Here is a 72,089-nt window from a genome sequence, read left to right on the forward strand (position 1 = left end):
ATTATAATCTTTTGCAAAAAAAATTGAGTTTTTTGCTAATTATGTGTAGTTATTATCAATTTTAGAGCCTTTCAAGATACAAATTTAAATTACGAAACGTCGGGAAATAAATATTGGTATATAACGGTTATGCCACTCCAAATTATATAATATATATACTATATATATATAGATATATATATGTGTGTGTGTGTGTGTTACGTGAGTGAGTGTGTGTGATTACGCATGTGTGTGCACATACGCAGTGTAGTGCAGAAGCAAGAATTAGCATGAGGTAAAAGAAAACATTACTTAAATGTAAAAATCGTAAAATGCGCCCGTTCTGCTGTACTCCTGTTTACAGCAGCATAAACAAGGCTCTCTCGTCGAAAACAGAACTGCATGAATAACTGTCATTAGACAAAAGCGACTCTGCATCGCAATTGCCTGACGCAACTCGTCTTTAACGGTCGGGTTTCTGCACGCGGTTTAGCAACTCCAATGCAAATAAGAGCCACGGATATCGTTATGGAAAGTCTTTTAAAGCACTAAGTTCCATCGTGAGAGGTCATTTGTTTGCACGGGTAAATAACATTAAAAAAAAAAAAAAAAAAAAAAAAACTTTACTCCATTCAGTTTCTACCGACTGTTTCCTTATGAATGGCTACCACAAAGCAGACCATTAAAAATTAAACCGTTATCTGTCATTATTCGCATGATCTAAGTTTACTCATCGAAGCAGATTCTTGCAAGCAAAGCAATAACATTGAAAGAAGTTGCAACTTATATAGTTACTTATAAATTATGGTAAGCACCAATAACATAGCATGACAATTCAATCCTTTACCCTTACCAAGTTAGTAATGAGTACGGTTTTCCAAAAGGAAGCATTACATAAAGTCACTTTTCATTACTTATATTTAACAAACTTAAGAAAGAAAGGTTAGCTATAAGAAAACTTTTCACATGGATCATTTTATATTATGTCTCATTTTGTATTATGTCCATAAGAAGAATGAACAAAATTAAAACATCAACTTTCAATCAGTGCAAAAATACCACAACTGAAGACGAGATGAAATTAAATTGAAAATTGAATAAAATTACGGAGTCTGATCTATTTGCCTTCCTCATCAGCATTCCCACGTCTCCAAACCAGATAGATTTTACTTTCACTCATCAAGATGCCTTTCCGATCCTTTGTTACTTTCGCATTTTCTTTATTCCATCAACTTCAAACACATCCCTTGCAATAACATGCCCATTCCTAATTCACTTCTTTACCCCTCACCCCACAGACAATAGCAACGCCCTTCACAAATACAGGTTCTTTTCCAATTCAATATTTTGGAGATCCTTCTCTCTAATTCTTTCTCTCAACCTCACAAACCAGAGTCATTAACCCCATCGCAAATAGATTTCCGTTCCTAATTCACAATTCTAAGTGGAACCTTCATTCTCTTTCTCTCCTCCTCAACGCCGCAAACCCACAGTGGAGAAATCCCATCACAGAACGAGACGGCCATATCTTCCCATCCCGCCTAAATTCGTTCCAAGGATGATGGATGGTAGGAGGCAGCCTTATTGCGCCGTGTTCCAAGATCCTTGGATGATCCTTTCTTACCTATATACTCGCGGCAGTGGCGGCCTCCACGCCTCAGAAAGTTCTTTCTGGAGCTTTTCGTTGACCTACTGCTCCGGCTAAATGGGGTGCCCTCATTTTTTTCCTCTTCCCCCCCCCCCCCCTCTCTCTCCTCTCTCTCTCTCTCTCTCTCTCTCTCTCTCTCTCTTTACTGTTTATCAGATGCACGACGCCTTCCCTCAACTCTGTATTTTGGTTCTGTGACATGTAACGCAAAATCTAACTTAATGGAGGTATCTAAGTATTAATTTTTTTTACACAAACGTAAGGGACGAATTAAAGAATCATCTACAAAATACATATTATAACCGTTTCATACTATCATTTTATGGCGAAATAAAACGAAAACGGTACCTAATTGGAGGAGCATGAGAAATTTTCGAGGCAAACTGTGGGAACAGAAAACAGTTAAAAAGAAGTTGTGAAATCGCAATATCTGTTGTTTTAAAAGGGAATAAAATAGCAGTACGAACTCTCTACCAGCAAAAATTCCCTAATTAGAAAGAAGCAATAAACGCACGCACGCAAACCTCATTACTGCAGGAAAGAACAGGGGACGTCAATTAGGAAATCTTTGAACTCGCATCAATCAAGCTAGAAAATTAGATGAAGCCAAAAGCTCCTTTCCAAATCATCTTGGAAGTTTTTTTTTTTTTTTTTTCGTCGACTCGGATTACAAAACTCGCCTACTGCACTATTACTGGCCTCATTGTACGTAATACTGCAGTTTCAAAAAGCTTGCCCCCTTACACCTACCACCAATCAAGAATTTCCAAAGGCTGAGCGCTAAATTTACCCTTAACATTTTCAAAATGGAACAACAGGGTTTGAAAAAGATTATTGGAATATGAGATTTAAAATTCACTATTTATCGACTCTTTTGTTACAAATACAGTCCAAAGAATAATCTAAATCTCTAAGTCCTTTCGGTTCTACTTTTTATATTATCAACTCTACGAAATACATTATAAAAATCACAGGTCTACATTCATTCGCTGTAAACACGAGAGCCCGTTCCCACCTGAAATAAACGTTCACACTGTTGAAGACACTCCTATCGCAAATGATTTTTACAAACTTTGTCATATTTTACTAAACTAGTTCTAATACTATATCCCAGAACAGTTCATGTGCGATCATAATCTACACATGCAGAGAACTTGTGCAAGTCAAACAGATATGGCTGCGAATGTGTTTAAGTACAATCCCAATTCGTGATGGATTTTGGCACAGGAGTTTTCATTCAGCAATTAACGAGCAAATTTGGACGTGACTTTCGCCTTTTCATTACTTACACCACCACCATTTGTGGTGTTTTTTTTCTGGAGAAAATTCTAAACTAATACATAAATCATAAATGTTAACATACTCTGACCAGCCATCGAGAAAGCTGTTAAAACATTAAACCAGATTCAACCAAAAAAACGTTTCCGATCTCCTTAAATGCTGATAAACGCCACACGCCATCATGATTATTGTTGAGCTTTTTAATGTTTTGTTCATATATCAACTTGTTTCCCGTGTTCTTTATTTTTATCGGTTCACATTACATTGTCCCTCATTTTTATCTTAATTTTTTTTTTAAATAAAACGCAAATTCATGACTAAAAGTATATTTTCCAGAGAGAGAGAGAGAGAGAGAGAGAGAGAGAGAGAGAGAGAGAGAGAGAGAGCTTAGCAAAGGAGCGTAGGACGACCCGAAAAGGCTATTTTTGCTTCACTACACTGACGTGACCGGGTCTTTTCTTAACACTCTTTATCGCTTACTTTTCTTATTCTGCTTTTTTTCTTTTCGAACAAACTTCGCGTTACTTTGTGGCAGGCCATTGTACCCTACGTCTAACCAAGTAGGGTGGGAAGGAGGGTTACGGTGGCAGAGGGGGAGAGACGGCTCCTTTTAATGGATTTTACACCAATTTTTCCTTCATCCTCTCTCTCTCTCTCTCTCTCTCTCTCTCTCTCTCTCTCTCTCTCTCCGTCCATGTCAGAAAATATGTTCGGTTAGTGATGCCTCTTTACGCTGATAAGAAAAAGGCGAGTGACTTTTCCCGAAGAAAGGCGGAAACACTCTCTTTGACGGAAACCAGGAACGCCGGTTAGAATTACATTTCCTTGCGAGGAGTGTATATTTAAAAAAAAAAAAACACAAGATCTGGGGACGAATAGCTGCTAAAGCTGGGATTTCCGGAAAAATACGCAGGCTGCCAACGGCAATTTTGTATGCTATATATATATATATTATAAGTATATAATATATAATTACTAATAACACTACATTATTAGATGAGAGAGAGAGAGAGAGAGAGAGAGAGAGAGAGAGAGAGTTGAATTTTCGCTCATAATACAACAAGGCACAACGTTCAGTGTGATATCTCAAACAACTAATTCTCAATTTCTAATCTTGGACAAAGAGATACCACTTTTGAGACAATTAGCCTCTTTCACTCTCAGAAATAAAACCAAATCATAAAACCCCAGCGGTCTTTAAAATATTATTCCTATTGACTTGGATTCCATATCGATGCATCAACAAACTCATATTTAGGAGAAAATATGGTTAAACTGGTTTTCAAAATCGGTTAAATCTGATTCCATGTGTAAACATACAAATAGTTAAGGGAACTAAGGTCTCCGTGATTCATATTTATCAATTTAGCCTTATAATTCTATTATTCTTAATCTTGCTTACTTTTCTTCCTCAGCAATTAGCAAAACTGCCTAAACTTCTGCTAAAATTAAACTCATCCAATCCCCTTAGAAACAAAAGATTAACGAGCGAAAAGGGCGTTCATCACATTTCCATTTATTCCTTGTAACTCGCGAATACTCACGCAAAAGGTTATTCCTCCAACCACTTATTTCAAAATTCTATGCACATTCACAAAAACATCAACCTTGGAAGAAAGTCTGCCGGATACGAGCAAATAACACAAAATAATGAGTTCTTGAAAGAGTCAAGTGGTGAAACTAAAGTGACACTTTTATGTATTTAAGTAGGAAGGTCTTCACGTGAGAAGCTAATGCCAATGGTTGCAAATGTTTTGAAAACTTGAGGAAACCGAACCAGAACTGGTCAGGAAATATCCTCGATATTTTTCGTTAATTTTCAATCTAATACAAACAATTTCTATACGATTTTAATATTCAGGAAACGTCCTCGATATTTTTCGTTATTTTTCAATCTGATATGGACCATTTCTATACGATTTTAATATTATGATGAAACAGGGAAGACTCCCAAGAAAAATTCTGCAAGAATCCATTGGAAAAGGGTAGGTGGCTTGACCAGACTCCACACAAGTGCATATGGACTTGGCTCCATAACGGTATAGATTGCGTATTACGGAAATAAAGAAGTATGATTCCCTCAACTAAGCTCTGCAATGAGGCGAAGTATATTTTCACCCACAATGGAAGATTTTCCTCTGATCCCAGAACGTAATCTAAATGGGAAAATGTCTCGAGCCTCCCACAGTCGATACTCTTGAAATCAAACACGAATCCATAAGACACGACTGTTTTATTACACGAAGGTAAACATCATATCGTGGAAAGGATAAGACACAAGAATGCTACGACGCTGATTATTATTGCTCACACAATCGGAAATCGATCTGCGATGGCCCGTGTAAGAGAATAGAGGATGTGACCAACCACCGATATAAGAGTACCAATGGATCGTGTACTCCTTATGAGGTGCTATTGGATCGTCTACTTCTCTGCGACGTGGTACTGGATCGTCAACTCCTTTACAACATGGTATTGGATCGTCAACTCCTTTACAACATGGTATTGGATCGTCAACTCCTTTACTACATGGTATTGGATCGTCAACTCCTTTACAACATGGTATTGGATCGTCAACTCCTTTACAACATGGTATTGGATCGTCAACTCCTTTACAACATGGTATTGGATCGTATACTCCTTAACGACTTGGTAATTGATCGTTTACTCCTTTATGACGTGTTCTTGGATAGTCTACTCCTTTATGACTTGCATTGGATCGTCTACTCCTTGAGAATGTGATATTGTATGGTCTACTCTCCATTAGAATGCGATAGTGTATCGTCTACTCTTTTACGATGTGGCATTGGATTGTATACTCCTTTACAACGTGGGAATGGATCGTCAGCTACTCTTTGAGAGTGTGATATTGGATGGTTTACTTCACTAGAACGTGGTATTGTATCGTCTACTCCTTTCAAGTAAATACCTTGCGTTCACTATGTTCGGGGAGCATACGGATGACCAATGCCATTTATCGGTCGACTGTTCGTTAAAGATTTACTGGTATCACAAACTGGAGCCAAGACAAAATATAAAGGGCAAGAGAGTTCAAATATAAAAAAAATTAGCAAATAAAAAATAAATAAAAACAAATCCGAATACATAGCGGTAATGAAATTGTTTCAGTAGCATGAAAATGCATTTGCCCAAAGGCTTAAGAGAGCGACATTAAAAAAAAAATAAATCGTTCTAGTTTTGCGAGAATCTCCGCGAACAGGATTCCAACGCAACTATCCACAATGGAGCTATACAGGATGTGAACTGCAGTTTATCGCAGCACAGAGCGCTTCAAGAAAAAATAAGATATAAACAGAGAATAAGATATACGTATCGAAAGCCCAACTTAAGAAAATGAATAATCCGTGTTTCTATTGAGTTACAGCACACATCAAAATTTATGCAAAATTCAAAAAGGCAACACACGACTTCACCACATACATCCTTTAACAGAATTTGAATACAATCCTTTAATGCAATATAAACAATGCCAACACCAATAACAATGAAATACACGTATTCTATGTACACAAAATTAAGAAATCCAAACCCTAAACCAGATGTTAAGTAGAAGAATGCATCCAATTCGAACGTAACGAGACCATTCAGTTAAGTACAATTAAAGATGCATAAAAAAACTCATTTACATAAAAATTACCCATAATTATTCCAGGCAACGCATTCTGCTTTTTTGTCTGTCAACGAGGATGTCCCATTCTATTCCTGAGAAGGAGCGGGACTCCAATCCCACTACAATGGCGGTTGTCGCAGCCGGAATGTGTGAAGCGTAAGCGGTAACTAATAATACCTAAAATGCCTTTTCAATCCAGTCAGCTGCTCATTGCCAGATACCGCTTTCGGTGGAATCGATCGCATCGACAGTCTTGTTCCATTGGCCTGCCATTCTCTTACTCGTCAAGGGGAGACAGGAGAAGGCAGCTCTATCACTCGATGAGGTTAGCAGACAGACAGACCGACAGACAGTCAGACAGACAGAGATTGTCATTATCAATATCAAAACGAGCGCTAGGATAAGACTAGCAGTAGTAGTATTAGTAGTAATATTTTATTGAAAACGCCATATTACATACATGTAAGCGTGCGCGTCTGCGAGCGCCCGAGAGAGAGAGAGAGAAGAGAGAGTGTTTCATTACCAGTATTATAATAATAATATTTATTATTATCACTGGTGATAACAGTAGTAGTAATAGTATAGCCACTAGAGCAGCATTAAAGTATTACCTTCAAAACAACAAAGACCTTCAAACAAATTCATCGTGATGACAGAAAAGGATGATCCTCTCCTCGCCACTGGGCCTCTAGGAAATAATTTAATCATATTATCGAAGGATCTCAAATCAGGATTCATGGCCTCTGGATCTGAACGAGAAAAAAATGAGAAAAAATGTATAATAGGCCAAAGGTCGATTTCTGACTATGATAAATGCAGGGATCTCATTGGGGGCTAAAGGAAGAGACCGGTATTATTACTGTGTGTGTGCGAAAGCTTCATGCTGATATAAGTGTATTTGTTGATACATATATATATATATATATATATATATATATATATATATATATTATACACACACACACACACACACACACACACACATATATATATATATATATATATATATATATATATATATATATATATATATGAATGTATGTATATGTATATGTATATATATATAGATAACATTCTTGTATATATATCTATCAGTATGATAGATATATAGATATTAGACAGATGTATAATTAACAATAATATTATATATATATATATATATATATAGATAATATATATAGAATATATATATATTTATGATGGAAAGAGAGAGAGAGAGAGAGAGAGAGAGAGAGAGAGAGAGAGAGAGAGAGAGAGGAGAGAGAAAAAAACCTACGGGAATATCGTGAACTCAATATACCTGAAGGGTCCTCGGGAGTCGTTAATGGCCTCATGTCCAAATATCAAAAGCTCGTCGGCCATCCGTCGTGGAATCTGAGAAATGCACAAAGAATTCCACGGAAAAAGAGAAGGAGATAAAAATGGTAGAAGGGCGGAGATATTAATGGGGAAAACACCCTACAACAGAAGTCCCGAAGTCCATCAAACACACGTGGAGTACCATATTCGTTTTAAATAGAAAAATGATTGAATGACAAGATAGAAGAAGAAGAAGTAGAAGCATTTAATGAACACTGGTAAGAAAGTGAACTTGTAGTTATATAGGGAGAGGGATCACAACTGTGAATATTTTTTACGAAACAGGCAAAAGTATATGAAAACAAATTAGAAAACATAAAAAACATGTAGAAAAACTAATCAAATGAATAAATCATCTTTTACAATGCACTGTTATGCTGCAAAATGTGAAGAGAAAAAGCCAATTTTTTTTTTTACGAAAACACGCATAAATATAAAACAATTAACAATAATAAAAAAACTCTATATACATAAAACATGCAAAAAATATTCAAACGAACATATCACCTTATATATTACACCTGGAGTACTGAAAAGGGTGACAAAAAAAAAATTAAAAAACCCTATGAATATTTTTACAAAGCTAGCCCAAATATGAAAACCTTATACCTATAAGAAATAAAAACTTTACTCATACACAAGAAAGCAGGAATAAATACTCAAATGCGTAAAACAACTTATACAATACACTTTAAGTACCGAAAAAGAAAAATGTAAAAAAATAAAATTTTTGTCCCAGAAAAAAAAAAAATCTTAAATTTCCTATTCCAACTTCTCTGGAAACTCGTGAATCCTTTGAAACCTCGAACTTTCCTTGTTTCAAACCGTCTGTCTGTCGATTGAAGTTTAGGCGCATTTTTATAATCACCGTAAATCCATTTGAGAGAGAGAGAGAGAGAGAGAGAGAGGGCGAGAGAGAGAGGATGAGAGAGAGAGAGAGAGATAGAGAGAGAGAGAAGAGAGAAGAGGAGCTTGGAAGAGAGACGCTCATGGAGGAGAGAGAGAGAGAGAGAGAGAGAGAGTGTGTCCTGAACGAGGAATGAATGCAGCTTTATTTTCTTACAGTTTCGAAATTCTAGAGATACACTAGTAAATGCAATAAAAGCGCTTGAACATATATAATTATATGTGTATAATATTTATAATTATATATAATAATATATATAGAGATATATATATAGATATATATGCCACGAAGGAAAATAAACGACGCTCGTTTATTTTCCTTCGTGGCACGTATCTTTATTTATGGATTTATCACGTTCTTAACTTTCGTGATTCAGTTATACATACATACACACACACACACACACACACACACACACACACACACACATATATATATATATATATATATATATATATATATATATATATATAATATAATTATAAGAGAGAGAGAGAGAGTGGGTGGGGAGGTAATGAACCAAACTTTTTTTTTAGATACATGTAATTTAATAACATTTCTATTATAAGAAAAACAAATATAATGACTAGGGTTCTATATAAATAAATCTATCATCACTAGGTAGAATAGACCAGCCAATTTACGCTAATCCATGAATGCTCCAAAACAACCAATACATTATTCAATAAATATATAGATAAAAGATTTTTTCTGTTTTTCTGTACGAAGTACACTGCATCTAGATTTATCTACGGATACACGTTGTGTATATATATACATATAACTTACATATCAAACACCATTATATATATGTATATATATCTATATATATAATCTCAACGCCACGCCCACACACACACACACACACACACACACACACACACACTTACACACTGACTATAATTAGCCAACATTATGAAAGACCCCCTAAAACTAAGGAGTGAGGGTAGGTACTGCACGTCTCCAAAACTGAACTGAAATACTAAAATAAAACTTACGAAGTCACCAAAATCGTCCCTGTTTTGAGAAAGAAGGCGAATTTGTGACCACATAAATTTGGCTCGCCAGGTGTATACTTACGCATGAGAGAGAGAGGGAGAGAGAGAGAGAATGGTTTGTTACACTTTGCATAAATTCAATTTGTCATTTGAAAACACAACTGGGAACGCGTTCACAGGCACGCGCACACACACACACACATACAGAGAGAGAGAGAGAGAAGAGAGAGAGAGAGAGAGAGAGAGAGAGAGACTTTTCACTATTCAAATTACATGCGAGTACACAAAATCCCATGTAAATTGGTTCGTCGCCATATATAACCTTAATCTCTACACGAGGACAAACGCGCGCTTGCATACCAAAACACGCAAACACACAAGAGACAGGAAGAGCCAAGCAGGCTAACACAATATCTCTCTCTCTCTCTCTCTCTCTCTCTCTCTCTCTCTCTCTCACACACACACAAAATTACGAGACATGAATAAATGATAGCACAGCGGAAAGGGCCCATTCCCCAGACACAGGGTATTGCCCCGAGCAAACACAATATGTCAAATTACCATTCACTAATCCCCCTTTTTTTCGGCAGTAAATGGCAGGATTACGTGTATTCATGAACACGCGGCTCCCGTGCAGAGCCACTGGTCACATGTTCCTAAATCCCAAATTTAACAGCGAATCTAATTTCGTCTTCCCAGTGAGTGTGTGATCAAGTGCCGTATATTCGGTGGAGATTATAGTTATGATTTTCGTTCGGCTGTTGCCACACGCTATTCCTTGACTCTCTCTCGGTAAATGGTAGCAATCACTGAAGTTCTTTCTATCGGCTAGTAGGATAACGATCCTTTTCATAATGATTAATATTCAGAATGTGGAATTTCTCCACAGTTTAACAATAGATGTTTATATTCACCTTAAAAATAACCAGTATTAAGGCAAAACATTATATTCAGGATTATGCTCGTTTGCGAAAATAAATAAAATACATACAAACTAGAGTTACTACAAATTAAACCCATAATCTCATCTGTACGTATGAACAGACATAATCAACATAACTTTAAATATATGTATATATATATATATATATATATATATATAGATATATATATATATATATATATATCATACACGCGACTGCAAATGTGTATATGCGTATCACTCATAGCAACACACAAAAGTAAAATTGCATACGGGAAGTCCATAAATAACACGGCAACTTTCTTACACATTTGCAAAGCATATTTACTTTTAGCGAAAAGCACCCTTCATTACCTGCTGTCAGGGAAATACGATACGAGTCAAAAATTAAAATACTTCTCTCGAGGACGCATCGGTAGTGCCGCTGTGACAGGAGGGTTTTCAGAGTACAAAGAATCAGACAAATGTTCAGAAACCAAAAATTTAGATAAAGTGTCCTTTTATCGACTTGTCAGGCCATCTACAAACGTCAACTATAAAACAATACGTATAAAAGGGATGGGTAACCTTTTGGCAACCATAGGTGCCTCATTTAAATTTTTCAAAGTGACCTCAGGCCGTAAGATGCCCACGTATGGCATACTTATGCATTATTCGTCGCAATAAAACATACTGTTAGATGGAAACTCACTGAAATTTCTCTAAATTCGCATTCATTTTTATACATATCTTTTTATTTATTACTCTCTTTATTAATTTTTGCGTTTATTTTGAACGTCCGCCATCTTCCTTCTTCGTAAGTAGTTTACGGGGGGCAAATAACAGTTAGTTCTATGGGGACGATCAATCTGAAATACTGAATCAACATCCCAGGACCAAGAATGGTCTTCGATTTGATGATAGGGTGGGGGCCCTATCATTATTCCACTTTTAGGCACCTTTAATTTCTATTAAGCTGATTCTCAATTTTTCGCTTTTACATTATCTGATTAAAGCAAGCTTCGATATGGCGAGAGTATGTGGTAAAACGAAAAATGAATACAAAATAACTAGAAATGTGCTTTGGCGATGAATTGTATGAAAGGGACGAAAACATTCGGAGCTACGTGTTTACTCCTAAATACAGTCTGTTGTCGTTAAGTAATTCATCCAATTAAATTCCCCAAAAGAACAAGGACCCACGCTGACATGGCGGCGCCAAGAAAACCTAGCAAAAACGACATCATTTTTGATGTTACAGATCGTCCAATCAGATATCACCAGGCTTGCCTAATCCATGCTTCATGACTTCTGACAGTAATAATCTTCAATTCTCTCGGCGATCTATTTATGGTAACGGAATAGCACCCCACACCCGTTATTACGGCGCGAGTTATGGTGGTTCCAACATCGCCCATTTCCATGAAAGTAAATGAAATAGCCCGAAAATTGTAATGAAAAATGGAGGACAGCTTTTTGTGAATTGGCTATGGTAGACAGAAGAGGCGATGGGCAGACAACAGGCCTCCTTCCTCGAGGATGATTTCACCATGGATGAGGTTGAGGGAAGGAAGGCCGTGTTGATGGGATGTCAAATAACACCTATACCATTAATCTCACTTGCTCCTTCTTTCTTTAGACATATAAAATGACTAGAACTCCTTAACGGGAGAAAAATTTGGATATGAATTGCGAACGACAGAAAAGAGATTGTGGGATTGTGGCGTAAGAATGGAAAGGATAATAAATATGGAGGGACGCAGAAGTGATCAAACGTTCAACGTTGGTCACAGGATACATCAGTGTGATTCTGAAAGTGATTCTTCTGCTCCATTTACGACCGTTTACTCAAATTGTGCATTACAGTAACTGTAATGTGAATTACGATATGAAAATCACGCCATAACAAAAACAAATAACTACAGTCAACTAAAACAACTTACTACATCCTTTCCTTGACAATTTCATCCTAACGGCCCAATTGTTTACTTCTATAATCGAAAACAATGCATGGAATCTTCGCGACCTAATTAGGGCAATTTAAATGCGTTCTAATTCAATAACATTTCCAAGGACGACAAACATATTATATTATGCACTCTGTAAACTACCCTTGGGTATGCTCTTCCCCTACCCCCCGCATCCCGGGCCCCTCTTCCCTTTTTTAATTATCAAGAACGACCAAACCCCACAACAGTCACATCCATCTGTAATCAAATCAACGGCACAAAAGAAGTCAACCTAAGAAAGCCGCAATTTAATGCCGGTTATTTTTAGACCAGGACACTAACTACTACTGTCCCATTAGCAATTACCACAATAGTTCCCTTACCACCAACACCCACGCGCTAACTCAACCCTCCTTTGCTCTAATAAATTACTTTTCGTTCATACAAGCGCAAAGCTATTAAATGCTCTTATGATGAAGACATATACACATATGTACACATATCCGTCTGGGAGTAAGTTATTCCCAAGATATGCCTGACTTCGATAACAAGGAATAAATGTGGCATATATTTGAGAGTAGAAAAAGAATCATGAAAAAATAAGTGATAAGTAAAATATATATAATAATATATATATATATATATTATATATTATATATATATCTATATATATATCTATTATATATATGTATATATATTCTACGCACACTAAATAAACCAACTGCTATATAAAGACAATACATCATACAATCATATTATTCCAAACATTACTCAAGATTTTAAGGATGTAATTAAAAACTGAATTCACACAGAACATGACAGCGGCATTATGGTTATTTTTCACTTGAAATGTTGCCAAGATTTCTCTGCAAAACAATACAATAACCAATCATTACAGGAACTCGTTCACTTCATTACCTTTTCGGTAAGTTCTCATCGTGGTCCTGTTCTTGTTCTCTCTGCTTGGCAAGGTTCAGCACACAACAGAACAGTAATACCGAATGTATACCTCGCAGGATGAACTGATATGCAAATGATCTTTAATGCCCTGCTGAAAAACCAATCAAGCCCAGACACCCCTGTACCCTGGTTAGGTTCAGGTGAAGCCAGTTTTCTCAAACAATGACTACCCGAGGTCGGGTGCCTTCTGCCATTGTTCACTAACTGAGCATAATTGGAGACCATTTTCTGGTCGGGGCAATCAGCATAGAGCAAAGCAACTGTAACGATCGGCGGACGGGGAAATGATAAAAGATCTAGGTCGTGACGATCCTCGGCTTAAAAGCCTGGAATGGAAATGTATTCATGGAGTCGAAAAGGAAGGACACGTCGCTCGCAGTTGTTTTTAGCTCGAACAGAGTTGGGTCCCAGTCTCTCTTTTCTTTTGATGTTACGTATTTTTTTTTAGCTCATGCTTTTTGTTAATGTTTTCTATCATTCTAATAATTATGAATTTAATATGAACACTGTTTTTACTGGTTCGGTCTTTAAATTCGTTTATTTTGTACCGTTTTGTACCGTCTCGAAAATTTGGTCAATAAATATTGAATGCTATGTTTTATTTATATATATATATATATGTATATATATATATATATATATATATATATATATATATAATATATAATATATATATATATATATATATATATATATATATATATATATATATATATTACAAATGTAAATTCATTCGACCATACCTAACGTCCATTTTACATAAAATCATCTTTCTATGGGTGGAGGTGGGAGGGGACGGGGGGGGGGGGGGGGGGCCCCCCTTACCTTAGACCTTACAGACCTTACATCTTGTTCGGGTTGCCCCAGGTCCCTCATGTGAGGCACCTCTAATGTCTACCAGAGAGTTGCTAGTACATCTTCCGGTATATTTTTGCATCTTCCAATCTTGGATGGTCTGGGATGCAGTTTTAGATATTTGTCGAGCTTATTCTTAAACACATCTACGCTCACTCCTGATATATTCCTCAGATGAGCTGGCAACGCATTGAATAGACGCTGCATTATCGATGCTGGTGCGTAGTGGATTAATGTCCTGTGTGCTTTCCTTATTTTCCTGGTATAGTTTTGGGCACTATTAATCTACCTCTGCTTGCTCTTTCTGATATTTTAGTTCCATGATATTTTCTGCTATTTCCTTCTATCTGTTTCCATGCCTGAATTATCATGTAGCGTTCTCTTCTCCTTTCCTAGACTATATAATTTTAAGAATTGTAGTCTTTCCCAGTAGTCTAGGTCCTTAAACTTCTTCTATTCTAGTGAAAGGACCTTTGTACACTCTCTATTTGTGCAATATCCTTTTGATAGTGTGGGTACCATATCATATTGCAATATTCAAGTGGACTACGAACATATGTTTTATAAAGCATAATCATGTGTTCAGCTTTTCTTGTTTTGAAGTGCCGTAACAACATTCCCATTTTTGCTTTACATTTTGCCAACAGAGTTGCTATTTGATCATTTGCATAAACATGTTCCTATTCATCATCACACCAAAAGGTCTTTAACTGCTTCCTTATTTGTGATGGTCTCATTATTAGGTCCCTTATATGCATATAGCTTTCTTTCTCTGTCTCCATAAATTTATTGATTCAAATTTATCAGAGTTAAATACCATCCTATTTACCTCTGCCCAATCATATACTTTGTTAAGGTCTCTTTGTAGAGCGTTCCTATCTTCATCACAAGTAATTTCTCTACTTATTCTTGTGTCATCTGCGAAACTACTCACTACCGAATCCTTAACATTATTGTCTATGTCTTCAATCATAATAACAAAACAGTATTGCAGCTAACACCGTACCTTGCGGCACACCAGGATATTACCTTGGTTTCATCCGATTTCTCGTCGTTTGCAATAAACTATCTGTTTTCTGTTGTGTAAAAATTCTTTTAACCATCTTCCTACTTTATCCACGATATTGTGTTTTCTAATTTTCTTCGCTAATATTATGGTCTACTTTATCAAAAGCTTTTGCAAAGTCTAAAACAAATAAACCACATCTGTTTCATTTCCGTGCTTTTTCATATTTTTGAATATGTTCACGGTGGACTAACAGTTGGGTTTGTGTACTTTTTTCCGGGTACGGGAAACCATGTTGTCCTTTATTAAACAAATTATTTTTTAATTTAAATGTTTCATAATATTTTTCTTCATTACCCTTTCATACACTTTCATAATATGTGATGTTAGACTCACAGGCCTATAATTACTTGCCTCTAGTCTTTGATCCACTTTTGAAAGTAGGGGTAGTATATGCTAATTTGTGCTCATCATAAATCTTGCCTGTATCTACACTTTGTCTTAATAATTATTGCAAGTGGCTTTGCGATAGAATGAACTACTTTCTTTAACAAAATAGCAGGAATTCCATCAGGCCCTGCAGCAGCTCCATTTTTAATTTCATTAATAGCCTGCACAATATCAGCTTCATTATATCTATGTCAGCTAAATATTCACTATTTTCATCCTTACTTCTATATCATTATCTTCATTATCTATTCTAGGGGTGAATTCTCTCTTATATCGTTCTGCAGTATGTTGCAAATTCCTTCATTCGTTAATCTCCCTTCAATTCTCAGAGGCGCCTATTTCTATTCTTCTTTTATTCATCTTCTTCGCATATGAGTATAATAGTTTGGGGTTTTGCTTGATATTTAATAGGGTTTTTTCTTCCAAGTCCCGTTTTTCATTTTCTTTTGATTGTATAATCCTTTGTTTCTGCATTTTCTATCTTACTTTTTATTTCTATAACTTTCCATGCATTTTTTTCTTTTGCAAGACCTTTTTTCCACTTTCTGATTTTCTGGAACAAGATCCTTCTGTCTCTTGGTATGCATGAATGATGTTTACTTTTCTTCTTCGGTATTATATTTTTCCACTATTGTTTTTCTCCAATATTTTATATAATATCTCCGTATTTACCCTTATTCGTCATCATTACGAAAATGTTATCCCAATCTTTGTTTAATTCTTCATTAATTTCTGACCATTTTATATTTTTACTGTAGAAGTTGTATTTTCCATATCCTTCCCACTTTTTCATTTCTTGCTTATCTCTATTTTCACTTGCTTTGGAATGAACTGTTAATTCTATGACATTATGGTCTGAAATACTCGCATTATAAACTATTATTTCTTTAAACATAATTCATAACTCGTTCACAAATACTAGGTCTAAAGTATTTTCCTTTCTTGTTGGCAGGTAGATTTATTTGTTGAATGTTGTATTCTATAGCATATCTAATAGCTTTTCAAATTGCCTATCATTTCTGCACTACTATTACTCTCTTTTTTATATGTATAAGTACAACCACAATCTCCTATTCGTTCTTTCCATTCTACGAAAGGAAAGTTGAAGTCACCAGATAGGAGAATAGTCCAGTCCTTGTGATTTCTACATATATCATCCAATTTTCAATTATTAAGTCAAACTCTTTAGTATTAGGAGGTCTATATATTACTATGTTCATCAATTTTTCAGATTCAAATCTACCGCTATTAGTTCACATTCTGAGTTACTATATTTCTCATATATTTTTCCTTGTTTTTTTGTCTTTCCCATATATTGCGGTTCCCCCTTGATTCCTATTTTTTCTATCTGATCTATAAGTTTGGAACCCTTTTATTTGATCATCATTCCCAGTCTCTTGGGATACCAGGTTTCACTTATATTCATTATATCTATTTTCTTTTCATTTTGGGTTAGTTCTTTTAAGTACTCTATTTTTCTTTTTGAGTTACTCGTAACTAAACCCTGCGCATTCATCACTATGATGGTTTGCGTGTTTTCTCCTTCATTTAATACTGGTAGTAATAAGGATTTTCCCATGTCTCTTTCCTGTTCTGGTATGTTGTTCTTTTTTTCATTTCCAGAAATTCTGACATTAAAAAATCCACTTTTCCATAATATTTGATCTTCCTTCATCTATAATTATTCATTTGTGTCTGAATCTGCAATTTTCTCCGTTTCTGCAATATCCTCTTGCATAATAAATACAGTTATTATCTCTTGAGTAGAATTTCGGAGCTGATGCTTTGAAATTTTTTGCTGACACCTCTGCATATCTCATTGGTGGTTTGCTTTTCTCTTTTACCTGATATTCTTGATTTCTCTCTTTATTTGTTTCTCTTTTTTCTTATTTGGATTTTATTACTTGGTTGGTTATTTATTTGATTATGATTCAATGGCTACAGGGTGCATATATTTGCATTTTTTTGTCGAACTTACATCCTTTTCCTTCTTTTAGGGTTTTTACATATTTTTGGATGCAGATCTCTGCAATCATCCCCATATCCATCTAAGTATGCACATTTACCATATATTTCATAGTTTTGACATATCTTAGGATGTTTGTAGTAACATCTTTCTCCAAATCTGCAATTCCCTCTTTTCAAAAGGTTGCAGATTTTGTCTTTCTTGTCTATTTTTTCCTCTTTCCCGTCATTGTATAGATCTGGGTAGAGCCTCTTCGGGATTTGCTTTTCTGTTGTCATATCGTAATTTATTTCTTCGTAGGTATGCTCCAGTAAGCTCCAAACGACCCCTTTTAAGACCCATTCCTGATGGCCGTCACAATGAGAGAGAGAGAGAGAGAGAGAGAGAGAGAGAGAGCGGCGTTTTGACTAGTGTCGAATACCGGATTCTCAATTAACTGAGAGAAAATGACGAGAAATGATAAAAAAGAAGCACGATATAAAACACCGCTCTCTCTCTCTCTCTCTCTCATTCGACGTTTCCTTTCATCTCGCCTCTGTTTTGGTCCGAGGGGCGAGTGAGCACCGAGATGGGGGAAAGCGGATGGGTAAAAAGGACGCTCACCCACCCACCCACCTTCATTGAGGCAGCCCCGTCGTGTGCAAAGTTATGTATTTCCCGGTCTGCCAAATGCTCTGGTAATTCGTTCAGTACTTTGAACTTTCTATAACCCCTCACCCTTCAATATTTCATCAAGGGGGTTTATCGAAAGCAAAATGGCACGTTGCAATGGAGGTCATAAAAACGCGCAGTGACGTCACAATGGACTTACGTGTATTTTAAGTAATGGGTACATGTGGGTGCACAAGGTACATAAATGCACGTATTGCAATTGCACGTACAATGGAGGAATAATTACCTTTTTGAAAAAAAAACCACTCAAATAATATATCCACTAAATAAACAGGGCTACAATAGACAAAAGGATAACTTGAGAAAAAGTAAGACTCGGCAACAACGATCGTCATCACTCGAGACAGACGACGCGTAGATTTTTCAAGACAATTTTGACAGAAAAGTATTAAACCTAATACTTAAATTTATAGATAGTTCCAGAAAAATAGCGAAGATCAAGTCGTATTTAATTACAAACATTAGTGTAACAATCAAGACTTTCGTATTCGTATGCATTATAAAATTGTACCTAACCAGAACAATCATATCTTCTCTTTTCACAACAGTCTCCCTTACTCAGAACTATTAACGTCTCGCTCTCTCTCTCTTTCCGCAAGTCACATGAGGAGCCAGCCAATCCTCCTCCTCCTCCTCCTCCTCAACTCCCCCCCTAACCAGGCGGTATGCTTTCTTCCCTTCCTTTTGAAGCAACCCTGAACTAGCTCTTCCTCCGACCGACTTCACCCATGGATTCGTCTCGTGTAGCTCCAACCTCACAAACCCCTCACTTTGCATTCCTCATTACCTCATTTTCTACCCCATCTTCATCACCCGTCCTTGGCCCAGTTGGCTCCTGGGTGCTTGGTCGGTCAGCCTGCCTGCCTGCCTGCCTCTCTCTCTCTCTCTCTTTCTCTCTCTCATCGATGGTAGGATACTAAGTAAGGTGGAATCAAGTAGATTTTTTAAAATTTATTTTTTGCCCGTCAATATGGCCGTCATTGATCTACAGTCAGCTCGCTGATTAAACAATCAATGAACTAACTGCTTGCTGTTCAACATTTAATCACTTTTTTTAAAAACTACCGGCTCAAGCACGTGAACCACAAGTACACACATGAATACATACATATACGCACACAAACACACACATATATGTGTGCGCGTACGTTCTCCTAAGGAAGTCATACCCCGTCGTTCATTAATTACTTCAGCTGAGGTCACCCACCACATGCCTATATAAGGCACCTTCAACACGATGTCCTTATGCTGCATGTTCAGCGCCCCTATCCTTGCGCAGACGGTTTCAGTACATGTATCATACTCCTGTTACCCAGAGTCAGTAAAGTCGCTTAAGAAGGCGGTGATTAGATTCCGTGAAGAGTTCTTTGATTATAAAGAGAGCAGTTAATAAGAAGAGCTCTTTCATTATAAAGAGAGCTGTTTATCTCGCCAGTTTAGCTACGTCGTCCACCTTTCAGTTTTATTCCAAACTGCTGTTGTTCTAAAGAAGCGTCCGTTATGTGCGAACTGACCTAATAACATCCACGAGTCTGCATAATTTTTACGACGTTAAGCCATACTGACGAATAGATTGAATAGAAATGTCAAGATTACGCAAATGTACGCACAGCTTCATGTCCACTTCTTGGTTTACAAGAGCCAATAGAATTTCTGCGTCATCAGATGATCGAACCTTTCTTATTCCCCATACTCTTGCGAAATCACTTTTCATAAACATTCTTCTTGGTGGCCAAGGCCACACTCCTTAGGTCACTTGGTTACTGAATTTGGCGGCGTTAACTTGTTCGAACCCTCAGGAGGTTACTGAATTTCGAGTCGTTACCTTGCAAGGACCTTGAAGCAAAAGACGAGCACAAGACAACCTGTAGATGCCATTAACGATAAGAAAATGGATGTTAAAACGTCTGTAGAACTGACACTCATGCTCCTTAAGACTTCACGAAACTCAACTCATCAGTCAAAAATCCATTTATTTATATTAGCGTTCAGGCCAAACAAAATTTAACCGTCGCTTATTGCCAATTGTATTTCCAAACCAGGAATAAGGACAACAGAGTGAAACCTAAATGACTACCTTTCTGTTAACTTGGGAATACGCGAAAAGAGATTTCTGTAACTGGGAATACGCGAAAAGAGATTTCTGTTAACTTGGGAATACGCGAAAAGAGATTTCTGTTAACTTGGGAATACGCGAAAAGAGATCGTCTGCAAGAGATAACATCCCCATCTGCGACTTTGAACCTCCGCAAAACTTTTGATAAACCCCAAGTTAATGCATTAAGGCCTTTTATAAACTATGATGCTTACGCCCTCTTTGGATAATAATGTAGTCGGATTACTACTTTTATTTTTTCTGCTTTTCTTTTCAGGATAAAACCACTGAAGAAGGCGTCTTTGTAAACTTCAGCAAATGAAAGAAAAACTTCTCAGTCCCCTCTCTCTCTCTCTCTCTCTCTCTCTCTCTCTCTCTCTCTCTCTCTCTCTCTCTCTCTCTCATTTTCCACTGATATTCAGCGTCTCTCGCGGACCTAGCCGTTATTCAGCAAGGGCCTAGCCATCTCATTAGCTATGCGCAATAAAATAACTTTTGGTTTTAATTATAAATCCTGTTGTGGTCGGCTCTCCAATATGGAATTCTTTGTGACGGGCTGAAATTAGACAGACGGTCCCGACCCAGCGCCATCGCCCCTCCCTCACTAAAAGGAAAGAAAAATCAGAGAGAGAGAGAGAGAGAGAGTAGAGAGCAGAGAGAGAGAGAGAGAGAGAGAGAGAGAGGGGGGGGGGGAATTACTCTTCCAAGGTAAACCAAAGGCAAACTAATAATTCCTCCTTGAAATCAAGCATTAGAGGAAAACTGGTACAATTATATCCCATCATAATGAGGGTTGCATGACTTGAGGCCACACGAAGCTTTCTTTTGCCTTACTTTTTGTTTTTCTTTCAGAAATTAATTCCTTTCCACGCAATGTCATTTCTATCGAATGGAAGGTTTGTCTCTAAGCCACTCTCTAATTAAACATTTTATAAAAGTAAGACCGCTATGGAGGTGAAGCCTACGACTCTCTTCAAGGGTTAGTATGTATCCTCTCTCTCTCTCTCTCTCTCTCTCTCTCTCTCTCTCTCTCTCTCTTCGCGCGCGCACACACACACACTCACACACTATATGGATATTAAATGTGTATGTTTATATATAAATACAAATTACATATATAATATCTATATACATAATCCTACATCAAACTTGCCTGAATTCACGTATATTGATACTGGTACAAGTAAAGTCATTGTGAACCATCTTTGAGTATCGTAATATTCGAATTCCTTTTTACGTTCCAGGGACTATGGAGTGGATCAGAGTGGAGAGAAAATAAAACTATTTTTATGCGATCGAAATTTAGTCAGTGACTGGGGAAGACACTGAATGACGTATATCTTCAGTGAGTAAAACCACTAATAATTCGAAGCAAGAACTTCAGGGTCTTTTATTTGTTGCAGGAGTGAACTCTTATGCCTTTTCTCAAATGTATATTTTACTATTTTTAAGTTTTTTCTTGTTTGGGGGGCTTATTCTCCATTTGCATTTTTTTTTTCACTTTTAAGCTTTCCTCTCTATAGCCCTGAACATCTTATTTCCAGGTTATCAATTGAGATTTTCAGTACTCCCCAATACTGTCAAGAGATATTCGAAAGGGCCCATTTGTAACTTCTTGATGAAAACCTAAAGAAACTTAATAAATCTGAGCTAAATGAACCTGGCGTCCACAGAGATACCATATCCCTTACGGTAGAATTTTGGAACTTGAACATACATGAAAACTTAGCGTTCAACATATCAGAAGTCAGAGCGATCCACTACTGAGAGCTTTCGTCATTCATTTCCTCCAGCTGCACGACAATGCTAATAATACCGACATTCCCAATCATTAAAGACGACTCTTTGATTTAGTACCGTCAACTGTAGCAATTACGTCTGCCCTACTAAAGGGAAAGACGAACAAAGACTTGCTCTCCACCACCCCGCCAAAGAGATGTTCGTCGTCTTGTAATTATGAGAGAGAAAAAAAAAAGATTGCTTTCTTGAAATTACACAACTTCTTTCCAAATTACTAAGGACCGGCTTCCCCTACTTTCCCTCATCTTCCCCGAGAAAAAAGAAAAAAAAAAAAAAAAAAGCTCTATGTATTGACGTCCTGGAACCGTAACAAAATTGCCAAAGGTTTTTGAAAACCTCCCTTGTAAGCACTGAATTCAATCTCTCTCTCTCTCTCTCTCCTCTTCTCTCTCTCTCTCTCTCTGTTTCTTTCACACATATTCCACCTTTTATAGAGTAACCTCTGAATTCTTGCAGCAACGAAAAATTGCCAAAGTTTTTAACCTCCCTTTAAGCACTGAATTACAATCTCTCTCTCTCTCTCTCTCTCTCTCTCTCTCTCTCTCTCTCTCTCTCTCTCTACACTATTTCCCTGTTTTCAAATTAGTCTACCTCAGAATTCTAGTAGCAACGAAAAATTGCAAAAGTTTTTACCTCCTTATAAGTAGTGAATTACAATCTCTCTCTCTCTCTCTCTCTCTCTCTCTCTCTCTCTCTCTCTCTCTCTCTCTCTCTCTCTGTATCTTTTGTAATTATTTCACTATTTTCAAAATAGTCGACCTCTGAATTCTGGTATCAACGAAAAATTGCAAGAGTTTTTACCTCCCTTTAAGCAATGAATTACAATCTCTCTCTCTCTCTCTCTCTCTCTCTCTCTCTCTCTCTCTCTCTCTCTCTCTCTCTCTTTTACACTTATTTCCCTATTTTCAAATTAGTCTACCTCAGAATTCTTGTAGCAACGAAAAATTGCAAAAGTTTTTACCTCCTTATAAGTAGTGAATTACAATCTCTCTCTCTCTCTCTCTCTCTCTCTCTCTCTCTCTCTCTCTCTCTCCCCCAGTATCTTTTGTAATTATTCCCCTATTTTCAAAATAGTCGACCTCAGAATTCTGGTATCAACGAAAAATTGCAAAAGTTTTTACCTCCCTTTAAGCAATGAATTACTATCTCTCTCTCTCTCTCTCTCTCTCTCTCTCTCTCTCTCTCTCTCTCTCTCTCATATTCCACCATTTATAAAATAACCTCTGAATTCTTGCAGCAACGAAAAATTGCAAAAAGTTTTTACCTCCCTTGAAATACTGAATTACAATCTCTCTCTCTCTCTCTCTCTCTCTCTCTCTCTCTCTCTCTCTCTCTCTCTCAGTATCTTTTATACATATTTCACTATTTTCAAAATGGTCGACCTCTGAATTCTTGTAGCAACGAATCAAGTCACTAAACCTCTTCAGTCCTGAGTCCGGGTTAATCATTCCACCTTCCCAACCCAATCACTCGTCCCCCAATCAACCAGTCGGTGCAAATCTTCGTCTTTTCGTCTATGTCCTACCAGAACCGATCTTCCAATCTCCCAATCATCCCCCTACGTCTCTGCGGAAGAAATTACCACATCCCTCCCCCACCCCCCTCATCGGTGGTTTCATGCTGTGCAATTTTCTCCTTTATGTCCCTAGTGAACTTCTTCAATCGAACCTCCTCCAGAGTTTCCGTGTGGGCATTTTATAATCGCGGCGTTGAACCGAATGACGCGGCATGGCTATCATTGACATTCCTCGGGTCTCGGCAGCGTAATCACCATAATATTCCATGGAGTGAATAAAACCATGAGGTTAGAATAAATACCCCAAGTGTCAGGGGAGGCTAAGCCTCTGAGCCTAAGGCGATTTGAATCCGCATGTAAATTCTTGTTTATTTGTCCTATTTATTGCACGAAAACTTTTTTTTTTCACTAAAGCCGAGAAAAAACACAACGGACTTATGTCTGTTAAATAAATAATATTTAAGAGTTGCATTTTTGTTATAGCACAACTAATTTTAAAGCCAGGACTAAGGATTTATAGGTGTTAAAAAAACAGTTTTAACAGTCGTAAGTCCGTTTTGTATTTCGTCAGCTTTAATGAATTTTTTTTTTATATACAAACAGTAAAACATATAAATCATGTGCTCACATTCACCTCCAAATCGCTTTAAATACATAGGCTTAACTTCCCCTGACACTTAGGAGCATTTTTCTTTGCTCGTAACCCAACCAGCCAACTGATGTTACGGCATCTGGGTTGACGAATGGTGACTAAGCTTAAAAGTGTGATACTTAAATGTTTTAATAAAATGAAAAAACAATCACAGTCACTATTTCTTTAATCTGAGATGATACTTGTGTTATTTAACAAAGCTTATTTTTTTATCTTTAAGGAATTGAAACATTCTTTACTCACACTTCGATCTACATAGACTTCGATTCAGTGCCTTACAAAACGAGTGACAGGCCTAAAATAAAAAAAATATATATACCAAAAACAAAACGGGCGACAAGCCTAAAATAAAAAAAAAATAAAAACAAAAACATACTCAATTGCTTAATGGAATTGAGTATGTTTTTGTTTTTATTAATTTAATAAGGTTAATTTAATAAGATTAATTTTGTTTTTATTAATTTAATAAGGTTAATCTTATTAAATTAATTTAAATTAATTAATTTGATAAGATTTTATTTACAGTGTCAATTCATCAATCTTTGCTGCTACAAAAATACTTTGAGTTATTTACATGATTTCATTCACTATGCATTTAATAAAGTTCTATAATTCTCTGATTTCAGCAAAATAAAAGTATGAAGTAGCAAATAAACCGCAGATACATTAACTAAAACCCACAAAAGTCACTTCAAACTCCTGGTATTGATCGCTACCAACAGTATAATGCCAATACCCAACTTTCTCGAAATATGCCAAGGATATTTACATCTGAATATGCTTTCCAATCCGGGTCATAATAAAAAAAAAAAAAAAAAAAAAAAAAAAAAAAAAAAAAAAAGACGCAGCGCAGCAGCGGAGGCAGCAAAACTAGGGATGTTCGTTCTTGGACCACAGCCGAAATTTCCCGGAAATTTCATGAATAACTATCCACGACTTTTACGATGTACACATTATTCACCTTCGGAATCTTTCCTCCTCTCGGATACGGAAACTGCTTCGGACTCGGGTACTGTGGCCAAAGTCCAACAGAAAGATCATTAATCTGTATGGACACTCATGTACACTTCTAAACACCACGAGAAAGACAGAACTTCAGTCTTTGTGTGTGTGTGTGTGTGTACGAAGCAAAATAAGAGAGACTATTACACTCGAGTTGATAAACAAACAGAAATAGGAAGGAAACCTTGGAAAAAAAAATCTTGACGGAACGGAGGGAGAGACAAAGAAATTATGATTATTTTTCTACTTCGAATCTATCGAAAAAGAAGATCAAAACAGGAAATGGTGTATAAAACTGAAGGGGTACAAGTCTCATTAATGTGACATCTAGCAAATAACACGGAGAGATAGAGAGAGAGAGAGAGAGAGAGAGAGAGAGAGAGAGAGAAATTTGCGTGTTATCCTAAAGAACACAAGGACAGACTGGGGTTGCTTGAACATGAAAATGTTGTGAAGAGCGAATGCTAAAACCGACAACGAAAGCAGAAACAAAGAGAAACAGCACAACGACACAAGCAACAATAAACAACAACAGTCAATAAACAACAACAGCAACAATGAATGAAGCAGTTAGATTAATGAATGATCTCCCACTGGAGGGATCGCTATCATCACGAGAACAGCAATTAAGTCCCTGGAAGCTGTTGTAAAACGTCGCAAAATATTTATTGCCGCCCATCCATCTCGGAAGCCATAAATTTACACGGCCTCTAAAAAACACGACGACAAAATCCAAGGAGGCAATCGAGCCTCCGATATATAATTACCTTATAATTAACTGCGATTGTTGAACCCCTATACACTTACACCGTTAGGAGCCATTAGCGACGGGCACGAATCGCTTTCGCCCCAATCGAGATGGTGGAGTTTTGGAGAGGACCTGTGGAGATGAAGTGACACACACACACACACACACACACACACACACACACACACACACACACACACACACAAAGACTGGGTACGAAAGAGGAGGAGTACACACAAGGGCCGATCTGCAGTGGGACTTGAGATAGAGTGGGACTACACTATCAACGATGTGAATCGGGACAGAATGAGAGTCTACTCATATTGATAAAGTTGGTGATTAAATTTGGAATTAGGGAAAGGTTATCTGAAGACTGATTAGACATCATGTGATTTGAACGAAAATGCCGAACCTCTGCAAGCCTTAAAAATATTTTCAGTATGGAATATGTCAATTCCACGTTCTAGTATTATAACCTACAGAATTCGAATAATCTTTATAGTTACAAACTGCTTTTTCTTGTTCAGGTTTGCTCACAAGGTTGTCAGGCCAAAGGCGTCCAGTAACGAATACATAATGCCAAACACAACAAATAAGAAGCAATGATATACTCCATTTATACTTCAGTCTGGAACCTCAAAGAAAATTTCTTTTTAATGATTATAACTTTTAAATATAAGTGAAGATTTTAGACTTATCAAACCAATTAATTCTGATACATACGCGATCTCATTTCCTTCTGCTAAAAACGACTGCTAATTTCCCTACAAGTTTGGCTTTGTCCTAAGATTCATAACAAGCAAAGGGCGCCCCGATAAAATACACAATGGATTATTCCTGGCACGGATCACACCAGACAGTCCTCATTCGATGCTAACCTCTTATTTGTGCACTGGACTTCAGTTTACATTTCTACCAATATCCGTTAACACCGCTAAAAGTCGACTGTTTTGCCCATGAATTTCATGCAAAAAGGAACGCGGCTACAAAAATAACAACAAACTGATAAAATAAGATGCTTCATGAACATACTCTTCACAACACAGAAGCAAATCACTGATAAATGTTATGAGGCAAAAACAAAGTAATCCTAAGAAAAAATGGCAAAAAAACATTAAAATCGATGAAATAAGACATCTCATTAACATACACATTACAATAAAGAACGAAATCACCGAAAAGAGTTACGAGGCAAAAGCAATTTAATCCTACGTAAAGGGCGGGCATTAACATTCTAAAACCAGTTACGAAAACGGCTCCTTAAACTGTAAAGAACCCGCACGGCCGGAGAAATTTATGCTTTACGTACATGAGCCAGGCCACTCAAGAGGAGAGCCAAATCTAATTAGGTAAAAGTCCACGCAGAGAAGGCATTACCGCGCAAGACCATATTATCTGCATCGCCTCTATTTTCTCCTTTTTTCCTAGTGAAAATAAGATAAAAACTGATTCGCGTTGCAATTAAGATGATTAACCAACTGAAATATCTTATTGTGCTTTTTGTGGCATTTTTTTATAATGAGGATGAAACTGCATAAGCTGCTCTAAATAACTTTAATTTGCATACAGTAAAATTAAATTTCCGCGAGTCTGGGACCAGAAAGCTCCATTACACATTAACGTCACTAAATACCCTACTTAAGCAAATGAAGATGAACTGCACACTTTGTTCCTTAGAAACAGGATGTTACACAAAACTCTAAAATTTGCGTTCGTTGCCAGTGATACTTGAATTTAAGGACTTACATATATAATAATAATATCATATATATAATGTATATATATAGTGTATATATATATATTATATAATATATACTATATATCATATATATAACATATATTATATATATATATATAACATACACACACACTACAACACAACACACATATAGTATATATATCTATATATATATCACTATATAGTGAAGGATAAAGTATACAAGTGAGTCAAGCAAGAACTTCATAAAAATCAAAGATTTTAAAGGAGTTTTAAAGGAAAGTAAATTAGGTAAAATGGTTAAGGAGAAATCGGACCTAAAAATCAAGGTGCAAAAAGAAAAGTGCAGTCTAAAGCTGGTGTAGTAGTACAAGCTCGATGGATCGAGTCTTTTATGAAAGATGTATCGCTGGCTGAAGAGAGAGAGACTGAAGAAATGCTTTGAAGTGACATGGGAGGACATACAAAGGGCAATGAAGAGGCTGAAGGAATTAAAGGATAGAGAGTCTTTTCAGTGCACTGAGGAAAGCGTAAATGAGTGACTGACCAGGGTGTGGATGGCATATCTGGATGATGGAAAGGTTGGAGGAACTGTTGAGAGGAATAATCGATTCAGTGTATAAAAGTTTACACTGAAATTCTGTCTGTGGCATATTTAGGAATAAAAAAATTGTAGATGGAAATAATAGGCAGTATGGACGGTGTTGATGATGCATGATATACAAAATCCGCTGAAACGAGTGTTGAAATATACAGACAAGAGCACTGATTAACTAATGTTCTGTATTTTTTAAAATTTAATACACATACACAAACATACGCACAGGCGAGCGCGCACAACACACATATATAAATATAATATATATATATATATATATTAATATAGTTATAATAATATATAATATAATATATTATTATATTAATAATATAATAGCATTATAATCCAAAACAAAGTAATAAAAAAAGAGGGGAAGGGCGAAATAGGCATAATATCAAAAACAAAAGAAATAAAAAACATATTTAAAAAAAGCAAGAAACAAAAATGGAAGAGACATAAGAGTAAAATAAAAACCAAAATAAAACGCGTAACTTTTGCTGATGAAGGCAACTACCGCCTCCATGAGAATCTAATCCAATCTTAGCCAGCTCAAAGCCTGCACCACTTGGAAGGAGAGAGAGAGAGAGAGAGAGAGAGAGAGAGAGAGAGAGAGAGAGAGAGAGAGAGGGGGAGGGTTGTGTAATTCCTTTTACACCTGCACGTTGATCGGCTACTGCTATCGAAAATCTATGTTGACTTTTAGAAGGATCCGAGCAGAAAATGTTTTAACTTTTTCCTAAAATATCGTTTTCCAAGGCAGACTGACAGTAGGATGTCAATAACGAAGCAATAACATAGTTTTACCGATGTAACCAATTATATATATATATATATATATATATATATATATCGTATCTACACACACACGCACATACGTATTTCCATATTTCATACATACATGCTTAAACGCAGCTTCGTAAACTGTAAGAACTTCAGGATGGAATAAGTCTAACGCAAAGACAGCTTGTTGCCCTTGTTTGAATGTAAGACACTCATAAACAAACTATCTCATATGTATAAATAATAAATAAATAAATATATATGTATATATATACATAAATATACAAACATTATATATATATACATACATACATACATGTGAATAAATTGCATTTGTTTTCTTTCGTGCAAGATGCTGAAACAGCACCTGCATATGCATTTTTACACTTGATAATCAAAACAGACTTTCATTATTATTAACGTAAATTTGAAATCTCTCACAAAACCATTAACAATAATCTAGTGATGCCTCAATATCGTAACTAGGAATCACACAAGACGGCATTCAATGAGTAAAATAAGGTTCACCTCGAGAGAAAGCTCTCTGTCCACACTACCAGATGAGCACCGAATCCATAAAATCCTCTGAATATTCAAAAGAACAAAGAACTCGACGGCACGGATCAACACCGCCGTAAACAATACCGGCGTAAAAATTCCCAAGAAAGCAGTGTGCAACCTCGCTCTGACCCGAACCTCAGCCCAACCCCAACAACGAACTCGAGGGGGTTAAAAAAAAAAAAAAAAACAAAAAAAAAATCAAATTTGGGGATGGGTCGGGGTGGAGGTGTCAGTCATAAACCTGACACTATAGAATTGTTTGATCTTTGGGCACAAAACCCAGCGCGCTCCTATAGACTTCCTCAACCCAAGGGGTTACTGAGGTTAACAAGCTAATGGAAAATAGACCCAATTCTCAACGTGCAGACAAAGGGAACCACGTGATTGGGGATATAAGGCTTAATCAAGAATGGAGCTCGCAACGCTAAGTAGGAACAAATCGCTCAGTAATCAGTACTCCCAGTGGTGCAATTTGCGAAACTGTCATTACACAAACCCAAACATGACATGAACAATTGAGTGCTAATAGCCGTGTGACAGAGTCCTTTCTAATACAATATATATACTTAATATATATATATATATATATATATATATATATATATATATATATATATATATATATATGTGTATATATGTATTCTTTCTCTCTTCCGTTGCGACCCACAACTGACCATTAACTATTAGGTACGCAATACGATGCTACCATCAACAGACCTGCCGTGAATTTGCCGAAAGGAACCTATGAAGATATTGCCTCTTGGGAATAGAACCCAAGCCCTCCTGCAGGTTGAGGTGGTTATCAAAACCACTCGCCTATTCCATGTACCGCGTTAACTACGGAGTACATTTACACATACATATATATATATATATATATATATATATATATATATATATATACACACACACATATATATATACATATATATATATATATATATATATATATATATATATAGATATATATATATATATATATATATATATATATATATTATATATATATATATATATATATATATATATATATATATATATATTACACACACGTTAAGAAATTCACGAGATGGAAATAAATCTCGCCTGAGCCTTACAAAATGATTTCAATCTTGAGAATATTTCTCTCCGACTTCTTGCGTCGGCCGGCAGGTTCTGACAATGGTTCATTTCTCCTTTCATAACAATTAGGAAAATAAATTAAAAATCCTCCTTGTGTGCGTGTGACAAGAGAGAGAGAGAGAGAGAGAGAGAGAGAGAGAGAGAGAGAGAGAGAGAGAGAGAGAGCTGAAGGCGCTCCAGGCGGAGGCGAGGCAAAAAGTACCACAATGGGAAAACGGAAAAAGGAAGGAAAGTGAAATGAATTAAAACAGGATGAGAGACATTTTGGGAGATTTCACGGAAAATGGTGGAAATGAAGACGAGGATGATGACGCTGATGACGGCGGAGATTAAAATTCCTTGAATCATCATCAGTATCACCATAATCATCGACGACGTGTTTTTAACATCCGGATCAATTTTATGACGTTCGAAAAATAATTATGAAAATGAAAAATGATCCAAGTGTACCACATGAGACCAGGGGAAAGGGAGGGGGTAGGGGAAAGGGAAACGGAGGGGGAAATGGAGGGGATGGGGGGAAATATTCAGCTTGACCCGATTTAAACGATGATAGATTCAGCCGATAACGGATATGGCGCGCGACTTAAATAGAATAATATTACCCACATGTCATGTTCCCAAGCGTGTGTGAATGTGACTACCTTTGTCCTTGTACGAATGTATTCATTCGTACTTGCTTATGAGATTATAAAAACTTGGAATGCATATATAAATATGCATACGTAGATTCATCCATACATACATTAATTGTAACCAGGAACATGGAACTGCTAGCCTGATTTCCACCATACGTACCTGAAACAAAAAAGAAGAATCGAATGAAGTTTGTCCTTTACTATAGGCGGCATTTAAGATACACAAGGGACAAAATATATCATAAGGGCTATAAACACAATAATTAAGATAGATAAAACGGCATCTCATTCGGGAACTTTTCCCAAATAGTACAACTAGTTATTGTAGCCATAAATTAATAAAGATAGTGCCATGTAAATTCTCTCTCTCTCTCTCTCTCTCGTACTATCAGAAGAATTTATCAATTTGAAACAACTCCGCTCTTTTAGTACTTCACGACTAAATTATTAATATCAGATATTCCAGAGAGAGAGAGAGAGAGAGAGAGAGAGAGAGAGAGAGAGAGAGAGAGAGAGAGAATCAAATTTATGAAAATACAAAAATCTACGCAAGAAACTTTCACCCCCCATCCAAACAGTTGTTACAAAATTGGTAACTCTGAATATCACTAAAAGTTATAGAGAGAGAGAGAGAGAGAGAGAGAGAGAGAGAGAGAGAGAGAGCCCTTTCCTCTTATCAGTTAATTGAAATGGAGGAACGCCGTTCCAATATTGGAATATTGCATATTCTAATCACTCAAATAACATTCGAATTCAAGTTATATTATGGCGTATAAAAGTGTTGCCAATCAATCACGCCATTCGTTTTTGAGGGGCAGAGGCGGAAAAGCACTTACCACTTGGATGCAGTGTTTGGTATTTGCAATGTACTTTGGACAGAATTGTAAACTCGGTTGATTCAGGTTCACAAAGAAAAGAGGATAAAACTGGTGAATGCTGTAAGTGCGTAAGCGCTGGCGCACACTTACACACGTTTACACATAACGCACACTTACACACAAAAAAAGAACACACACACACACACAAGAGGACAATTACACACGCAAACACAAAAGGACAATTACACATAAACACTCGCAAAAGGACACAATTACACAAACACTCACAAAAGACACAATTACACAAACACAAACTCTCAAAACACACACATACCTATACAAAAAGCACACGCTTTCGCACAATACACACACAAAATACAAACTTACACACACAATGCAAATTTACACACACAAACACCTACGCAGACATGTACGTTTATCTTTCTAACCGACGGCCCTTTTTCCCCCTTTGGAGGAGATGATGCCAGAAGGAGTTATAACCCTTCCTCTTTACAGGTACTGTTTAAGGGATGAGGCTGTTGCAAGCCCCATGCCTGCCCCGTGGGCATTCAATATGGTTTATGTATCAGCCAGCGGCTCCAGGAGTCGCTCATCTAACTACTGACTAGACACACAAATTGTTTAAACTTACGTTGGTCAAAACCGTATAGCGAAGCTGTTTCTACCGTCGTCACATACACAGTGTGAGCGATTGTTTCAGAAGGTTTTCATTTATTACGTGGGGTGTGTGTGTGTGTGTGTGTGTGTGTGCGTGTGTGTGTGTGTGTAAAAAACAAATTTTCTGACTGGCTAAATCAAAACCAAAAGCTTTTTCCATGAATGGAGGCTCGTAAAACCCTTTCTCTTCAGAGATTTGTGTTTTGGGCTTTCACTTACGGGGAGCTTCAACTTCTTATTCCACAGAGTGTCGGTGACCCTATAGTAGTTGCAACGCCAGTTAGCTTACAACCATTGCGGGGAAAGTTGCACACGGCAGTTTTAACTGGCAGAAGAATGAAACCCCTTGACAGGGAGAAGAGTCGATGGCCATTGTTGTTACGTCAGCCTACACCGCAAATTAAACAACGAGTACAGGCTAAAATTGAAAGCTCCAAAAGCAGTCGTTAAATGAACAATGCGTAACCGTTTCATAAACATATTACGTTACGTGACTAACTTTCAAGTATCGCTCTTGTCAGTTTTACACACAACACATGCACTCTCCCATGGATGCATATTGTATGAATACGGAATATGAACAGTCCATATATTCATATATAATATGAATACATTGGTAACATGAATACACATGACTATTTTATATATTCATGTAATATGAATATATATCAATATATACTACGAATGTATAAAATACACTGTCAGCATTTTCATTAACGGGGTAGTACCTTGGCGTGTTAACCTTACCATTTAGACGTACCTGTTTCATAACCACAGCTATGACGGGAAAAATAAAATCATACTAGGACACAAAACCAACTTTCAAGTATCGCTATTTTCAATTTCACACATAACACATACACACTCCTGTGTATACACTGCCAACCTTTTCTTTAACGGGGTAGTGCCTTGGGGTTATTTATCAACCTTACAATTTAGAAATACCTGTTACATGACAAAGCTGTGACGAGAAAAAAAGGTAACCTTTTCTCCTTACAGGATAAGCTCCCCAAGGTATTATTATTATTATCATTAATCATTACTATTCAGAGGATAAGCCCTATTCACATGGAAAAAGCCACAGGTGCCAACTGACTTGAAATTCAAGCTTCCAAAGAGTATGGTGTTCATTTGGAAGTAAGAGAAGGTCAAGGGAAATATCACCCCTCCGCTTAGAAGTAAGTGAATAAGATTAAATCCAAGGCTACTACCTCGCACTAAACAGATACCCACTAAAAGACCCAAGTGAATCTACTTACCAGGGCACGCGTGCAGGGGATGACTTTGATCCTGGGCACCAGAGGCGACATGGTACACATGCTGGAAGTTAATCCAGCTGCCACCACCGTCGAACCGTCCTTCATTATTCCGGAATGATGTTATACCGATGCAAAACACACTTGTCACAAAATGGAACTCGTATACAACACCGCTGAGAGCAACTCCGACATGGGTCACGAACTCACGAACGAACTGTTCTGCTTAGTTACTCCAAAGAACACACTCCATTCATCTTGATGGCATTCATATTCAGTTCTGTTATTTCTATACTTATCCAAATTTCCTTCATGAAAAAAGGCCAGTCACTGTAATTTACAGTTTATAAATACTCAATCTGCAGTAGAAAATACTCATTTTTCAGAGACTTAGAAAGAAAACTTTCAATTTCTTAAAAAATACGAATAGGCAATTAGGTTGGTTGGTTGGTTGGTTTGAAAATTGATATCGACGTCATTTCATTTTCTCTCTCTCTTCCCACAACGACGACGTAGAACATTAGCATTTAATTAAAGCTTGATTAAAAACGTTTTCTCGTCCGTCCTTCAGGTCTGATTGCAAGCCGCTATCGATTATTCCTTCCAAATCTGAATGTTTCTCTCTAGCGCTTTCGCCTTCAATTAACTGAACTAAAAAGTTAAAGGACCACACTATAATAACTATAATAAATACAAAAACAAAGGATCAATCCATATTGACGCTAAAACACAAATGATCGAATCAAAAATATTGAGCTCCAACATAAAAATAAATCAGCAAATCTGAATGAGATATAAGATAACGGTTTAATGAAGACTAGTATATAGGCTATGGGGAGGTTTCCCAGCCTCCAACATGGAGAAGAGATGGTTTCAGAGATGCCGCCATCTGCAACATGAAAATGACTTATTAAGTACACCCACATCCAACAAGATGGCCTCACGTATTCACCCATCTTCCACACCCAGTTGGCTTCGTGTTTTCACCCATCCTGAACAGGATGATTGCTCCACGGACACGCCCACGTCCAACATAAAGGCGACACGACCGTGTTCCAGAATGTAATACGGCTGAAACTTACAAAGCGAACTCCTTAACCGTCAGTCCTGCAGGTCAAAGGTGAGGCATTACGACACTTCCAGGAGGTACTCCGATATTAAGTCCTTTATACGAACGTGTAATCTAGATTACCTTCTGATGTCAAGGGTAGGAATTAAGTGCTACGGCTAAATGACACAGGTCAAGGTGGATTGTAAAAATGTCAATTATCACGGTAAGCAAAGATTATTATAGAAAGTTTATAAAGTGTTCAAGGCTGCCCGCAAAACATCAAGGTTGGGAAACCTCCAAACATGACGGTTAGAAAAGCTTTGTAAATATCATTCCACGTTGCTTTAAAAATATGACGCACCTGAGAGACAAAGGAAAAGGGGAAAAAGGGTTAGGGAACAAAGTCTGAAATGAAAAGAGAGTAAAATGCCTCTGTCCAGTTGGCCTATATTTCCCCTCGGCGCGTTGTGGCGCCTTCCCCTTTACGGGCCTTGCTATAAATAGCTCTCTGGCAGAGCCTCAAATCATTTAGAGTACCAGAGTTTTCAATTCACATTGCAGCCATTGGCAGCGCGAATGCTTTCTTCCGGATTCGTCGTGGGTTCGTAGGAGTTGCGGTCGACCAATAGGGAGCCGGGATGATTCTAGCAGCGTCAATTAGCATGAAATAGGACAAGCTCTTTGGCGTAAGTATACTTAAATCACGAACCATGTTTCCTTCCCGCTATAATCAGGGTATATATGGAAGTCAGATCACAGTTGATTAAACGGGAAAACGAACATAAACTTAGTGGATGAATGAGAAGAAGTGGCTAAATGATTCTGTGAGCAAAAAAGCTTAGGAATTATCACTGGTCACAAAAAGATCGCGAGAGGTACCAACTTAGCCGCAATGTTTTCTGATTTTTACCTCCCCATTTTCTTTACGAGATAGAAAGGTCCATCGCTTCCTTCGCAGTTTAGCCCCCTCCTCTTTTCTCTTTCCTTCCCCGCTTTCTAGAAATCTTCAAAGCGCTAGAAAATAGAATCAGGGTGCCTACGTCACTGGCAATCGTTTAAATGACATATTATAAATTACCACCAGTACCCTAGCAAACGCTATTGATGAAAGTCCCAATGCCCTCTATGAACGCCATCCCACAAGAGAAAACATCGAAACATTTCTACTTCACAATTATACTCGAAGCGTCAAAGTGATGAAATGGAACTAGAGGGAGAGGGGGGGGGAGAGGTGCTGTACAGCAGCGTAGGAATGTGAATAAACAAAACAGAGTAGCAGTGACTAGAAAAGATACCCTGTAATAAAAGGAGAAGAGCAATAACGAAAAAGAGAAAAGAGTGTTAGCTAGAAAGAAAAGAATACCATCAGGTGTTATAGTAGAATCGTTAACCTATTTACAATATCTGCTAAGTCTGTACCAAAAGACATCACGATCTTAGCAATAAGCTCCATAATAACAGCACATGAGCTCCTCAATAAATATCAACGATGAATTAGTAAAGAAAATATTATGAAAATTCCTCTCACGGTTAGAGAGTCGAATCGGGCATCCAAATGATCAACTAAAAAAAATAATGAAAAAAATAAGGAAACGTAGAGAAAAGTGAAGAGGCCGTCGAAGGGAAATGAAGTGGGTTACAGAACCGAGATCAGGAGATTACTTCCAGACTACTCATTGATAGGAACAGAAGCTGGTGCTTGCCATGAAGCATGAAGATGAACTATTCCCGGTAGCTGAGATTCCAAACATATCTTCTATAATTAAATGTAAACCATTAACCAAGTAAGTAAAACATACAATCCTGAACAGAGGGACAGACTTTGCTGTGACTGACATCCCCCCTCCTCCTCCTCCTCCTTTTACTGTAAGTTTAACAAAAGACACGAGGGCTACGCGCAACTACGGCCCCCTAATCTCCCCCCAACCCCAAGGTGAAAAAATGAACACCCCCTATAATCCTGCACCCGGGGAAACTTGAAAAGAAAAAGTAAAAAGTAAAACTAATCTACAGCACCAACAAAAGTGAGGTTTTCTCACCATCAAAGCTTCCGTATTGATGAACCCGTCAAATATCCCCTAAATGAAACTCTTACGAAGTAGGGACGGAGGGAGGTAGGAATAGGGGGAGGGGGGAGTCTAGGAGGACCACTGCTCTCCTATTACCTTTCTCAAAACCCCCTCTCCCCCATCCCCACCACCTCCGAAGAACTCCGACTATAGACGCTCCCCTTGGCGCCCGGTCTCCTACTGGCAGATTCTTAACGCCAAGGCAAAACGCGAAAATGTGAGTAACGGCGATGCCGACAGCCTCTATTGGTAATCTATTTTTGTACTGTTACGGCCAAAGGCAAATAACCAGCGTCACAGAAACGAGATCCTTTTATTTGCCGCAAACAATGCCCCTTGCGGACAAAATTATTGACGTTTCCGATATCAATGGACGAAGAACAGCTTCGGTTTCAATCAAAGAACGAGAGAACTCGAGAACTCTATACGTCAGAGTTCTTGGCATGAAAGCGCTAAAAAGAAAACTTCAGTTAGATAGATACACAGAAGCCCTTTATGCATACCACACCTATACATCTATGTATAGATCTATCCACGTAGTCCCCGGCGCAGAAACGTGAAAGAGAAAACGAATAGAACAATGATTGCACCTTCGACTGTACTCACGGTCAATAAATCAAGAGTCGAGTTTGGTTAATGAGAGTGTACAAAGGTGCACCTCTCATTATAAGAGAACAATAGGGAAGGGAGACGGGAGTTAAGAAAACATACAGACGAAAAAGGGAATTACGACGGCGAGGTAGAAAGTGAATGAGCAGATTTGATATACAATAGATCTTTCACAACCAAGGAAAACCAACGCCATTTTTGTCTTGTGCGCTATAAAAATGAAGCTTGTGGAGTCATCACTTCCAGAATAAAGGAACTTTTTTTTAACAATTTGCGCCAGGTAGCATAATGTGTGTCTGTATGTATGTATTTATGTATTAGTATATATATATATATATATATATATATATATATATATATATATTAATAATATATATAATATATACACATATATATATATATATATATATATATACATATATATATCTATACTAATTAATATATAAATAAATATATATAATGTGTGGCTGATGGCGACTTTCATTTCAGTGGTGCACGGGAGAGCAGCAACACTTTTTATCAATACATACAACACATATAATATATACACTATATATATGTGTATATATATATATATATATATACATATATTATATATTATATATATAATATAATATATATAATATATATATAATATATATATAACCACAATCATAGAATCATACGCACAGATTTTGTGTATTAAGCAGCCGCATGCTATATGATGCATCAAACGCATTCCCTCCCTGAAAGCGTTCTTCCCTCGGTAACCAGCAATTTCCGCGCAAGATAATGGCCCAAAACAATCCTGTCTTCCCCATACCCTAGCCATCATCGCTATTATCCATAAGCGAGCGCACATCCACTGACCTCGAAAAGCCTTTCTTGAAAGATTTCACAAAAAAGAAGAACAAAAAAGTTTGCAACAAAGAAATAACAGCTCAAATCATCTCCAATGGCCTCATTATCTTCGAATTAATTATTAAGGGTTCAAGCTTTATTTAGGGAAAGGTTGGTGGCCTGGTGGGGGGTGAGAGAGAGAGAGAGAGAGAGAGAGAGAGAGAGAGAGAGAGAGAGAGAGGGCGTTGGATGAATTTACGGCGTGGGAGAGGGGGGGGAGGGTCCTTTAAGTCTCCAGTGTGCGAGACCCCATTAGTATCTCGCTTGCAAGTGATATAAAAGAAATTTTTGTCTTTCCGAGGCGATACAGTTTCTCCCGCAAGATGGAGATTGAAAGTTATTGGACATTAAGTTAGTGAATTTACATTTGATTCGTACTATTTCATATCAAACATTCGATGGAAAGCTTTCTCTCTCAATTCTATCCTTTACTCAACATATTGGATTTATAATATATTCGCTCTTTTTCATCAATCACACTAGCTGACACCCAATTCTCTCTCTTCTCTCTCTCTCTCTCTCTCTCTCTCTCTCTCTCTCTCTAAAGGGCTCACCTCGCACAGTGAGGGACCAGCGTTCAAATCCTAAACGGGTGATCTAAGCAATGAATCAGGTACTTGACAGTAAGTCGAATGCCGCAGGTCGCCGCAAAAATGGAGAATGAATGAAAGGGGAACCAATCAGAAGCGAGTGTTCACTGCACCGTCGAAACGTTTATCCTTATATTAAAAACTGTAAAGAAAATATTCGCAAAATATTCTCTCTCTCTCTCTCTCTCTCTCTCTCTCTCTCTCTCTCTCTCTCTCTCTCTCTCTCTCTCTCTCTCAAGGCTGCACTTCCCACGTGAATACAACCCAACATTTGCAACTGATTCGATAAAAACTTGACAAGAAACTGTTTGAAGGAGACACTTGATACGGATGCACCATGAAGACCTTTCTGGGAAATTGTGAAGCAATTATTCCAATTAGTGTCACGTTCTCTCTCTCTCTCTCTCTCTCTCTCTCTCTCTCTCTCTCTCTCTCTCTCTCTCTTTCTCTACATGCTGTTTATCATTACTAACCATACCCAATAATAATGTGTGTGTGTGTGTGTTACTGACCAGACCCGACATTGCTTAACTTCCCAGACCGAACGACCAGCGAAACAACAATCAATTATTTATTAGAAACTCTCTCTGATGACTGCCAACCAGTCAAAAGCAACTGTACCCGACTCTATGGAAATAACCACAAAGTTATCATCATTCTGTCTATTCGTGTTATCCGGATTCACACCCTAAGGTGATCTTTAATCTTGAAAAGTCCCAGATCTTCTAATTGAGAAATGGATGAGTGACAGATGCGATTCATAACAGTATTCCTTTTTTCTTACTTGTTTCGTTTGACATAACCTTCACAAATTTTGTCTGAAAAATGAAGATATAAATCGCTCTGACACTCAGGAAAATTCTTGGTCATACTAGTTTTTTTTTTTTTTTTTTTCGTAAAATAATAACTTATCTTGCTAGCTGGCAAATTACTTACATCGAAGTATATTTCATTAGTAGAGCAGAGCAAAAACGGATGAAAATCGACCATACATTCAATTCTAGGAAGTCCGCAATGTCACTCTCACTTGACGAAAAAACATACGTTTCTGGCTATTTCAATTACATCTCTTTAAGCTTCCTAGTATAGTTTCTCTCTCGTGCCATTTATTCACTATGTATATCTGCCTATGCGTTAGGTATTCTTAAGTGTTCTCCCCCAGCCCCCATCAACACCAACCAGGAAACTATTTTTAAAGGACCCACCGACTTCTTCAACGCGGGATCTTCCCACAAAACTATTTTTGGCCTCAATTTGGCTTTTTTTCTTCTTCTTCTTCTTCTTCTTCCACACCGGTTGCATTCAAGAGCCAAATTAGGTGACCTTTTGAAAAACGACACCGTAAGTGACATCGTTTTCCAAACTTTCACTCTGAATGGGGGAATGGGTGTTGTAATTACAACGTCAAAATGAATATATCACCGCGTAATGGCGACTTCCCACTGATTTCGAAGATGTGAGGGTGTGATACCTCCCCGCATTCTGTTTTCTGAATTTCCCTCTTTAGTTTAAAACAAGCTTTCATTCCAAGACTTCTTAATTACTATTTCAGCCATACATTTAATCTTCCAGCAAATAAATATGCACTTACAATTCGTAGATTTAATTTACTATTTTTCTGTAGTCAAGAAATTGAGAATTTACTCTACAGTGATTCTTTAATCTATAAATATGATATCTCAAAATAAAATCCAATTCATAGACTTGACATTACTCTTTAATCAGTATATATTATCTCTCGGTAACAATTTAAAACTCTCTACTTTATGTGCTGATTCTACATTTACTCTTATCAATAGATTTGCTAGTAAACAAGTTCCCACCAGTTTATGTAGAGTAAAATAAGTGATTTATCTTAAAATATATAAAAAAAATTAAAGATCAAGTAACGAAAATTCTGTACAACGAACAACACAGTAAATATAAAAAACATATATCACTTTGGAAAGCCCCTAGAGATTGACTGACGACGTGTTTTTGCATTATCTGTAATAGTCTACGACCTGATGACGTCGGTAAATAATAAACTATCCCCCCAACCCCCACCACAGAAAAAAAAAACATCTTTGAACCTAAGTGTCGTAAAAGCAAATAAACTCCTCTTCGACATTACTGACAAACAATACATATTAAAGCACACCAAGTACGACAAGGAGACACGTCAACTAAGCAGCCTAACGAAAGTCAATTCCTTTTTCATCTTTCGAAAAGAAAGGAATAGAAATCTGTCTAAAAAAAACTAATGAAAGGGTTCCCCGACGATAACATTATAGAAAAAAGTAATGACATTAAAAACAATGGCAGAAGAATTAAACCGAAGAATGAAAGGAAACATGGCAGAAGAACGCCAATTACGGAATGTTAGAGGGAAAAAAAAGTGAAAAGGCGGCAACTCTAGAATGCTGACACTAAATAATTATATCAATAATAATCAGAACTGAAATATACAATAAAAGAAAAATAATATTTACATAGGTTTCACGTCACAGCCATTATCAAGACAAACAAGGTACAACGTATTCATGCTCAAGTAACGGATTATTTATGCACTTAAAGCAATATTAAAAAAGTCTTTTATTCGCTTCGTTCCTATGTCCTACCCACAAATCTACGCTCGCAAACTCGCCGGAAAAAAAAATAAACTAAAAAAGGCGGATGTTGGCTTGATGAAAGCGCTGTTTTACGGAAATGATGACTTACAATGCTTACAAGACAATGAAGGGGATAACAGAAGTTAACACGCCCACCTTCATATGACGTTCATTATGGAAGAAAAAAAAAAAGTTATGGGTTACACTCACTTCGAAAGCGACAGAATATCATACGCAAAAGAACACTCAGGAACAATGAAAAGTAGCGAAAAACACACATATGAACGAAGCCACACCTAGAAACAAAAACTGCCTGAGCATTAAATCTGTGTAGTTATCATTTTGACCATTTTAATCCACGAAGAAAAGTTTGGACTTGAAGCTCTCTGTGTATACAAAACACCACTACGAGTCAATGGGGCCCATTCGCTATCTATGTACTAAAATTAAATGGCCTAATTCGCATTGAAATGGGTTAAAGTGTTGACCTCATTCTTTTAACCAGCATGGGTTCGAATCGCAGAGGAAGAGGCTTTCAGTGGTAAGCTTATCCAAAAACATTAAAAAACGTAGAATTTAATACCTATAAATATACCAAAAAATGACGGCTCTTAAAACGCTAACGAGCCAACTCCGAACCTTAAAAAGAAATGACCTAACAGGCCTATCAGCGCTGAAAATAATGCTGAAACAATGGTTATGCGAGGTTAGAAAGGAAGACAAAAGAAAGAGAATATGAATGGAGGTACAGTAAGATGAACAAAAGGGGTTGAAGCTAAGGGCCGATGGGACGCTGCAAAGAACCTTAGGTAATGCCACTGAAGAAGTCAGGAATCGTAAGGTACGATGATGTTGTCAGAGCTAAGGACAGGATCAGTGGGTTTTGAAGTGGGTCGATCATGTGGGGAGCGTTTCCTTGTCAAGAGAAGGGTGTCACAGTTTTAAGCATTGAGAAAACGCGCCCCATTCCAAGGCCATTGTACCCATACTTGTTAATCATCTTGATACGGTTACATGGGTCAAAAATCTCACTAATTGGGGTCAAACACTGTAATTTTAGACTATCAACTAATAAGAGGATTTCTTTATAAATGCGATGACAAACATGATTTTTCAACTGATAGTCGGAAAACGACGGAAAATTGTCAACATTTCAGAGAACAGAATGAAAGCCGGGAGTAGTAATTTAATTTCTCAGGAATCGGCATGAATATCATAAATTCCATTTTAAAAATAAAAGGATACCTTCCGGACTCCACACTGAAATATTATATCACGTAATGAAACAGTAATTACTACATAAAAGATTTACGCACGAATAATGGCCCACATATGCGAGCAAACAAACTTTCCTTTGTTATGTTGTCTTATCAAGTTTCCATGTTCCCCGAGGATGAGAGAGAGAGAGAGAGAGAGAGAGAGAGAGAGAGAGAGAGAGAGAGAATTAATGCGCATGTTAATGCTACCCATTTGTTTCCCAAGAGGGAAGCTTCGCATAAACTCCGTCAGAGCTTCTCCTGTTAACGTAAAGTTACATATACACAAATAGATTTATCATCATCATTATCATCACCACAAGACTTTCCCCTTTACACAAGGTGGCTTCAGACGGTGAACAACTTTCCGGTTCTCAGAATGTTTTCTGGAATGAAGCTGCTAGCCTCACGCCTTGCCCCTCTTTGGCTGATGAGACTTAGCCATTATAATCGGATATTTAGTTCACAAGAGACATACGGGGCATAATGAACTGGAACGGCCTAAACCGTTCTGGCTTACTCGGGGAATCGAAACTTTCATATTTCGTCATCTCAAGAAGAAGAAGAGGAGGAGGAGGAGGAGGAGGAGGAGGAGGAGGAGGAGGAGGAGGAAGGCAATTCCCTCTCATCATCGCTACACAACAGCCATCAGCACTACGGGTGTAATTATAAAGATGGGCAAGCGCTGAGCATCCAGACAGACCTCCTCCTCCTCCTCCTCCCTCACCTCCATCCCTCCTCCTCCTACCTCCTCCTCCCCTCCTCCTCCTCCTCCTCCTCCTCCTCCAGACACTCCCTTGTAAAACCAAATTCCGACTTGGCACAACCCTTCTCTCCCCTGCGGCCTAACTTAATAGTGGAAGAACCCTTCAGTGCCACTGGGGAAATCACTAATGTGCCACACTGCAGCAGGAGAAGGGAGCCCTGGGATGTCTGACAAAGAAAACACAAACACTTCGCTCTGAGAACAACAACACTGACAAAACAGAGGGTCGAAAAAAAAAATAATATAGAATTTACGATACAGTTTCCAGATGATGTTAAGCAGTGTAGTGTATGTACTTCTTTTCACAGTGTGTGGGCACTAATCGTTTAGAGAGAAATGTATGTAGAGGGATGATAAACGGAAATGTGTAACTACACCACACATAAAGGTATATTATACGAAATATTATGCATATGAGACCTTACAGTTTATATATATATATATATATATATATATATATATATATATATATATATATATATATATATATATATATGAGACCTTATCAGGCATGAACAATAACAAATATATATAACCTGGAAAATGAATGTGCAAACAAAACAAATCCAAATCACATGAATTTAGAAAGCGCTTTCGCCACATAGCATCAATAAGAAGCCGAAGCCATTAATCACACAACGGTTCCTTTTTTTTCTCTCTCTCTCTCTCTCCAACGAAGAGCCATCGCCTCCCGCTGGGCACATAGTGGATCCGAACCAGCACTTTCCCACGGATATCGTATCTCCCCGGCCGTGTCACGAACTAGGTCTTTATGACTATGATGCGGGGTCGTACGAACCACTCACTCATCGCCCTGCATTTCACTGCTATATTTAGGTCAGGCACTCCAGCCTATCATTTCATGGGTGTGTTTGCTTTAATCTGAGTATATATAACAAAATAAGAAAGACAAAAAACATGGAAAACCACGCACTTGAGTCAATAGGTCAAAAAAATTCTCTCTCTCTCTCTCTCTCTCTCTCTCTCTCTCTCTCTCTCTCTCTCTCTCTCTCTCATATACATGACTTTTTGCATGCTGCGCTATAATTACATGCAAGTACAACCTCATATACAAATTCACCTTAGAAATTATTATAAGCAAAACAAACACATTGTGCGAAACAAACAAACATTCAGAATATGATTTAAAAATCTACCTTAAATTGCACATAAAAACCTTCGATAAAAGCTTCTAAAGATTTCAATGAACCAGATGCAAATCTCGGAAACAACAAAGACTCGAGAACGAAGAAGAGCTTCTTAAAGCGAAATGAAGAACAAAACCAACGGAGCCGCAGAGCTGAACCTGGACCGGCCTTATTCCGAACGATCTCGCTGTGAAACTGGCACGATTCCCCCCCCCAAGTACAAATCCAGCACGACGGCTCTCGCAGAAGAAGAGGCGGCCTAAAGATCCTTATATTACCATCTTCACATCGTTCACTCTCGGCGAAAATTAGACGCAAAGATGACGTAATGACGTATTGAGGCAGTTTGGACCTTGAGACATTCCATTGGTAACTCTTAAGAATCACGAAACATATGTATATGGAAAGTGTAGCACGGATGGCTGATATTGTTACTCTTACAAACTTGCCATGGCAAAGCTTTTCAATCTTTGCATACTGAAGAATGATAGGACGTTACAACGAATGTCTCGATTTTTTTTCTAAAAGAACTAAGTAACTGTGAGACGACTGTGAATTCTGAAGTCTTATGAAATCCTGGTAAAAGAGTAAACGATGGACAGTTCTGGAAACTTGATATATCTATCAGGAACAAAAATGTGAAGTAATAAATGGATTTCTCATAACCTATTAGCATATGTAATTTTACCAAAGCATAAATACATATAATTATATAGTGTACATTGCTAACCTGGGATAAGAAAGCTATTCGCGTGAATTACATAAAATAAGTTTAATGAAAATTACAAAAAGTAACGTTAACACAAACCAACAACAAAATAAATCATTCTAAAAGTGGCTGTCAGTTCATGATAACTAGCCGCACGCCATCTTTTGGCCTATCAACGTCATCACACGAGGAGAGCAATACGTCAGACGCAGGAAACGATCAGGGGAACAAAACTGCTATCGATCCCCGATCAGATACAACCGTGACTGAAACTAACATATTTCTGGAATTTATAAACAAGCTTCACAAAAACGACACTGATAAGGGCGAGGGCCGCTGCCTCTTATCAAGCTGACTGAAGTCATATTTCACTCAAGTGAGTCACAAGAATTGTGGACATCAAAGGATCGCAGGTCAAAGTTGCATACGTTTTATCGCAAAGAAGTCTTGAACTAACAAGAGCCAGAAGGGTCGTGTTACGCATTCAAACTGTGAAGAAGCGGAAGATGGTTAACTTGGGCTGGTTCATGAATATTTAATAAGCATTCCATTTGCGCAGTATGAATCACGAATCATATTTTCATTCACTCTTTCAAACTAGAGCTTGCAATTTCTAGTATTTTTGAGATTCAGCCACTGCAGAAAGGGGTACCGTGTCAAATAACTATTGCGCTCTGCGGGAGAGCTCTTGATGCTCTTTTCCTCATTCGTCAGACAAATTCCTACTTATGCTTAGCTTCGCTGACTGGCATTATTTACTTTTCAAAAAGCTAGGGAAGACGGAAATTTGCCAACAGACTAATGTAGTAATATTAAATGAAACCCTTCAAGACGGGACACGTTGCAAAATAAATATTTATGTCAACTCTAGATAAATTGAGAAAAAAATACATATTTACATATATATAAAACAGTAGTAACAAAAACAATGATCAAACTGTCTTAAAATTACCTTTGACTAATCTTAATAACGTACCTTTATATCTAAGCTACAACATAACATGATTTACTCATCTGGAAAGATGAAGGAACTGAAACTTATTTCCTCAAAATATAATGGGAAAATGCCTCCCAGATGACCTCGTTACCTAACATGATTTACTCATCTGGAAAGATGAGGACTGAACTTATTTTCCTACAAAAATATAATGGGAAAATGCCTCCCAGATGACCTCGTTACCTAACAATACTAGAGAATTTTTTTTCGATAGGTCATGTATTATCAATACGTCTCACGTAACCACTTAATCGTAGCATTGTTAAAAGATCCTTATAATTATAGCCCCTACACGTACTGCAATCTATCAACAATATTTTTTCATTTGGCACTAAATCAGATAACCTCAAGGATAAACCATCATTTGCGTAGTAAAAAAAACTACGATAAAGGTCAAAAGTTTAAGGCACAACTACAATTGTGAAATATTAGATCCACATATGCATAAATACATACATACTAAAAAAGATACTACGTATTTCATTAATTACCGTGTATATATGCACACACAAACGCAAGCATACACTTGAACATGACAAATTTTCATCGACTATAATCAGCCCCACCTGAACCGCCATACCTGGAAAATGGCGTCGCAAAGACTATGGTTAATGAATGCAATAAATAATTTAAGCTAAAAAAATCATAAAACTTTCATGGAACCTTCACTCAATCCATATATTCGCGATAAAAAGTAGCGTTCTTTTTCCAGTGAAAGTACAAAGGAAATGCGATACAATCGCTCCCCTCCCTCTATAAAATGAATCTAGAAGCCCCCATCTGTCAGCCATTAAGACGATAAGAACCCACAAATAATCTATTGCTAAACAGGTAATGGGACAGCCCACATTGTTAGGCTGGGCTCGTAGACGCTCATTAAGAGTTGCAGAACCATAATCAATGGGGCAGTTTATCAGCTCAAGATGATGGGGTCGGGAAAAAAAAAAGACATACACGCGAAGGACTTGATATCCTAAATAAAATGTCACTGGTATATGTCCGTCAACTTGTAATACAAAGTCCACAAAAGACCTTACGACTAAGTTAAATGACAAAAGGTAAAATTAGTCACCATTTCGTCCATTAAACAAAATTATAATTTGAGTGATCATAAATCAATCTATTAAATAACAGGATACTTTCTCAATAATCGCAAATATATCCATCAAATAATTTTAGGATACTTTCTTGACTAATTAGAATACTTTCTCAACACAATCATTATCTTCTTGGTAAATATGTATTGCAAAAAATATACAATTAGTGCAATCCTTAACGAACAACGAACCCATTAACCGTAAACAATACAAGTACCATTTGTCAATTCGCCCTTATGATGGCCTGTATTAAAAGCGGGTTTAATTTCTAACTCGCCACCTTTATCTATTTATCATCAGTATCCAGCACTGCTGTTATATAACGCTAATAATCGACGATTACCTATCACGGGCAATAAAGAGATTGAGATGAATTTACCATTTGTATTTACATATTTCAGTAAATAAAAATGTGACCTAAACCCACTGCATGTTATCTAATTCACCGAAGAGTTTAAAGCTATGATTCATCAGTACAGCTCTCTCTCTCTCTCTCTCTCTCTCTCTCTCTCTCTCTCTCTCTCTCTCTCTCTCTCTCTCTCTCTCTCTCTCTCTCTCTCTCTCTCTCTCTGCGAGCACACAACGGATAACGCAACGAAGTAGTTCCACCAATATTTCAATATTTTCCTAATTAAAAATACCATCACATAAAAAGAAAAATCACTGTAATTAATTATGAAAAGCAATTAAGTAAACAATAGGAACTATTTCAGATTATCATCAATTAAACAGGATGGCTAATCTAAAAGAGGGAGGCAATAATACCATTCCAGTATATCCTGTCTTCACTATTTGGTTTTTCTCTGTTCTGATACACCCAAAAGTATACTGATAAGTGTAACAAATGAAAAAGGCAAATGATTATAAGCGTTAGCATATTTCAAATTAAATTTTTTTTAGATATATAATTCAAGGTGTGGTGTGAATAAGGGAAAATAAAAATATGAAATACTAAGTACCCCAGTAACCGATATCTCAAATCATGACAAAAAGAATCAAGTTCCATAAACATTACGGAGAATTAGGAAGAATAAAAATGGTAAAATGCAAATTATTTCAACCAACTAAATCTACATAAGTCGACATGCCTTTAGAGATTCCAACAAAAGAATATCTAAAAATCCACGATTAATTATGCCAAACTGTTTAGCATAAGATATGAAAGAGACCGAGAAATATGGGCCAAGCAATTAAACTGGCAACAAAAGCAACAAGAAAAGAATTTCCTTCTGGAAATAATTATAGTTATAATTTCCTTCACCCACATATGATATCAGCACACCTCTCTTTCCTTTACTGACACATAGCTTTCTCTCAAAAAACACTCCACTAGGTCTCATTTTACTGTGTTATCATACTTCCAAATCTCAAAAATAAGACAAAACGATTCTTCATAGTCTTACCACAACCAAAACAATTACAAAGACAATTATAAAGACTCAAAATCAATACTGACTAGAGAGTTTTTCGAGTTACCTCCTGTAAACTACAATCAATACAGGCTGTAGTTGCGATGTGAACATTAATACCAAGAGTACCTGTGCAATGCACAATCAAGTTTAATCTAATTACCCAGTATACCAACCGCAGTTGAATTCCATATTCGTTTTTATTAAATTTGTTAGCTTTGGTTCCTCTGCGACAATTTAAACCTAGGTTATCTGTGTGATTAATTGGACTATTTGACAGCCATCTTCATATCCAGTATTCTGCATAGAAAAAAAAATGACAACGGTTATGGCAAACTGTGAAAACGAGAAATATACGCAAAAGACAACACGAGTAAAAGGCATAACAAAACAACACCAATGGCAATAATCCAATTACAAAACCTCGTTTGGTAACAATAATGCCCAAACGGATGAACAAAGCTAATTCCTTTCCTGAACGGAGAACAACAACCCTGCATTGTCTGTTACGGTACACTGTAGCTGTCTGCGCCCTTCGTCTGCCAGTCGACCCACCCTAAATCGCTTTCAAGGTTACTTCAAAATCCCCAATGACCCAAAAGAGCGTATCTATTCGCTTCGCCACGTCATTTGGGACACCTCGTTTGAATAAATGTGTTCTAAACCCGGAGATTTCGGGTTCAGGAGAAGAGCAAGGAGACTGAAAGTGATCCGAAAATATTCTTGATGTGTAAGTGCTTGCTTGCATGGAACAAGGCTGAACCATTGCCAAGAATGCAAGCCTTCGCATAAGAGAAAGTCCATGATTGAAACACTGAAAAGCAGTGCAAAGAAAATAAACAAATGGAAATAATCAACTATATTTTATATATATATATATTATATATATATATATATATTATATATATATATATATATATATATATAGTATATATATAAATATATATATGTAATATATATTAATATATATATATATATATATATATATATATATATATGTGTGTGTGTGTGTGTGTGTGTATGTATGTATGTGTGTGTGAAACTAGAGCTTTTTAAAAAGTAATGTTGAAGCTCCCTTTAAACTCCTTTCCAGAGTTTTGCGTGAAACGAAGTGAATATGCCTTACCGCAACAGGCGTTCCATGACCGGCCGAACTTCCTGCCATCCCGTTTTCTGGAGTCTTGGGAAAACGAACACAAATCATCGAAAACCGGGTGAGTGGAACAACCTCGCAGACATGTGAGAGGCCAACCTCTTTCCATATTGGGACTCCTCTAAGTGTTAAAACAGGTCCCTCCCTGCCAAGATCCCCCCTTCCCCCTCCTTGGCCCATCCTACAAACACAATACCATAACGGGGACTCCGGATCAACTTGTTTTCTTCGGATAGGGTGAGTTTTGTTGTACTTGTTGCCTCTCCAAGTTTTCCTTTCCAGTCCTGCCCTGGCGGACCGAGTAAAGCTCGGCTAGTCCGGTTTCGTGCTTGTATATCTCACAAACGCAAGCATGAAGAAAGGCAGTGGAAGTGAAGTGAATGAATGCAAAAAGAAAGCATTTCTCATCTCGGGCGTGTCTAGGCTACGACCCAATTATCTCCTTTCTTCGTTATCCAGAATAACTCAGATTTCAGGAAATGAACAGTAGAGTCTCATGCAATACCACCGTATCCCTGTCCAGGTGATGAATATATATCGCTAGTATTCAAGTACAATAAACAATAGCATGATAATTACTTAACTACTAAACAACTCCAACTAATAACATTTACGCAAAATGAACATTCAATAAAAGAAATAACTAAAGTTAAGGGTAATAATCACTAATGCTTATAACACATTAAAAAAAAACTTCCTAACATACACGCACGTGTGTGCGTGCGTGTGTGTGTAAGTTCTAATTTTAAAATAAACTATTAGACTAGAACCCCTGTCTCTTTCATTGCAGTAATACTAAGCAACAATTCCTCGCACATAACTGGGCACGGACTTCAACATTTCTGCTAAAAAGGATATTGGTTTGATAACTAAGGCGTCACGTGATACACAATAACACACTTGTAAAACTTGTATGTACGTGTGTACATACACATGCATGCGTGTATGTATATCAAAACAGAGCGACCCCCGAGCACCGTTTCTATCCCAACATTTTAAGTTTGCTTTATAAACATGACCTAAGCGTGAACGACTTTAAATTAAACACATGCCCCTTTTTTTTTAATCTCAAGTCCTGGCTCACTGCAAACAATTTTCCGCTACATGGGGCAGTCCACGTGACAACACCCTTGCAGGTTTATGGGTCATCGGCGACGTAGTGTTTCCATCCCGTTAATTGATCGAAGTATTACCAGATGTCAAAAGGGAAGGAAAAAAGTGGACCTGTACATAGAACCTATTATTCCATTCAAGTGTGGCTTCATGCCATATTTCACATCCTAGATAGCTATATTTGAAACATGTTTAGCAACTTGGAACAGTGAAAGGTCTTAAGTATATGAACGTTCAAAAGAGAGAGAGAGAGAGAGAGAGAGAGAGAGAGAGAGAGAGAGAGAGAGAGAAAATCAGCCCAATTCCTTGTGAACATATGGCAATAAAACTAAAAACTAAAAATCTGGTGAAGAAAAAATATAGCCAATTTTCTCCAACAGTTCTTGGCTTAACCAAGGTGCAGAATAAAATGTCAAAACAATACATATTTATAAAGAATGCCAAATAAGGCACATGAAGTTTAAACCGCTGCCGAATACTGTCAAGACCTGCAGAATGGAATTCAGGATTCGCTAATACCCCCTAAAAAAATAGTTTCACTTTTACGATGAGACCACACCCAACACTTGAACTCATAAATGTACATTTATTATTAATCTCTCTCTCTCTCTCTCTCTCTCTCTCTCTCTCTCTCTCTCTCTCTCTCTCTACCATTAAGGCATGAAATCTTTTATTTTAAAGAATTAAATTCTAAGACCAAAAATGTTGATGCAGTAAAAATAAATAGCGCAAACTACCACTAAGATAATCATCGTTTCCGTTTAAATTGTATCATTGGCTGATGTACTGACGCTGGTATGAAACACCGCTGAAGAATATCATCGATCTACGACGCAATGACGTAGCCAAATAATCTTATTTACCTTAACGTAATGACAAGGGTAAAATATTAATTAAGACATCGAGTAGTGACGCAGGCACGAAAATATCATTTAATACTGATGTAATGACATAGAATGAAGAGCATCGTTTGCCTTAAGCTTAATGACGCAGGCAGGAGGAATTAAAATTTCCGCCGGTATCAAAATATTATTAACCTCTGATGCTGAGACGACGCAAGCATGAAAAAACCTCATGAACCTCTATACTGCGGTGCCTTGGCATGAGATTCAAAATTCAAGCAGAAAATACTGCTTTCAGGTGCCATGGCCTCTTTTGCTTCATATTTCAGAACGTTATGTTAATTGCTGTTCAACGTTTTTTTTATTATTTTTTTTTATTTGTTAAGCTTAATTTTCCATTTTCATGTTAGTGCGATTACGCTTTCACGGATGCTATAAGGTCTAACAGTAAATTTTTTGCTCTGAATTGTTTGTTACAATACTGCTTCTCTGTTTACATGATAATGTATACCATTTGGTTAAATGTTGGGCTTGGTTATTTTCAATAGTATGTTTTTCATTTGTTTTCTCCAGTCCAGTTGTTTTCATATAAGGACATTCCTTTCTGCCAGCGTTTGCTTACAAAAACGGACATCTTGCGTTGTTTTATATAAATCGAGACCTATTTCGTTTAATAATAATGATAATAACAATAACAATAATAATAATCATTATCATCATCATCATAACAATAATAAAATAATAATAATTCGTGCTAGACACGTCTTCAAAGCAACTAAGAACTGATGCATCCAAAGCAAGGAACGACGTTTGCCGAAGATACATATGACTTCTGCCGTTTTGCTTGAATTTTCCACCCTTCCCTTACCTTACAGACCTTACATCTTGTTCGGGTTGCCCCAGGTCCCTCAGTGTGAGGCACCTCTAATGTCTACCAGAGAGTTGCTAGTACATCTTCCGGTATATTTTGCATCTTCCAATCTTGGATGGTCTGGGATGCAGTTTAGATATTTGTCGAGCTTATTCTTAAACACATCTACGCTCACTCCTGATATATTCCTCAGATGAGCTGGCAACGCATTGAATAGACGCTGCATTATCGATGCTGGTGCGTAGTGGATTAATGTCCTGTGTGCTTTCCTTATTTTTCCTGGTATAGTTTTGGGCACTATTAATCTACCTCTGCTTGCTCTTTCTGATATTTTTAGTTCCATGATATTTTCTGCTATTCCTTCTATCTGTTTCCATGCCTGAATTATCATGTAGCGTTCTCTTCTCCTTTCTAGACTATATAATTTTAAGAATTGTAGTCTTTCCCAGTAGTCTAGGTCCTTAACTTCTTCTATTCTAGCTGTAAAGGACCTTTGTACACTCTCTATTTGTGCAATATCCTTTTGATAGTGTGGGTACCATATCATATTGCAATATTCAAGTGGACTACGAACATATGTTTTATAAAGCATAATCATGTGTTCAGCTTTTCTTGTTTTGAAGTGCCGTAACAACATTCCCATTTTTGCTTTACATTTTGCCAACAGAGTTGCTATTTGATCAGTGCATAACATGTTCCTATTCATCATCACACCAAGGTCTTTAACTGCTTCCTTATTTGTGATGGTCTCATTATTAGGTCCCTTATATGCATATAGCTTTCTTTCTCTGTCTCCATAATTTATTGATTCAAATTTATCAGAGTTAAATACCATCCTATTTACCTCTGCCCAATCATATACTTTGTTAAGGTCTCTTTGTAGAGCGTTCCTATCTTCATCACAAGTAATTTCTCTACTTATTCTTGTGTCATCTGCGAAACTACTCACTACCGAAATCCTTCACATTATGTCTATGTCTTCAATCATAATAACAAACAGTATTGCAGCTAACACCGTACCTTGCGGCACACCGGATATTACCTTGACTTCATCCGATTTCTCGTCGTTTGCAATAACTATCTGTTTTCTGTTGTGTAAAAAATTCTTTTAACCATCTTCCTACTTTATCCACGATATTGTGTTTTCTAATTTTCTTCGCTAATATATTATGGTCTACTTTATCAAAAGCTTTTGCAAAGTCTAAATAAACCACATCTGTTTCATTTCCGCTTTTCATATTTTTGAATATGTTCTCACGGTGGACTAACAGTTGGGTTTGTGTACTTTTTCCGGGTACGAAAACCATGTTGTCCTTTATTAAACAAATTATTTTTTATTAATGTTTCATAATATTTTTCTTCATTACCCTTTCATACACTTTCATAATATGTGATGTTAGACTCACAGGCCTATAATTACTTGCCTCTAGTCTTGATCCACTTTTGAAAGTAGGGGTAAATATATGCTAATTTGTGCTCCTCATAAATCTTGCCTGTATCTACACTTTGTCTTAATAATATTGCAAGTGGCTTTGCGATAGAATGAACTACTTTCTTTAACAAAATAGCAGGAATTCCATCAGGCCCTGCAGCAGCTCCATTTTAATTTCATTAATAGCCTGCACAATATCAGCTTCATTAATATCTATGTCAGCTAAATATTCACTATTTTCATCCCTTACTTCTATATCATTATCTTCATTATCTATTCTAGGGGTGAATTCTCTCTTATATCGTTCTGCCAGTATGTTGCAAATTTCCTTTTTTTCATTCGTTAATCTCCCTTCAATTCTCAGAGGGCCTATTTCTATTCTTCTTTTATTCATCTTCTTCGCATATGAGTATAATAGCTTGGGGTTTTGCTTGATATTTAATAGGGTTTTTTCTTCCAAGTCCCGTTTTTCATTTTCTTTTGATTGTATAATCTTTTGTTCTGCATTTTCTATCTTACTTTTTAGTTCTATAAACTTTCCATGCATTTTTTTCTTTTGCAAGACCTTTTTTCCACTTTCTGATTTTCTGGAACAAGATCCTTCTGTCTCTTGGTATGCATGAATGATGTTTACTTTTTCTTCTTCGGTATATATTTTTCCACTATTTTCTCCAATATTTTTATATAATATCTCCGTATTTACCCTTATGTCATCACTTACGAAAATGTTATCCCAATCTTTGTTTAATTCTTCATTAATTTCTGACCATTTATATTTTTACTGTAGAAGTTGTATTTTCCATATCCTTCCCACTTTTTCATTTCTTGCTTATCTCTATTTTCACTTGCTTTGGAATGAACTGTTAATTCTATGACATTATGGTCTGAAATATTCGCATTATAAACTATTATTTCTTTAACATAATTCATCTCGTTCACAAATACTAGGTCTAAAGTATTTTCCTTTTCTTGTTGGCAGGTGATTTATTTGTTGAATGTTGTATTCTAGTAGCATATCTAATAGCTTTTCAAATTGCCTCTTATCTTCTGCACTACTATTACTCTCTTTTTTATATGTATAAGTACAACCACAATCTCCTATTCGTTCTTTCCATTCTACGAAAGGAAAGTTGAAGTCACCAGATAGGAGAATAGTCCAGTCCTTGTGATTTCTACATATATCATCCAATTTTTTCAATTATTAAGTCAAACTCTTTAGTATTAGGAGGTCTATATATTACTATGTTCATCAATTTTTCAGATTCAAATTCTACCGCTATTAGTTCACATTCTGAGTTACTATATTTCTCATATATTTTTCCTTGTTTTTTGTCTTTCCCATATATTTGCGGTTCCTCCTTGATTCCTATTTTTTCTATCTGATCTATAAGTTTGGAACCCTTTTTATTTGATCATCCTTCCCAGTCTCTTGGGAATACCAGGTTTCACTTATATTCATTATATCTATTTTCTTTTCATTTTGGGTTAGTTCTTCTAAGTACTCTATTTTTCTTTTTGAGTTACTCGTAACTAAACCCTGCGCATTCATCACTATGATGGTTTGCGTGTTTTCTCCTTCATTTAATACTGGTAGTAATAAGGATTTTCCCATGTCTCTTTCCTGTTCTGGTATGTTGTTCTTTTTTTCATTTCCAGAAAATTCTGACATTAAAAAATCCAACTTTTCCATAATATTTTGGATTCCTTTCATCATAATTATTCATTTTGTGTCTGAATCTGCAATTTTCTCCGTTTCTGCAATATCCTCTTGCATAATAAATACAGTTATTATCTCTTGAGTAGAATTTCGGAGCTGATGCTTTGAAATTTTTTGCTGACACCTCTGCATATCTCATTGGTGGTTTGCTTTTCTCTTTTACCTGATATTCTTGATTTCTCTCTTTATTTGTTTCTTTCTTATTTTGGATTTTATTACTTGGTTGGTTATTTATTTGATTATGATTCATGGCTACAGGGTGCATATATTTGCATTTTTTGTCGAACTTACATCCTTTTCCTTCTTTTAGGTTTTTTACATATTTTTGGATGCAGATCTCTGCAATCATCCCCATATCCATCTAAGTATGCACATTTACCATATATTTCATAGTTTTGACATATCTTAGGATGTGTAGTAAACATCTTTCTCCAAATCTGCAATTCCCTCTTTTCAAAAGGTTGCAGATTTTGTCTTTCTTGTCTATATTTTCCTCTTTCCCGTCATTGTATAGATCTGGGTAGAGCCTCTTCGGGATTTGTTTCTTTTCTGTTGTCATATCGTAATTTATTTCTTCGTAGGTATGCTGCTTTATTGCCTCATATGTAGTATCAATGAGTATCTCTGCATCCATACTTTTATCTTGTTCTTTGTTTTCCTTATTTTTTTTCTGTCATTTCATTTTTGTTTACTTCTCTTCCGTTTTCCTCTTCTTCTTTTCTTTCTTCTTCTTCTTCTCTTCTTCTATTCTTCCTTCTCTTCATCCTCAACTATTTGTACATTCAATCTTGATTTAATAACATTGTCTATCCATGATAGACATGTTGAACAAAAAATTCTTGTATCTTTTCTCAAATCTGTATTACTCAGCACACTGTGGATGGGTCGAATGTTGCATGCAGCACATTTTCTGATTAGGTTTTGTGGATTGACTATGCTAATACCAAAAACTTACACAGTTTTTGCATGCTTTTGGCATTCTTTTTCCTAATGCATCAATTAGGATATTCACAAGATTCACCTTATTCATTTTCTTTGTCGGAATATGTTGGTTTATGTATATTTTCTTTATGAGTCTCTTGACCACTTGGATTTTATTTGGAACTTCTTCAATTATTTTCAAGATATTTTCATTAGATTTGTTCCAGTTTGAAGGATTATATCCTTCTAATATATCTATGAATGCTTTTGTATCTTTTTGGTTAGGACTGTTGCTGATTTCATAGATGAGAAATGCCAGTTCCCTTCCTGCTACCTCATCGTATTGCGAATCTGCTAGACACGCCAAATTACGCCACCTCTTCCCGCAGTTGGAACTTACTGCCATCTTGTTCTGATTTATAGTATTACACTTGATAAACTAACTTAGAAGACGCTTTATCCTACTATTTTCACACTAATCTTATCACCGATAGTTCACGAACACTTCTAGATATTTCTCAAATTCTAGTCGTATGTTAAACTTGTGATATCTGTTGATTAATCTGACTTCACGCGGGTACGACTCACCAAGCAAGATGGCTACTTACATAACGCCCATTAGGGAGGGTGGGGTGTTGGCGAGGTAGGATGAAACCCCATTATAAACCATCTTATGCGTCCCCACTATGACCCTGCCAAGTTTCATACTCATCGGACCAGCCGTTTAGCCGTGATTGATTGTCAGACGGACGGACAGACATAACGCCCATTATAGTAAGGTTAAGTAAAATACATTTTACAGACAGTTACTTCGCTGTTTTGGGGAATATTCATCGTGTTACGAGGCAATGAAATTCCTCCAATGATATGTGATCGTAGCACAGTTAAATATTATCAACATACCTGAGCATTTGTAACAAATGGCAAGTTTCGGACTCTTCCTACAGAGAGGATTCATCCTCGATCCACGGTCTAGACCGTGCCTCGATCCAGCCGGATGACGATCATCCGCACTACTGCAGTATCTGTGTTCACATAAAACGCTTCCGAGATGAAAAACCAGTAACAAAACGACAAATATATCCCTCGTCCCGAATATGCATTAAAAACGGGAATTAACCTAAAATGGAGATGAAAAAGAATTGGCCTGCCATTAAATGCCGAGAGAGCACTGCTTGGAAATCTATATATATCCCAAAGTTACAGAGTGACGCAATCATTACATAGGCACCCAGGCCCACCGGCTTATTGGATTGTGATGATCCGATTCACAGCCCAGAGAGAGAGAGAGAGAGAGAGAGAGAGAGAGAGAGAGAGAGAGAGAGAGAGAGAGAGAGGTGACGCCTTCCATGGATATCAAATGTACATTCAAAGCATGGAAATTCATCACTGATTATGCTTTTAGTTTCATTGTTATTTCTCTTTTGACCGAAAAAGGAATCCAAACCTTGGATTTACGGTTCAAGCGTTACCTTATTTCTGAACATGAAAACACAAACACACCAGCGATCATGCAAGTGTTAGGCCTACGTAAGAGGCTTAATAAACCTGTTGTTTTCGAATGATCAGCATTACCACAATTGACACAAATTCGTATACCTTAAAGACATTGTAAAAGTGAATTATAACAAAAATATTAGAAAATCGGAATCGTTTGGACGACCGAGGAAAAAGGAAAAAATTGTGTGGCGCATATGGAGAGAAAAATGAATGTAGGAAATAAATATACGTCATATTATGAAGATGTAGAAGGTTACAAAAAATAAATAAAAATAATAAAATAAAAAGTGTTTTATGCTCGTCTCGCGATGCGTCGTTGCGTTCTGATCAGAACTGTTTTTTCGCTGTTGTTTTTATGATCAAGATTTTGATTTTATAAATAAAACTGGTTTTCATGGATATAAAAAAGCAGCTTAATAACCCATGGAGAGAGAGAGAGAGAGAGAGAGAGAGAGAGAGAGAGAGATAGAGAGAGAGAGAGAGAGATACTCTATCTACTTTTTCCTACTCACCGCACTATTCGTCAACTCAGTGCCCCTAACTTTAATCATTTTTATTTCTTACTCGCCTTTGCCTTTACGGAGAGTAACCCGGTAATCGAAATATAAGTTTTTTTTCTCGATTTCGTTTTTCCCTTTCGACGAATATTATCAAACAACTTCAACAACGGTATTCCTTCCCTTTTACTTCTCCGCAACTAGAATCAACAGCTTTTCTTCTGTTCACTTTCCTCATCCTCCTCCTCCTCCTCCTCCCCATACCCCCAGCCCCTATACTCAGATCACGGCTCTTCCTCTTTAGACCTTGAACCTTCCAGGGGCATCTACCCCCCAATTTACAACCCCCTACCCCTCCGGCATCTCGGTACCCCCTTCCCTCCTGACACCACCACCGTGCCTTGCAGCGTACCTGGAACCACCTGGCTTTCAATTAAAGAATGTTTACCTTCCCAAACGTCCAGTAATCGTCGAAGAAAGGGAAGAGCCTCAGAAGGGCTATGAATTAAGGCAAAATGGATATCTGATGCATAATTGAGCGCTTAAGGTAAGGAACCAATGAACCTGTGGGTCAATCATCATCTTAAGAAGTGGTGGGGGAGGGGGAGGAGTTTGGTTTACCATCAAGGCTTTCATAATTTCTGCTCTGAAGTGCGCTTTGGGGGTTGGGGTGGAGGGTAGGAACTTAGCCTCCATGGGGGCCAGGATGGGGTGAGTGTGTTTACAACAAGACCTCGATACTAATTTCTTGAACAAGTATACTCCTGCCGTGGTGAGATGTGCTGAATGCATCGCTCCCGTAATTTACCTTCCCATAATAAATATCGTGAATTATTTATCGAGTCAGAAAGATTACAAAAAGCCAGTGACGGGATAGATTCCAGCGTGTCAAATTCTGACAAAGGCAAGACAAACACACATCTACAGTATTTTAATTATAAACAATTGACCCCAGCAGGGGATTACTCCACATATAACATGACAAAAGCCACTGCAACATTAATTCTACAACTGGAGAATCAAGGACTATATATTTTATTCCTCCTTGGAATCTCAATAGTTCAAGAGAGGGAGCAATGCATTAATACCTTTACACAATTCTCCTTGTATTTGACTTCCACTTTTATCCACTTATCAAATGGTTAAAATATGTCTTATTTTCTAATAACTGATCCCTGGTTTCTGTATTTCCTAATACCTTCCGTTACTTCTCTCTAATGAACGCCGTATTCTTTGGAAGCTTGAATTTCAAGTCAGTGGCCCCTGTGGACTGTTTCCATATGAATAGGGTTCATCTTCTGATAATAATAATAATAATTGTGTGCCTAAGATATCTCAAAATATGACTTTAGTGTTAGAGCGATAGAAGTCATTCGAGTGAGGAAATGTGAGAATGCCACACACCGATTTCTCTTGGAAAAGGCCGAAAATGATTGCAGTAACAAGGAAACTTTCACATCGAAATATGATATCGATAATAGCAGTTCGGAACCTAACAATGCTTATTTATTTGGCTTTTAACTTTCCAAATCCAAAAATCATAATGCATTTTGAGAACTAATGCCGATGTACAAAGTGTGAGCGAGCTAAAGCGATAAAATCAGTGGACAAACAAGATTACTTTAATACATTTGTTAGAAAATTTTAAAAAAATCTCTGGTTAGAGAAAAGGAGAACTGGTAGAAACACCTGGCCCGTTAATGTTCCTTATGAGTTTTATAACCCCGAAACAGATCTGAGCTCGAATATGAAAAGGGGGCTAACGCAATATATAAAATCAAAAGGTAGAACCGTTACAGACGTTATATCAAACGTCAGCGGTCTGGTACAAGCAGGGAAGAGTAACAAATAGGCCACAAGAGCAAATTTAGGTAAAGGGTAAATGAGCGTAGTTTGACCTTCAGTTCACCAGTCCACACTCTCATCCAGCAAAAGACCGTAATCACCATCCATCTCAATCTTGCAACCGACTTCACTCTCGTCGTTCTGGACTCCGCAATTTTCTCTTTCATTCCGGAATGCGCATCGGCGGACGGACATACGGAAGCTCGCTCTGCGCAGAGAGCAAAGCGCACGCGCTATCGTTTTCTTCCCAGTTAACACAATCAGCGACCCGTGACCGGCCCAACCTTCAGGAGAGAGGAACCCCAGTTGTGGTAGTACGAGAGAGAGAGAGAGAGAGAGAGAGAGAGAGAGAGAGAGAGAGAGAGAGAGAGAGAGAGAGATATCTCACACCTGGTGTTCGTGACCCAGAGAAAATTACAAGCTAAAACTGCTCATTCGAAAGATAATGCCCACAGGCAGCATGAGAATACTAAATTATTCATCTCGATCTATACTTCATAATATGCAGATGACTTGTGAGAGAGAGAGAGAGAGAGAGAGAGAGAGAGAGAGAGAGAGAGAGATTGCTTTTTAAGATTTAACTAATTAAGAGAGAGAATGCTGTAATAAGTCCTCGACAATAAAACAGATTTTATCAAGAGGACGACATGGACGCTAATTAGTATCAATAACTCCCAGAGAAAATATCAGCACCAAAGTTATTTTTGATGACTACACGAAGAGAAGACCAATAACAAACTGACAAACTTTCCAAGCTGAAGCTTAAGACACAAACCTAATGATGAACCTGCCGAGAGAGAGAGAGAGAGAGAGAGAGAGAGAGAGAGAGAGAGAGAGAGAGAGATTTTCAGGTGATCACCGCACTCTTCTAATCATGGCCGGGAGCCCAATTCTACTTCTCGGGCCATATAACATTCCTGTCAGGGATGAAGGAACGACCATTCTCCGGTCAAGGGTTCCGGCGGAGCTATAGTATCCGTTTCCTGAGCAAATGTTTGCTCCGATTTGGAAGGGGGAGGAACTACACGAAGGACTCAGCAGACATTTTCCTTTGTATATTCTTCAGGTACCGACGGTCGACAATGTCAACTAAACTTTGTTTGTTCAAAAGCTGACAGTGAGTACGCAGAACTGTTCATGGTTCGAGAGAGAGTGAGATTTGTGATGGAAAATTCAGTAAGGAAATCAAGGCAAAATAGTGAAGTAAGAACTGAAATTTCTTCTTCTTCTTCTTCCCAGCTTTATCCCTGTTTTTTAATGAGTCTCTTCCATCTACCTCTGTCCTGTTTCATTTCCTCCCGTAGTCTCTTCTCCCTCATATCATCTCTCATGCAATCTCTTCTCCACCTGGTCTTAGGTCTTCCTCTCCTTCGCGTTCCATCCACCTCTCCACATCCATCACTTCTCTTGCCAAATGTTGATCTGAAAATTTACTCGAGAGAGAGAGAGAGAGAGAGAGAGAGAGAGAGAGAGAGAGAGAGAGTGTAATTTTTCAACTTTCATAAAGAGGAGGTTGATGAATGGCCATCAGAAGACGCAAACCACTCCAGGTATGCGGTCCACTCCCCCTCTTAAAAGAGTTTCCTGAAAATTCGAGCAAATTTGGGAAGATATAAACCCATAAAACTTCCATCCAGAAGCAAATGCCTCCACATTAGCTAGACGAGGCTTCCGATTCTCAGGTCGGCAGGTGTGCCGAGCCAAAAGTCTGAAGTTATGAAAAGTAATTTAGAATGGATTTGTTTTAATCAGCAACGACAAAAATGCTACAAAAAATAAGGAGGCATCGGGATCTAATTTGTTTCAACAACGACTACATCATCATCTATAATAATAATAATAATAATAATAATAATAATAATAATAATAATAATAATAATAATAATAATAATAATAATAATAATAATAATAATAATAATAATAATAATAATAATAATAATAAAATATTATCATCAGTATCACATTTTTTATTATGGGTGGTCGTAGTGTTCTTGTAACTCATAGCAATTGTAACCTTAAATTTAGACTTCTATTTAAAACAAGATATTTCTCTCATGACTCTCTCTCACTCACTCAAACACACACACACACACACACGCAAAGACAGAATCATATGCTTTATGAATGGCTATGGTAGTTTGAAACTACGTTACTGGGTCGAGTCATAAGGAAATGAGAAAACTATCACCATATTCCAACTCATGACCGATCAATCAAACGTGTAAATAAGCGTGTCCCCCTCTGGTCGAATAAACGGACGACATAAATATCCCCGAAAACGCAGAGCCAAATGGAACCCTCCCCACCTCCCCCGCAGTAAACTCTGCAAGTTTAGAAGGGCATATAAAATTTAGGCCAAAGGCCAAGCGCTGGGACCTATGAGGTCATTCAACGCTGAAACGGAAACTGACAGTAAGAAGGTTGACAGTTGCGCTTATGAAACAAGTGTCGGAGGGGGTGGGAAGTCCGATGGAAGAAAGAGATTATGAAACGAGGCCTTTCCAGAGGCGATAAACAAAGCACTTTATACACAGCTATTTCATTCACTCTTTGTTCCGCTCCATAATCCATCATATTTCTTTCCATTATCCACAACCAAAAACTGGAAGAGAGGAGAGAGAGAGAGATGAGAGGGAGCACGAGGAGCATGGAAACGAGGAGGGGAGACACGAGGAGAAGGAGAGAGAGGGTCGAGAGAGAGATGACAGAGGAGAGAGAGAGGAGAGACGGAGTTCGGTTTTGAGAGAGATGGATGAGTCGGGTGAGCGCCAGAGAGACTGATAGAGCGGGAGAGAGAAGAAAGGAAAGGATTTATATTTGCACTTTCGCCATCTGGGGTCAAAAGGCGTGGGAGCTATATGGGTGAAAGTCGACTGCGACTTTAACTATGACAAGTGGAAGATGAAGAAGGCGTAGACAACAAGGAGGAGGAGGAGGAGGAGGAGGAGGAGATCCTCTGGAGGATATGGAAGGGCTTAGAGTCGCCAAATCGACGATAACTTTCACAGCAAAACTAGAGAACAACGGAAGCAGAGTACGTACTCATTTTTGGGGAGTATAAACCATCAGAAATATAGTATATTGGCTTACATAATTTATATAAATACTCACGTACCCTCGTGATTTTCAAATACAGATTGGGAATGACTTACACCGAGAGGAAATTTAATAATTATGTAAGTCAACTGTCATCCGCGTTCATCTACTCGGCCAGGATTCCAACCTGGGCCTTTGCTTCAAGTACAATGACAGACATTTAACTTGGCCATTCGGATACTGAGAGGATGTAAGCTATTCCCAGGGTACAGTGAATTCGATAATTAACAAATCAAGCACACATAGATTATATACACACATATACACACATATATGTGAGTAATACCCACGTGTGACCATGTATCTCTACAATATACAAAGAAATGCTTCATTTTAATGCATCAATATAACTCAAATATTACAAAACAGATTTGTGAATAAATAACTGACGTTTATGACTTCAGTGTAATCCACGAATGCTATACAAACAACGTTTGGGTGAACATTACAATTTATAAGTTCCTTCGTTGATCTATTGATCAACGGTAAACTAATAAGAAGGAAATTCTTACCTACTCACAAACAAAACACGAACACACACACAGTATAACAGGAGAAAACAGATATGAGTGGAAAACAAAATGATTACTTAGACTAAACTACAAATGTAATTGGGTGATGCCAAGCTATTACAAAATTTTCCTCATTGACGACGGAGACTTGTGCACATCAGTCTTCATCTTTCAATCGAGGTAAAATTCTGAAACGAAAGACGCAGCGCGTTTTGACTTTCTGCTTCGATCCTTTGCGTAGATCACTTTTCTATGCGGATGAAGCAATAACTGCGCGTAAACAGTTTACCTTGATGCCGACATCGATTGACGCACAAAAAGCTCATAATATGGTAAGAAAACATCCTTTATCTAAGGTTTTTCTTTCCTTACGATTAAATATGACGAACCACCGACTTAGTAGTATAGTTACAGAGAAATCGACAAACAGCGTGAAAAGACGATAATGCCTTCAAAAGGAAGCAGCAGTAACTTTGTAAAAACCTTACAAAAATCCTTGAAATCTAAATAACAAACATTTAAAAGAAAAAAATTTTGAAAAACAGAGAGAAAGTGTGACAGTGCCTTTGCAGAGGCAAGAAGAACACTGCACACTTTACGGAATCAGAGAATTTTGTCAACAAATTCAAGCGAATAAGGGAATGCAGACAACTCTTCTGAACCATATATGCAGAGATCCACTTAATGAGAGATACGCTCTACATGTGACACATTTGGAATGAGATATATATACACAAAATGAGCTGTTTACAATGTATTTCGTAAGACTAACGAAACAATAACACGGAATCAAATAGAGACTATGATAAAAAATATAAAAAAAAAGATACAAAGAGACCGTTAGCAAGCAGAGATGTTGTGCTGGGAGAACGGGCCGATATCATGGGAGGAAGAATTTGTAAAGTAAGCTTTATATCCACATCATTTAGGAGCAAAAAGAGGAAGTATGATTCGCGGCAATTTTTTTTATTTTTGGGGGGGGATTAGATAATAATGAATTAACAAACGAAAAGGACGATTGATGAAGTAGAAGTAATGTTGTAGACTCCTATTCGTCAGTCATCATAAACATACGAAGAAAAGTGAATGCAGGAAGGACCACCGAGTTGGGCCCTGACAATATTTACAATAATAAGAAGAAGAAGAAGAAGAAGAAGAAGAAGAAGAAGAAGAAGAAGAAGAAGAAGAAGAAGAAAGAAGAAGAAGAAGAAGAAGAAGAAGAAGAAGAAGAAAATTCAAAAGCAAATACAGAAAAAACGAAAACATTTGGGCAATTTCAAATGCATTGGAAAAGGAGGGTGGGATTTTACATATGATGTTCCTATTCCGAGTTCGTTCCAACCTGTGCTTTTCGTCCAAATAGAAGAGACAGAAAGGAAAATGAAGTTGATCACAAAATTTACAAAATAATTATAAATGATCAGTCAAGAGAATTATCAACATTTTCTTACCACAAAGCCAATCCCAAAGGAGTTTTGAATGAAACGATTTAAAAAATAAAACTCAATAAAAGCAGAATTTATAAAATCTATTCAGAATACTAATGCCAATAATTAACGAATTTAATACGTAAATGAATTCAAAATGACCAAATCAATACAACATCTCCAAAAAATTCTCGGCGTCGCATTAAACGGTAGATCCTGCAGAAAGAGAGAGAGAGAGAGAGAGAGAGAGAGAGAGAGAGAGAGAGAGAGAGAGAGAGAGAGTCATAAGATTGGGCAGGAGGAGGCGAGGGCTAAGACAGGCCCGGGTAGGAGAACGAATTGGTTGTAGTTATCGGGAAAAAGAAAGACAAAAGAAAAAAATAAATAAAAGAGGAAAGAAAAGAAACACATGCCGCCGCTTAAGCAAGAATAACGACATTTTTACGGCGCTTTGATGCCTCTATTTTCCGCCAAACAATCTGTGACCTGAACTCGCTCCTTCCGACCGCAAGATCGACTGGCGAAAAAAAGAAAAAAAAAAAAAAAAAAAAAGGGGGGGGGGAGGGGGGGGGAGTTAGAAGGATGGAAAGGGGGAGGGAAACTAAAAGACAAACATAAAAAAAAGAGATGCCTTTGCAAACCGTTTCACAAAAGCTTTCGAACCTGACATGAACGCATCTGCGTAAGTTATACGTAGACTAAAGGGAAAAATCTGGTGGAGTGACTTCCGTGGAATATTTTCAAAAGCATTCCGTATCAATTACTGTCAATATTAAACAGCAACTTTTAGCAAAAACGGATACATCTAATAATTCATTTACGTATATTCAGTCATAATTAATCTGGACCAAAATTATATAAGAAAATTTTTTTTTTTGGAAAGTAAAGATATTTATGAACATTTCAGCATCACCTAAAAGTCTGAATTATATCACAATATGGCTGAACTGAAGATGCAAATACCTGCGATTATGTTTCCAAGAAGAGGAAGAGAATTTTAAACCTGCATAGGATGTTTAATCAACATGAACACAGGAAAAATGACAGAAAAAAACATAGAAACAATGAGGATTCTCATGTATTCTACGATTTTGCTGGGCATTTTTCATTTGTTCAACAGATATGCCATTCTGCAATCATTTTCAATTTAAAAATATATTTTTTCCTGAGAGCATTGTTTTTTTTTCTGAAAGAATTAAACGCACTTTAGATGCATGTTTGTTAATGCTTCTAGCTTCACAAAATATACTGTTAAATGTTTTCCCAGGTAGTAACATGAACGATAAGGTATAATTGCACATCAATTACGCATGATAAGTAACCAGCAATGCCCTAAAATCAGTAGGGAAATCCTAATGAATTTTTGTCACATTCAATAGGTTTTATTCAGTCAACAGGGAAATTGTTACTTAATCAAAAACTTACTCTAATGGAGAAAGAAAGGTTATTAAATTCATCTCCGTTACATATCTAACTATAGTATTTTTCCAAAGTCTGTTTAAATGCAGTTAATTAACGAACAAAAAAAGATGAACAACTTAGGTCCCGCTGCTTGTCTGGGCCTAACAATATAAAAATAAAAATCAAAATCATAAGCGGTAAAAGTCGCGAGTTCGCCAGGTAATCTTTTAGTAAAACAAATCTACAATTCGTTATTATAATCAACGACTAAAAAAAAATTTAACAGGGAAAAGAAGGCTCCAAATCCCCTTTATATACGCAGTACATCTTTCTCAAAGCAAGTCTACTTCCCAAGGCATTTCATTGTACCTCATCGAGAGAGAGAGAGAGAGACATAATTTTCTCGTTCCACAGAGCTTTGAATTTTACCCAACTTATTTTTTTTTAGAAAATTTTTTTTTTTTCATTGTTCGTACGGGCAACTGCTTGCATTCACACGCAGTAGTGGAGCTGAGCGATAGGATAATTACGATCATAAACATCTAGTGCACTCACATACATTACATAACGGTGCGATAAAATAGAATAACTCTGAACAGTGGGTATAATTCACGATAACAAATTTGCTTTTCTTTATGGTTGAAAACATTTGAACCGCAATAACTAAAGTAATAGTATTCTAATATATACCAAAATTATACATATATGTACTTACATATGTATACATACATACATGTACTACGTATGTGCGTATATATATATATATAATATATATATATATATATATATATATATGTGTGTGTGTGTGTGTGTGTGTGTGTGTGTGTGTGTGTGTGTGTGTGTATGTGTATGTATATATAAAATCTACTTATAATAAAAATAGAATAAAAAGAAACATAAACATGCGTACAAAAACTTCTCAAGTCTCTTTGAAGCAAATAATAACAGCAACAAAAAGAATATTAGACAGATTTGTCGTTAGCTGTCCATCAAACGCCTAACGTATGTTTCAGACCGTCGTACTTCAGACAGGAAAAATAATGCGAAGCCATGCTATATATAAGTCCAAAACCCCATGAAAATCGTTAGGGATTTATAGGTTAATCAAAATAAATCTTAACAACTGCGTCGTTGCACGAATTCACTATTGAATTCGTTTAAATTGTACGGTTCGCGAGTCATAAATCCCTGCTTTCTGAGGGTAATGTATCGGATTAGCGCATTACAGTCGAATGTGCGTATGGTTTCATGTATAAGACTCCCTAGAGAACGTACGCTTGTACTATATATATATATATATATATATATATATATATATATATATATATATATATATATATATATATATATATATATATATATATATATATATAATTATTCGAGCTACAAATGTCCCTTAATATCTAATTCGCTCTACCTCGGAATAGATATATTTTCATATATAACCGAAGGGGAATTTTTAGTTGGTAATATGTCATTTCGTCCCCTCATGAGGGGATGAAATTATTATCAACTAACAAATTCCGCTTCGGTTTATAGTATATATGAAAATATATCAATTCCGAGGTAGAGCGAATTAGATATTAAAGGACATTCGTAGCTCGAATAATTTATATGAATCACCGTGATGTGATAACAATAAATATAATATATTATATATAAATATATATATAGATATATATACATATACAATAAACATATATATCACATATACATATATATATAATGTGTGTGTGTGTGTATAGATCCATATACAGGCCTATCTGTGGATATACAGTTTTACTTACACACACACACACACCCCACTAACAAAAAGTAACAAACCCCGGAACCAGGTCATGGCCACCACAGTCACAAGGATCTAACGTTATCTATGACCCTCCTTCGAACTGAAGGGACAGTCACCTACCTCGACCCAGGATGCTTTAAATAGAAGGGTTTAATTGCATAATTGTGTTGACGCGATCCCGAGTTGATATAGTAAAACTGGGAGAGAGATTAGAGTGCACTTCCCGTGAAATACTTGGCGATCGACAAAATTGTTCGGGGACTATAATAGGACCAATTAGGTCAGATCCACCTCAATTTCCAGGACAGGTTTCGACTCCGTGCTCGCTTATTTCTGCTGAAATGCGGCCGCATGAATTTACGATTCGGGATCGCCCACGGATTATCGGGCATTTGTGTAAAGAGCGTGAATTCTAGACCGTGGCTGGGCTATTAAACCGGGGTGGGGGTAGGGGTGGGGGGATATCTTACAACGCTAATTTTACGCTAAGTGGCTATAATAACTTTTTATTAACAGGACTTATTAACCACCAGGGACTCCACGTCATTAATGAGTGTAGTTACTGAAGTCTTAAAAAGACAGTTACTATTCAAAACAAATCAGCGAACTTATTAGAAATGACAATTTATATGACAATACAACTTCGGGATTTCAGGTTCCCCGAAAACGATCTCATCAAACAAAAACGCTTCAGTCAGAACTCGATCAAGTTAGAAGACTTATTTTCATTTAACCCTTGGGCCGAATTTATTACAAATAACGACCCGGTTGAGGTTTTAAGGGCGAAAGATGAAAGTATCGCGGGTGGTAACAGCTCCACATTGCGACACTACCGTCCTCCTCTGCAAATCTAGCGAATTATCTCCCCTCGCCCCCCTTACCCCTCATACCCTAGCCCCGGGGTGGACCAGCCAGAGCCCCGAGACTACTATACCCATCTACTGCTATGCCTATTTCGGCCGTTCCTTCTTCACGACGACGCCGGAGGGTTTTGAGAAGTAATGAGACGGGTGACACTTCGCTTCCCTTTCCAGTTTCCCTACAAAGAGTTACCTCAGGAAGCCTCCCTACTTGACCTCTCTCTCTCTCTCTCTCTCCCTCTCTCTCTCTCTGTGTTCCAGTATGTTCCTTGAGTACTATGGTTTTTATTTGCGATCCACTTTCGTTGAGTCCTTTTCCACCTCGAACTTTTCTGCAGAATGTTTGTTCGAAGCTAGAACACACACTCGGGTTATCTGAAGAAACTTCCCAACTAAAAGCATACCATATTAAAAAAAAAAAAAATGGCCTCCTCCTGTTCACTTCTATCTACCCAGCCGTCTCTCATGCGCAGATGTGTAAGAAGTCTATGTAAGTGAACATATCAAAATATTACAAGTAACTAGAATCTGGCGTTACTGATGAAAGCTTTACGTCAAGTTTTGTTTTTATAGCAAGACAGTATCATTGTGCAATAGCAATACTTATGGTTAGAAGGTTAGAAGTTTCAACCAATTAGTAAGTCCATTAACAACAAACAGACTTACAGCCCAAACCAAAAATATCTTTGAAGAAAAAAAAATTCCTTCACCGCATGCCGCCCCTCCCTCCCTCCCTCCCTCCCTCCTTACACCCTTTCTCTCCCCAAAGACACAATAAGGAACCAATAACGATCCCATTAACATACGTGGTCGTCGTTTCCCTTCCCCTTAACACCTAAAGACACCCACCTAATGAGGCCTTGTGCCTTCCTGGGCGACGCTGCAAATCATGGGAAGGAAGGAAGGAAGGAAGCCGGTTTGAAATGCGACTTCCGGAGAGACACGGACCACACGACGTTGTGTCTTTCATTTTTTAAGAAGCCTTTCATTTTTTTTTATTAAGTAGGAAGTGAGCAAATGAGCGGCCGCGGCGTTAAATAATACGAGAAGCCGCCGCCGGTCCTTTTGCAATACTTTCTTCCGTCTTTTGACGACGGCTGAACTGGGACGGGGAAAAAGTGTAATACTGTTGTTCGTCATGCCTACTCGCTGCCCAGTATCGTGACTTGAAAACTGAAAGAAAAATGCTATCTCATATTTTGACTCGTAGCACTGACTTGGTGCCCGGTAGCATAACAGAAATCCTGGTCATGGAAAATAAAAGCTTTGTAATATGCGCATTTGCATTTCCTGCATGCCAATATAAGGAATATTGTTAGAAGCTTATCGAAAGATTTAACAAAGCCACATTTTTCAATAGCTTTCATCATTGATACCTACGTAGTTCCGTAAAGACCTT

Source organism: Macrobrachium nipponense, chromosome 23, assembly GCF_015104395.2.
Source record: "Macrobrachium nipponense isolate FS-2020 chromosome 23, ASM1510439v2, whole genome shotgun sequence".
NCBI lineage: Eukaryota > Metazoa > Arthropoda > Malacostraca > Decapoda > Palaemonidae > Macrobrachium > Macrobrachium nipponense.